The sequence below is a fragment of the Acomys russatus genome, chromosome 23 (genome assembly GCF_903995435.1).
Source record: "Acomys russatus chromosome 23, mAcoRus1.1, whole genome shotgun sequence".
In the NCBI taxonomy this organism is placed as follows: domain Eukaryota; kingdom Metazoa; phylum Chordata; class Mammalia; order Rodentia; family Muridae; genus Acomys; species Acomys russatus.
The window spans coordinates 38,761,302-38,833,390 of NC_067159.1; the positions used below are offsets into that span (position 1 = coordinate 38,761,302).

At 41.9% G+C, this 72,089-nt stretch overlaps 1 protein-coding gene across 1 annotated transcript; it reads left to right on the forward strand.

The window, feature by feature from the left end:
• The first annotated feature begins 17,333 nt into the window (after nucleotides 1–17,333).
• Ddit4l (DNA damage inducible transcript 4 like) lies at nucleotides 17,334–20,083 on the forward strand. The gene is made up of 3 exons (XM_051165863.1): nucleotides 17,334–17,502; nucleotides 17,743–17,883; nucleotides 19,414–20,083. The coding sequence occupies exons 2-3, from the start codon at nucleotides 17,793–17,795 to the stop codon at nucleotides 19,902–19,904; spliced, it is 582 nt and encodes a 193-aa protein (XP_051021820.1). The 5' UTR covers nucleotides 17,334–17,502; nucleotides 17,743–17,792; the 3' UTR covers nucleotides 19,905–20,083.
• The last annotated feature ends 52,006 nt before the right edge of the window (nucleotides 20,084–72,089 follow it).

Genomic DNA, 72,089 nt, shown 5'->3' on the forward strand with positions numbered 1-72,089 from the left:
CATTGGAACAGGAGACAACTTCCTAAACAGAATACCAATGGCTCAGGCTCTAAGATAAACAATAAATGGGACCTCATGAAACTAAAAAGCTTCTGTAAGGCAAAGGGCACTGTCAATAGAACAAAATGACAGCTAGAGACTGGGAAGAGATTTTCACGAACCCTACATCTGACAAAGGGCTAATAACCTAAATATATAAAGAACTCAAGAAATTAAACACCAGCAAACCAAATAACCCTATTTGAAAAATTAAGTACAGAGCTAAACAGAGAATTCTCAACAGAGGAATATCAAATGACCAAGAAACACTTTTTTAAAAATGTTCATTGTCCTTAGTCATCATGGAAGTGCAAATCAAAATGACTCTGAGATTCCATCTTACACCCATCAGAATGACTAAGATCAAAAACTCAAGTGACAGCACATGCTGGTGAGGATGTGGGAAAAGTGGAACTCTCCTCCATTGCTGGTGGGAGTGCAAACTTGTACAACCACCTTGGAAATCAATCGGGTGCTTTCTCAGAAAAATGGGAATAGGGCTTCCTTAAGACCCAGCTATTCCACTCCTGGACATATACCCAAAAGATATTCCACTATTCAACAAGAACATTTGCTCAACTATGTTCATAGCAGCTTTATTTGTAATACCCAGAATCTAGAAACAACTGAAGAATGGATGAAGAAACTGTGGCACATTTACACAATGGAATACTACTCAGCTATTAAAAACAAGGAACTCTTGAAATGTGTAGACAAATGACTATAACTAGAAAAGATCATCCTAAATGAGGTAACCCAGACCCACAAAGTCACACATGGTATATACTTACTTATAAGTGGCTATTAGCCCAACATAGATGTCCTTTGAGAGATGTCTCAGCTGGAGATTGTGACAAATGATGGCATTCCCAGCTAGACTCTGGGCAGAATGCTGATAGTGGCATTGAAGAGTGGGGCAACGGAAGGACCCAGAGGGTTCAGGAGCCTCACAAGGAGACCTTCAAGGCTGGCAGATCTGTACCCAGGGAAGCCTGCCCAAACTGTTGCACCAACCAAGGATAATGCATGCAGTGAACCTAGATCCCTGTTCAGATGTAGCAAATGGACAGCTCATTCTCCACAGTTGTGGCAGGAGTAGGTACTACCTCTGATATGAACTCTGTTGCCTGCAATTTGATCACTTCCCCTCTGGCAGGGAAGCCTGGTGTCACATAGAAGAATGGGATGCAGGCTATCCAGATGAGACATGGTGTGCTGTGGTCAGATGGCTGGGGAGAAGGGACCCCTGTCAGAGAACTAGGGGAGGGGAATAGGGCATAATAGGGATGGAGGGTGGGAACAGGATAACCATCGTGATGTGATATGAACAAATTATAATAAATAAATAAATGAATGAAAAAAATAAAAAGATTTTTAGAATTTCAAAAAGTAATATATAAGCAACTTCTAAGTTGACTCTATATTTTTTAAGTACAACTTCCAAGAAAGCAGCTTTAAAACTTACTAACTGATTTGAAGATATTTTACGTATGTTTTTTCATAAGTGTTATTTATGCTGGTGATAGATATAAATACCATCAATCTTAGTTCACAGACAGTTGAGCAAAGAAGCAATATTGCTGTTTTGTTATTCACTGTTTATTTTCTGATGCTTGGTTTTTGTGCAGCTGCAGAGGAGGAATACGTAAGTTAGATGCCACGCCTTCTTCCCTGTCAGCAGCCTCACCCCACCAGATGAAGCTAGCACACATCTCAGACCACAAGTCCCTGCAACACTGAGGGCTCACGGGAGTCGGGCAGTCAAGGAGACTGTGCTCCAGTCATTAGCCAGCCCAAGGCTGCAGCTGAACTGATCATCACCCTTATCCTCAACATCACATCCTATCTGGGCATTTCTGCTGTCCCAGGTGACACTCGGAATACCAAGGATCCTTTCCAAAAGTGAGCAACCTGCCCCATTCCCTAAGGGCTCCCTAGGCTTTGTCCGACCCTTTCCCGCAGTAGAATTGTGTGCGTTCAAGTGAGCTAACTCACATTGCTGGGTATACTGAGAACAAGCACCTCCGACTGAGCTCAGCATCAGCTTCATGGCACAAACTTAACACCTATTGTGCCACTTCATCTTTCACAGGACAAATAAAGAAATCCTGCAAAGGATTTAAGTCAGTGTCATGGTGCCCACTTAGGGCAGAGCTGGTGTCTAAACACCTGACTTAGTCTAAAGTCAAATATATACACACTCAAGTGAGCTCTACCTAGTCAGCTTTTAGCATACTGGCCCCTGAGCCAACTGCAGAGTATTTATGTAATCCTATAAGTTAATTTGCTTGGTATCAGTTATTGGTTAACTGAGAAATGATACATCGATCACGCTATACAGCCAAATGCCCTTCATCATGCTTAGAGCCCCATTTCACGTCAGCCTCAGTGATTTCTCTCTGCCACCACATTATATACCACCCATAAAACAGTCCCAGTCACAAGCATATTTCAAATCCCAAATGTTTTAGAAGATAGTTCATAATACAATTACAGCCGAAGAAATAAGTGCATGTGTAATGGCATTTACCTGCTCCAGTAAACTCAGAGGTAATAAGATGTGTGTATCTTCCTGCGTTAATTCATTTCTTCCTAGTTGGCTGTTTCCACTACGACTTGCCACAGTTCCTTTAAATACATTCTGCAATGAAAGGCCCTTCGTGTGTTGCCTTGTCGCTTTCTACTTTGTTGAGTTGGAACATAACTCAGGATGTTATAGCGCCTCAGGTTTATTGAACTAGGACTTAATTTTTACATAATGCAGTCTTTTCTGACAAGCAGACTGCCTCACAGAGCTGCGGGTAGTTTTATGAGCCAGGCACAATTGCTAGGAACCACACAAGAGGGATTAGATTCCTTAGAGGCTTTAAGTCTGTCTTGAAATTATAGAGGCTCAACAGACATATGCCTGGCCAGGAATTCATCCACCTTACCTCCAGGCTGCATTTGCACACAATACATGCTTTAGGATATTTTTATTAACTGGCCTGGAAATTGTCTTATGGGTTTTAAAATAGCTTTAATGGTTTTGTTATTCTTTTCAACTAAAATCCCTTACTTCCTAAACTTTGGCTATCACTTGGGCTCTTGTTTAAAAGGAGATTCTCTTCCAAGATGGCGGCGAGCAGTGTGGACCGTGTTTGGAGGCTCCAGTGAACAATTCAGGGAATTGCACAGATTTCTGAGCCAGGAACACCAAGGTCCCCACACCACGGCAGCGGGAGTGCTCCACGGTTCAGAGGGACCAGGGTGCGGAGGACCTGCGTGCCCCTGCACATGGGAGGAGCGCAGATTTTCTCGGATCTGAGCAGCAGCGGCAGAGGCAGCAGCAACAGTGGCAGCACCAGCATCAGCAGTGGCAGTGGCTGAGGTTTGCAGCTCAGAGCCTTCCGGGGGAGGCGATTAGTGTGGTGGCTGGTGGGAGTTGCTGCGGGAGAGGGGACTCTGGACGGGATTTGGGTCGCGTGGTGCCTTGTGACCCAAACTGGACTCGGCGGACAGTTCAGCCCCAGAGTCCCGGGTTCAGCTCAGTGCATAGTGCCGTGGAGATGCTGACTCAGCGAAGCAAGCAATTCTGCCCTAGGCACTAGCTCAACTCAGCCACAGCTCCCCTGCTGTGACACAGGCTGGGTGGAGCGCTCAATTCCACCCTAAGCACCAGCTCAGTGCAGCCGCAGTTCTCCTGCTGTGACGCAGGCTGGGCAAAGTGTTCAATTCCACCCTAGGCACCAGCTCAGCGCAGTCGTAGTTCTCATGCTGTGACGCAGGCTGGGCGGAGCACTCAGCTCCACCAGAGACACTAGCTCACATCAACGAGCAGTTCTGCCCAAGACACTAGCACAGCTTAGCGGGCAGTTCTGGGGCGCTAACACAGGCTGAGGTCAGCACGCAGATCCAGCCCAGAGGCCCTAGCTGGACTTGCCGGGCAGATTGGGCCCAGAGACTCTAGTTGAGCTGTGCACACAGGCTTGGCGGCTCCAAGACTCTGGCTGGACTATCCACGCAGTATAGGCCCGGAGTTCCCAGCTGAATTCAGCGTGTAGTGTGAGTCCAGAGTCCCTGGCTGAGCTCAGTGCACAATTCCGCCCCAGAGACTCAGGTGGAGCTCTGCGTGCAGTTTGGGGCCTGAGACCCTAACTGTGCTTGGCAGACTGATTGGGCCCAGAGACTCTAGCGGAGCTTTTGGCACAGTCCCGGCTCTAAGACTCTGGTTGGACACAGTGTGCAGTTTCAATCCAGAATTCCTGGCTGAGCTTGGCGGACAGTTCAGGCCCTGAGTCAATAACTGACCACAGCACACACTTTGGGCCAAAAGCCCCTAGCTGAGCTTGGGGCGCAGTCCCAGCCCCCAAAATTCTGGCTGGACCCTGTGCATTTTGTGCCCAGAATCCCTAGCTGAGCTCGGCAGACAGTTCAGGCCCTGAGAATCTAGCTGAGCTCGGTGCATGGTTCGGGCGCAGAGTCCCTGGCTTGACTTGGCAGGGAACCCAGAAGGCTATGGATACCTTGGCCTGACCCAACACTCATTCAGAGACCCAGAACAATTTCAGGACCCACAGCACAGGGGAGATGAGGATCACTGGCTGTGAGGGACCAAAACGACAGGGCTAACCTCCTAACATCCACACTAGTGAAGTATCAGAGCTGCCAGCCTACAGAAATCGTGAGAAAATAAGTGAATCTATCATCAGACTCCCTCCATCCAACTCTGGAAGCTACCAAACAAAAACAAAGACACCAAGATGTCTAAAGGACAGCGTAAAAGCATACGCAAAAATCCCCAAAACAACATGGCGTCTCCAGTTTCCAGCTATCCCAAAGAAAACAACCCAGAGAACTCAAATACAACGGAAATACAAGAAAATGACCTCAAATCCTTAGTAATGAGGATATTAATGGAGGAAACAAATAAAATTCGTAATCAAATGCAGGAGGACACAGCCAAACAGGTGAGAGACATAAAAGAAGCACATAGAGTGGAACTGGAAAATTTTCAGGAAAATGCAAACAACCAGATGAAAGAAATCAAAAAATCAGTTCAAGATCTGAAGGTGAAAATGGATTCAATGATAAACACACAGACAGAAGAAAAACGAGAATGTGAGACCTCAGAGAAGAAGGCGAGCAACACAGAGGTGAGCTTTTCTACCAGAATCCAAGAGATGGAAGAACGAATCTCAGGTCTAGAAGATACAATCACAGATCTGGAAGCAACCATTAAAGAAAATGCCAAATCTGGAAAACTCCTGACACAAAACATCCAAGAGATTAAGGACACCATAAAAAGAAGAAATCTGAGGATAATAGGCATTGAAGAAAGAGAAGATATCAGTCTCCAAGGCACAGAAACTATTCTCAATAAAATCATAGAAGAAAATTTCCCCAATCTAAAGAAAGAGATGCCTATAAACATACAAGAGGCCTACAGAACACCAAATAGAATTGACCAGAAAAGAAAAACTGCCCATCACATAATAATCAAAACACAAAATATACAGGACAAAGAAAAAATATTAAAAGCTGCAAGGGAAAAGCGCCAAATAACATTAAATGGCAAACCTATCAGAATTACACCCGACTTCTCAACAGAGACCATAAAAGCCAGAAGGGCCTGGACAGAGATCCTGCAAACCCTAAGAGACCACAGATGCCAGGCCAGACTACTTTACCCAGCAAAATTATCAATAACCATTGATGGAGAAAACAAAATATTCCATGACAAAAACAAATTCAAACAGTACCTATCCACAAATCCAGCTTTATAGAAGGTACTAGAAGGAAAAGTCCATCCCAAAGGGTCAAGCTACAACCAAAACTACTCAGGAAATAGATAACTATCCCATGGCAAAAACACAACTACACAAATGCTCGACTGGAAACAACATCAAAATTAAGACTTTTAACAGTCACTGGTCATTAATATGTCTCAACATCAATGGTCTCAATTCTCCAATAAAAAGACACAGACTAACTAAATGGGTTCAAAAACAAGATCCAACATTCTTCTGCATTCAAGAAACACGTCTCACCCATAATGATCGGCATTACCTCAGGGTAAAAGGTTGGAAAAAAATATTCCAAGCAAATGGTCACAAGAAACAAGCAGGCGTAGCCATTTTAGTATCGAACAAAATAGACTTTCAACCAAAATTAATCAAAAGGGATGAGGAAGGACACTTCATACTCATCAAAGGTAAAGTCAACCAAGATGACATCACAATTCTGAACATCTATGCTCCCAATACAAGGGCACCCACATTTGTAAAAGATGTGCTAAAAAAGCTTAAACCACACATCGATCCCCACACAATAATAGTGGGGGACTTCAACACCCCACTCTCACTGAAGGATAAATCATTGAAACAGAAACTAAACCAAGAAATAACATCATTAACCAATGCCATGGGTCAAATGGATCTAACAGATATCTATAGAACCTTTCACCCAAACAAGAAAGAATATACCTTCTTCTCTGCACCCCATGGAACCTTCTCCAAAATTGATCACATCCTAGGTCACAAAGCAAGCCTCAACAGATACAAGAGGATTGAAATAATACCTTGTATCCTATCAGATCACCATGCTCTTAGGCCGCAATTCAACAACAACAGAAATAACAAAAAGCCTACAGGTACGTGGAAACTAAACAACTCTCTGCTAAATGACACCTGGGTCAGGGAGAAATAAAGAAAGAAATCAAGGAGTTTCTGAAATTCAATGAAAATGATGGAACAACGTACCCAAATTTGTGGGATACATTGAAAGCAGTGCTAAGAGAAAAATTCATAGCACTAAGTGCCTTTAAAAAGAAATTGGAAACATCGCACATAAGCATCTTAACGACACAACTGGAAGCCCTAGGAAAAAAAGAAGCAGAAACACCCAAGAGGAGAAGACGTCTGGAAATAATCAAACTCAGGGCTGAAATTAACAAATTAGAAACTAAGAAAACAGTCCAAAGAATCAACAAAACCAAGAGCTGGTTCTTTGAGAAAATCAATAAGATAGACAGACCATTAGCCAAACTAACTAAAAGGCAGAGAGACAGTATTGAAATCAACAAAATCAGAAACTAAAAGGGAGACATAACAACAGACACTGAAGAAATACAAAGAATCATAAGATCCTACTTTGAAGGCATATATGCCACAAAATTTGAAAATCTAAGGGAAATGGACGATTTTCTTGATCAATTTCATTTGCCAAAGTTGAATGAAGAACAGATAAACAAGCTAAATAATCCCATTTCCCCTACAGAGGTAGAAGCAATCATTGATAGTCTCCCAACCAAAAAAAAGCCCAGGGCCAGATAGTTTCAGTGCAGAATTCTACCAGACCTTCAAGGGTGAGCTAATACTGATACTCTTCAAGCTACTCCAAAAGATAGAAATGGATGGAATATTGCCAAATTCATTCTATGAGGCCATAGTCACATTGATACCTAAACCTCACAAAGACTCAACAAAGAAAGAGAATTTCAGACCAATTTCTCTTATGAACATCAATGCAAAAATACTAAATAAAATACTTGCAAAACAAATACAAGAACACATCAAAGATATCATTCATCATGACCAAGTAGGCTTTATACCAGGCATGCAGGGATGGTTTAGTATACGGAAATCCATCAATGTAATCCACCATATAAATAAACTGAAAATAAAACACCACATGATCATCTCTTTAGATGCAGAGAAAGCATTTGATAAAATCCAACACCCATTCATGTTTAAAGTTTTAGAGAGATTGGGGATACAAGGCACTTTCCTCAACATAATAAAGGCTATATACAGCAAGCCAATAGCCAAAATCAAAGTAAATGGTGAGATACTCAAGAAAATTCCTCTAAAATCGGGAACAAGGCAAGGCTGCCCACTCTCTCCATATCTCTTCAATATAGTACTCAAGGGTCTAGCCAGAGCAATAAGACAACAAAAGGAGATCAAGGATATCCAAATGGGAAAGGAGGAAGTCAAATTATCCCTGTTTGCAGATGATATGATAGTGTACATAAGTGACCCTCAAAATTCCACCAGAGAACTCCTAAAGCTGATAAACACCTTCAGCAAATTGGCTGGATACAAAATTAACTCAAAAAAGTCTGTAGCCTTCCTATACACAAATGACAAGCTTGCAGAGGGAGAAATTAGGAAAGCCACACCCTTCACATTAGCCATAAGCAATATAAAATATCTAGGAGTCACTCTAACTAAGCAAGTGAAGGACTTGTTTGAAAAAAATTTCAAAACTCTGAAGAAAGAAATTGAAGATGACCTGAGATGATGGAATGATCTTCCTTGCTCATGGATCAGGAGAATTAACAGAGTAAAAATGGCCATCCTACCAAAAGCAATCTACAGATTCAATGCAATCCCTATCAAAATACCTACACAATTTTTTAAAGACATTGAAAGTTCAATTCTGAACTTCATATGGAAAAACAAAAAAACCCAGAATAGCTAAAACAATCTTGTACAATAAAAGGTACTCCAGAGGAATCTCCATACCTGATCTCAAACTGTACTATAAAGCAATAGTAATTAAAACAGCATGGTACTGGCACAGCAACAGGCTGGTTGATCAGTGGAATCGAATCGAAGACCCAGATATGAATCCACACACATATGGTCACTTGATTTTTGACAAAGAAGCCAAATCCATTCAATGGAAAAAGGATAGCATCTTCAACAAATGGTGCTGGTCTAACTGGAGGTCTATGTGCAAAAAAATGCAACTGGACCCATATTTGTCACCTTGCACAAAACTCAAATCCAAGTGGATCAAAGACCTCAAAATAAAACCAGAGACACTAAGTCACTTAGAGGAAAAAGTGGGGAAGAGCCTGGAACATATTGGCAGAGGAGACAACTTCCTGAACAGAACACCAACAGCCCAGGCCTTAATGTCAACAATTAATAAATGGGACCTCATGAGGCTGAGAAGCTTCTGTAAGGCAGAAGACACTGTCAAGAGAACAAAGCAACAGCCTACAGACTGGGAAAAGATCTTCACCAACCCTACATCTGACAAAGGTCTAATATCCAAAATATATAAAGAACTCAAGAAGCTAAACACCCCCAAACCAAATAACCCAATTGAGAAATGGGGCTTGGAACTAAACAGAGAATTCTCAACAGAGGAATATCAAATGGCTGAGAAACACTTAAAGAAATGCTCAACCTCCTTAGTCATCAGGGAAATGCAAATCAAAACAACTCTGAGATTCCATCTTATACCCATCAGAATGGCTAAGATCAAAAACTCAAGTGACACCACATGTTGGCGAGGATGTGGGGAGAGAGGAACACTCCTTCATTGCTGGTGGGAATGCAAACTAGTACAGCCACTTTGGAAATCTATCTGGTGCTATCTCAGAAAACTGGGAATAGGGCTTCCTCAAGACCCAGCTATTCCACTCCTTGGAATATACCCAGAAGATGCTCCAGCACACAACAAGAAAATTTGCTCAACCATGTTCATAGCAGCCTTATTCATAATAGCCAGAACATGGAAACAGCCTAAGTGTCCCTCAGTAGAAGAATGGATAAAGAAACTGTGGTACATATACACTATGGAATACTACTCAGCTATTAAAAAGAAGGAATTCCCGAAATTTGTGGACAAATGGATTGAGCTAGAAATGATCATAATGAGTGAGTTAACCCAGAAGCAGAAAGAATCAAATGGTATATACTCACTTATGTCTGCATACTAGCCCAAGGGGCATGTCCCACGAAAGCCTTTACTCACCAGGAAACTGGGACAGAGGGGAGGACATCCTATTGGGTCTCTAGATGAGAGAAGCATGGGAGAATGGCAAAGTAGAAGGATCCAGAGGGTCCTAGAAACCTACAAGTATAACATTATGATAGGCAGATCTGGGCCCAGGGGTCCCACTCAAACTAAGGCACCAGCCAAGGACAATACAGGCGGTAAACTTTAAACCCCTTCCCAGATCTAGCCAATGGTCAGAACAGTCTCCACAGTTGAGTGGAGAGTGGGATATGACTTTCTCATGTACTCTGGTGCCTCACATTTGACCATGTCCCCTGTAGGGGGAGACCTGGTGGCACTCAGAGGAAGGATAACAGCCTACCAAGAAGAGACTTGATACCCTATGAGCATATACAAGGGGAGGTAATCCCCCTCAGGAACAGTCATAGGGGAGGGGAATAAGGGGAAAAGGGGAGGGAGGGAAGAATGGGAGGACACAAGAGATGGGATAACCATTGAGATGTAAGAAGAATAAATTAATAATAAAAAATTTATAATAAATAAATAAATAAAAGGAGATTCTGCTTCAGTGGATGTAGGTTGAGGCCTGAGACTGTATTATTCAAATTCCTAAGTGATGCCCATGAAACACACAGTGAGTAGTAAGGCTGCAAAATTTCCTTCAAAAACTACATTAGAGTGTACATCTCAGTATTGCTGCCTTACCTATGTCACCTCTGAGTTCCTCATTCTTATGCAGTTCGAATATGTCCCCAGAGTTCATCAGCTGGGAAATGAATCCCCAGTGACAGCAGAAAGCAATGATCATTGAGCCTTAGAAAGGGGTTAGGTCCTGAGTGTTCCACTCTTACAAGTCAGGGCAGGAGTGGCCTGGTCATCACAAGACTGAGCTTCTAAATAAAGACTGAAAATCTCTCCCTCTCCACTTCCACTGTCTCCTTCCTTCTCTCCCGTGCCTTCTCCTTTCCCTGTCCTCCTTTTCATCCTCCCTCATGGGTCTTCTGCCTTCTGCACAGAACAATACAACAGCAGATGTTCCCAGACTCGGGCCCCGCCGACTTTGGATTTCTCAGAATTCAGCACTGTAGGAAGCAAGTCTCTGTTTCAATAGACTACCCAATCTTAGGTTTTCTGTCATAGAGACAAGACAGAGTGACTCAATACAATGATGATCTTGTACTAATCATCATCTACTGTTCTAACCATAAATCTCCTGGGATACGAACAATTTTTTTTTCTAGCATTCTGTTGTATTTTTCAGTGCCTTCTGCAGTTAATACTCAATTCTTATTGAATGTTGATCATCAAATGAATTCCTATGTAAAAAATAATAAAACTTTTATATATACTCCCGAGTTCATAGAAACATTCTCCCAGCAATGTTATCATAAGAATGTCACCAAAACACTGGAGGTTTTTTTTTTTCAAAGTTATTTTGTCACTATAATCATGGCTTAAATTTTTTAATATATCTTATTAATTTATTCATATTACATCTCAATTGTTATCCCATCCCTTGTATCCTCCTATTCCTCCCTCCCATTTTCCCCTTACACCCTTCCCCTATGACTGTGACTGAGGGGGACCTCCTCCCCCTGTATGTGCTCATAGGGTATCAAGTCTCTTCTTGGTAGCCTGCTATCCTTCCTCTGAGTGCTACCAGGCCTTGCCATCCAGGGGATGTGGTCAAATATGGGGCATCAGAGACTGTGTGAAAGTCAGACCCTACTCTCCACTCAACTGTGGAGAATGTCCTGCCCATTCGCTAGATCTGGGTAGAGGTTCAAAGTTTATTGCACGTATTGTCCTAGAAATGATCATAATGAATGAGTTAACCCAGAAGCAGAAAGAGTCAAACGGTATATACTCACTTATATCTGGACACTAGCCCAAGGGACATGTCCCATGAAAGTCTTCACTTACCAGCAAAGTGGAACAGAGGGGAGGACATCCTATTGGGACTCTAGGTGAGAGAAGCATGAGAGAATGGGGAAATAGAAGGATCCAGAAGGTCCTAGAAATCTACAAGAATAATATTATCATGGATGGATCTGGGCCCAGGGGTCCTGATCATGGCTTAAATTTATACAGAGATTTGTTCTCATTACCTGAATCCTCACAACCCTGTTAAGGAAGGCTTATTTTCATTCCTATCTTAAAAAGTAAATTGCTCAAACAGACATGTCCAGTTCCTTGTTCATATTTACCAAGCTATCAAACATTTTTGCTGAGATACAAGCCTAGGCAAATGGGCTTCATAGCCCATGTACCTAACTCCTGCATGCTGAGATGAACATCATGGAGCCATCCACGGCTTACCTCAGTGTGCTTTATATCTTCAGAATGGCACTTGGAACACCCAAAGGAATCCCGTATCTACTCCACATTTTGGGTTCATGTTCAATCCTGTTCTGCAGCAGCCCCGCCAATTTTTTGCCATGAAATAGTGTGCAGCTATCATGGGACACAATGTGGATGGCAAACACCTAAGACTAACTCAGGGATCAAGACACTGAGCTGGTCCATAGAGGGGTACTGCTGACGGGTAGACACCTACATGAGCATGGAGATTGTACAGCTATCAAGAATTCCAGGGCAAAAGATATATCGTGCTGGTGCCCTCACGTTGCAGACTTTGAAAAGTTTTAAGATGTAGCTGTAGAAAAACATCAGTGACCTCCTCCATGTTCCTGGTTGACACTGTCTGATACGAGTCACCTGACCTGTGAGCCTTTCCGTGTCATAATAAGGGACTACAGATCTTGTATGCGCTTAACACCTCACTTTTTTTTTTTTAGGGACAATATGTGTCATTGTTTATGACTAGAATAAAATCATACAACTATTTTGAGCAATAAGTCACTATGGTAACAGTTTTTCTGATTATATTTAGAGTTGCAATGCCTTCTGCTCCTGAAAGATATGGCTTTTAACAGCAGGCATTGTGCATTGTGCTATACTGGGACTTGTTTTGTTTTATACCAGGTAAGACTTCATGCTAACTTGCCTAATGCAAATCCTGTCACAATATATAGTACAATATCATACTGCGTGCACAGTCATCTAGTGGGAATCTCACTGGTTGGAGTGTTTTCAACAACATGAAAAAAAAAATGAGTGCTATCAACAAAATGAAAAACATAAAAAAATTAGGGGATTCTACAGTCAATAATTGCAATTGTCTGGAAATTTCACTTATTTCTACAAAATGTTTCTTGAGTTAATCAAAGTTACTGTATATCACAGTGGGGATTTTTATTGTATTACTGTGTGTGTGTGTGTGTGTGTGTGTGTGTGTGTGTGTGTGTGTGTGTGTTCTGTGATACACAAATGGACATCAAAGGACAGTTTTGTGAGTAGGTTGTCTTTTACCTTGTAGATCCTAGGGATTGAAGTCAGGTCTTCTTACTTGGCAGCAAGTGTCTTTACCCTCCGAGTCATCTTGCCATCTCCGTCCTTTATAGTCATATTATTTTCTTACATAGCATCATCAGGTCTCCTCACTTAGTTACCTACACAGTGGTGAATGTATTCTATTTTTTTAATTTCTTATTCAATGGCGAATATTTCCCAAATATCTTGCAAACAGTGAAGACAGAAGGAGAGATAACTCTGTTTTTGTTATGATCCCAAGTGTGGGATGGGGAACGGTCTTGTAAGAACATGGAAGGCTGGCAGTACTGCCTAACAGCAGCCCAAGCACTTCGATGCCCACCTTGAACACAGGTATGACAGAGCCACTCTACAGAAGCAGTCAGAGAAAAAGAGAACCTCGCTTCCCAGAATGTGACTAGCTCTCCAGTAGAGAAGGAGAGAGAGGAGACTGTCTTCCAAGTGAGCGACCCGTCTGCATTCAGTAAGCTGATCGCCTCAAGGCAAGGCAGCCCTCTGCTCACCTCTCAGGCAGTGCCAAAGCCATGCCTGGGAAAGGATTGCAGGCAAATTCTGGATCTGTTACAAAAACCACAAACATTAAAAGTTTACTGTTGTGCCGAATGGAATCAAAGACCGGCATCAGAAACAGTGACCACCAGCAAGGTCTTGGGAGACTTGGGATAGTTTGGCTGCTCGTTGCTCCACTTTGAGATGCTCATAGAGATAACCACTCGAGGGAAGGCTTCAGGGCGCCTGGGCTCCTGCTGAGGTTCCAGGTTCTGGTTACTCCAGGTTCTAGCAGAAGAAATCCTGTTGATTATGCCTGGAAAATTGTTCCTCAGAACTGATATCCCTACGGTTTTGTTATTCTTTAATCCTCTTTTCCTATTGTTTCGGTTAGCCGGGTTATAAGGGACATACGCTAAGTTAATAAGTTCGTAAGAAAATATATTTGTTAAGGATATTGAGCCTACAGAAGACCAGAGATTTTCTTCTATCCTAACAATAAGGTGAAGTGTAGAACTAGTATTTCCGACCAGCAACGGTGATGAGTCCCCTCACTATGCCTTCGACACATTGCACACATTTATGTATTTGAACACTTGGTCTCCAGCTAATAGTGGTGATTTGGAAGAGTTTGAAACCTTTGAGAGGAGACATTTCACTGCAGGAAGTGGGTCACTGGGGGTAGGCTTTTGGGTTTGGTAACCAGTGTCTGCTAACCACTTCCTGCTTTCCAACACCATGACCGGGTGCCTAGAGTTCCTGCCACTATGACTTCCCTATAATCATGCATGACTGTCTTCCCTAAAACTGTGAGCAAAGCCCACCCTTCCTCCCCTAGGCTGTCTCTAGCCAAGGATTTGGCCTCAGCAATTGAAACACTAAGCACTTCACTTACAAATTTAGCATAATGAACAGAAATCAGAGACAAGTATTTTTAAAACTCCCACATTGTTTATAAGGAAGATGTAATATTTAGCATCAGTTAAAGGAGTTTGTGCTTCAGTCCTGACAAACAGCCCCATGAGCTTGCTCAGAAATCCACTGTACAGGTTAGGGACCTTGGGTAGTTTCCTTAGGTGTTAGAGCTTATAAAATGAACCAAGTAACACACTGAATGTCTTGACAAAAGTTCAGGCATGGTGGCTTGTGCTGAATAAAATGAGAAAACTGGATGGTGAGCTGTAATAAGTCATGAGGCACCAAGTGCCAGCCTTTGCTCACTCATACATTAAGTATCTTTGCGTAAGTATAGTTGATGTGAGCGGTGACTTTGTGAACACTGCATTTACACCAGGGGGCCCATAACTTCAGTGTTTGCATACACATCACCCATGGCTGCCATTTGATACTGCTATTTTTCTTTTTCAATGTTAAATGAGTAAATCTCAGGGGTAAAATAGTAAGCTTCCTTAAAATGAAAGGCTTTTCTCACGATTTTGATAATTCGCTAGTATATACTAAGGTGTGGCAGGCAAGCAGATTGTTCAACCAATTAGTTCTATTCATATACAGCTCTTATTCTGAGCACCATCACAAATACTTTTTACAGAATTAGAGATGCAGTAAAACATACTGCATGTTGAGAAATATCTGAAATATGTCAGTATGAAACAGTATGAGTTTGCTGTTACTCATGAACTATATATTCACATTTTCAAAAACTTGAGTGAATTATTTACAACAAGAAAACACTGTGGTCTTGGTTTTCCTTGATTCTGCTTAAACCCTTAAAATATTTCATTTCCTTAAGACATCTACTTAGACACAAAGATGAAAGTTGGTGAGAGAAGGCTTTTAAATCATTGTGAGTGAACTGAAGAAAAAGAATCTGTCAATTACTGCAGGTATAGGCTTTACACCAGTGATTCCCTCTGCCCTATAACACCTGGTAGTGTCACTTATTGAGTCAGAAAGAATGCTGTCATTTGAAATCTTTTGCACATGGGTAACTATTTTTCCGCAGTGAGATCCTGAAGTGTGATGCACAACTGTAGCTAGGTGAGCCAAGAGTAAACACCACATCATTAAATTTTCCATAACTTTGTCCCTGTGGCAGTTCTTATGAATTATGCCTAAGTCGCCTAAGGAGTGGAAATGCACATTTTCTCAACCCTTCACCAGTGTCTTTCTCAACATGTACTGTCATAATACTAATATCTCTCCCCAAGCAGGCAAGAAGCAGCTGTTATTAACAAGGACAACAGGTTCTGTTGCTAGTGAAGGACTCTTTCTCACTAGCTTACATGGGCTTGCTTGTTTTCCACTTTTGTTATTAAAATAGATGTGGAAATCTGCTTTCCGCTGGCCTATCAGCACCCTGTTCCTTAGCCGGCCTGACCTTGAGGCCGGTGCAGCTGCTTCGGTGGAGTTAAAAATGGACCTTCAAGCTGGCTTTAGTTTCTGTTGCCTTGCCTGCGAGTGTCCTCCCACTGACCTGTTTACAACACCCTCTTTACCACTTCTGTTGTTTTTCTTACGGAGAGTTTTTAGCCTGGACAGCTGATCCTGCTTTTCAAGGCCTTAACCTGCAGGTCCTTGCACATGTAGTGTCAAAGTGCCGGGAGTGGTGCTGGAGCCTCTCCTGGAACAATACACACCCCCAACCCCCAGATTTCTTCACTTTATGATCCCTGGCAACCTCAGCAGCCTGGCTGGGAGTGCCCACCCGTAGCAAATCTTGTGTGCTGGCGCAGGGCAGCAGGAAGAGGGTGGCTTACTAAGAAAGAAGGGGAAAGGGTTGGCGCCTAGCTTTTATGGGTGTGTGAGCCCCTCTGCTCCCTCTCGCTCAGGACTCCCCCCAAAACAGTCACGGAGATTATTCCAGCACGATAATTCTTTATTCTCCTGCCTCGAAGCCTTTTGAAGACCGCTAAAGCCTAAACCCCTTCCAAAACAGGCCCATCAGGTACTTCAGCTTCTGGAAACAGCAATTGCTCCTAACTATCCTGTGGGTGGAGAAGGCAACAGAGATCCCTTCAGTGGTTTTGTTTAGTTTCTTGGCACTGGCCTCCTTCAATTCAAGCTCTGCGCTTCCCAAAGCCAGGTCTTAGAACAGAGCCAGACTCTCCCTGGCCACGGAGGAACGGTTTAGTCACAGATGTGGCATCTCCCAAAAATGCGACATTGATTCCTGAGTGCTGCTGAAGCTAGGGAGCCCTTGCCACATGCGACCACCTGCGGGAGACTGGGTGCGCGCACTGGAACTGAAGGGTTAGACGTCAGAACCTGGCCCTCAAGGATGCTCTCACAGGACACCGACTCAACTAAGCCAAATAGTTTTTGAGAATGACACAGCAAAGCCTCGGGTCATGACTAACAGGACCTGGACCTTCCTGTAGCCTGAAAAGCTCCTTAGCGGAGACTCACACTTCTTAGGTGGGGTGCTTAGCCCTTAGCACAGGAGCTGTGGGCAGGGGCTCACATCAAATAATCTAGGTTAGTGGCTGAAGGGAGATGGCCCTTAGGTAAATTACAGTCAGGGTGACTAGTGGCCTACCCAAGAAACAGCAGGTGTCCGTGCAACACGAGGTTGACCCTCAACTCCCAGAGGCTTGCCTGGGCCCCAGCCTTCGCTGGAACTGAAATGCGACCTGACCCGGCAGGGGCGGGCCAGGGCACGGGCCGGCGGGTGGCGCAGGTGGGCGTGCCGGCCAGCCCGGGAGGCTGGACCTATAAAGCACTCTCTGTTCCGGAGGAGGAGCGGCCGGTGCAGACTGTGCTGGTGGGCGCGGTGGCCCGCAGCCTTCGGCTCGCTGCGGGACTGTGCTGGGGCCACTATCCTAGGATCTGGTTCCTGCGGGACGTCTGACTTGGTTTACCCCAGGGCAATTGGTGAAAACCCGGCAGGTGAGAGGCCGGAGCTTGCGGGAGTGGGCAGTGTCGCTTCCCATTTGTGCTTCCAGCTAGCTTGCTGGCTGTAGTTGGCGGCTGTGCTCCAAGGAGCTTTGTCAACTTGAGTTACTAAGGCTGGTCCCTCCCTTAGGGAGGGCAGTGCCCGGGCTAGTTCGCTCTGCCGATGCCGGGACTCTGAGGAGCCTATGCACTTTTTGCGTGCTTTTGCAAACGTATCTCACTTTTTCCTCCCAGCGCCTAGGGAAAGATCGTTCTGCTCCGCGAGGGAAACAGAGCCGTTGACTATGGTTGCAACGGGCAGTCTGAGCAGTAAGAACTCCACCAGCATTTCAGAGTTGCTGGACGGTGGCTATGACCCTGGGAGTCTGCTAAGTGGTGAGTGCCCCCCATCTCCCCCACCCCCGGCTGTCCACCTCTTTCCTATCCGAAGGTCGGGGTAGTGTAAGCATCTCCCTGCCTGGGGTGCGCGAGACTTCATTTCCTCCTAGAGACACAGAGGACTATGAAATCCATCTGAGATGTCTGTCTAAACTTCTTTAGCATTATCTGCCCACCAGAAACAAACGGAAGGAGAGTACTGCATTGTTCCAGTCTGCCAGCAGGCTCTTGGGGATTAAGCTCCCTACCCCTCACGGTTTGGGACATTAAGTGTACAGCGGGGTGTGTTTTAAGACATGCATTTACTTGTGTAACCAGCACCACCACATTTTTCTCCCGAAGTCTTCCCTGCCAGTTTGCCATCTAGTCCCTTTCTTTCCTGACCCCAGAGAACTGTCCTTCAGCATTTTGTTACTCTCTTAGTTTTGCTTTTGGGGTGTTAAATAATAATGCAGTATATGTTCTTCTGAGTTCTGTTTGCTTTCCCACAGCTTAATATTTTGGAGCTATATGCCCCCTGTATCAATGGATTCTTTTTCATTACTAAGTAAGATTCTATTGTGAAATGTACCCTCGATGCCATTCTTAATGTCAAAAGAAAAGTTTAACAGCTCTGGTCCTACACAAATTGTCATTTACAAGTTTAAACATCAGAGTCTCTCAGTTAACAGATTCCTCTACTGTCAGAGTGGTGTGGGCACAGATTAAATTGCTTAAGCTCTTTCAATTTCCCTCATCTATAAGATAAAATTCAAACTCTAAAATTGTCTGTCTTCAATGTGGACAAAACATAGGTTAAAATACGGATGTGATTTGGAATATATGAATAGAAAAGCAGTGACCTAAGGGAACACATGAGGTAGAAGGGAAGAAGGCTTGTGGTCACTGTGTGGCGTGGCACCCTGCCAAGCAGTAGGATTAATTTGGAAGGTAGGTGACCAAAATGCAGAGCTACCTTTTTTGTCCCTCTGAGCAAACCTAACTTTGTTTTCCTGGGTCTGTTTTGTTTTGCTCAGCTAAGGAAAAAAAAAAAAACAAAACCCTACCCAGCCCAGTTATAAATAACCTCATGGACCTCAAAGAGCCTCTCCTCTGTAAGAATCAATCGTCAATCAAGCAGGTCACAGCTAAAATTGCACCTTCAGGCCATGCTAGTAAAGACTTTGAAGAAAAACAACATGTCAATAGTTCATTGGTACTATGGTGGACTTTCCTAAGACCACTTGCATTCATTCTTTATGCCAACAGTACTTTGTTATGAAAAATAATGATTTTTATTCCACATGTTCTGCGTGTTCTCTTGAAAATACTAAAATAAACTTGAAAACCCCTATAGAGAGAGCAAGCGAGAAAGGAAATCACTAGTAATCTTCGATGGGGACAGATAGACTTTTGCCACAGAACCCTCAAGACTATGGGTAGACAGGGCAATGTAAAGAAAAGTTGTTCTGACCTATTCGCATTATTGATCAGAGTCTTCAGTTAAGACATTGTCTCTCTCTTCTCTAAAACTTTGATTTCTTTCAGATTTTGACTACTGGGATTATGTTGTCCCTGAGCCTAACCTCAGTGAGGTGGTATTTGAAGAGACGACATGCCAGAATTTGGCTAAAATGTTGGAGAACTGTCTGTCCAAATCAAAGCAAACCAAACTCGGTTGCTCCAAGGTCTTGGTCCCTGAGAAACTGACCCAGAGAATCGCTCAGGATGTCCTGCGGCTCTCCTCCACGGAGCCCTGCGGCCTTCGAGGTTGTGTCCTGCACGTGAACTTGGAAATCGAAAATGTCTGTAAAAAGCTGGATCGGATTGTGTGTGATGCTAGCGTGGTGCCTACTTTTGAGCTGACGCTTGTGTTTAAGCAGGAGACCTGCTCGTGGACCAGCCTCAGGGACTTCTTTTTCAGCAGAGGGCGCTTCTCGTCAGGCCTTAGGCGAACAGTGATCCTCAGCTCAGGATTTCGACTTGTTAAGAAAAAACTGTACTCTCTGATTGGAACAACAGTCATTGAAGAGCGCTAAGGAGGAAAGACAATTAAAGTTCTCTAATGAGTGGGTAATAAACCGCTGAGGCTATTCATCAGTCATTTGTAGTTTGCCTGCCTCCTCTCACTAAGAACTCCCAGATTTAGGCCACCTTCCTTCTTGTTTTTCACCCAAAGTGACCCACTTTAAGGGTTGATTTTTATCATCATCATCATTATTATTATTATTGCTTTCCAAGAGGAATGGAATAAGAAAAAGAAACAACCCATTTCAATTTTATATTTGCTCTAATATTTTGTGGGTAGTCTTAGAAAGAGAAAAAGACCCACTTTGCTTAATTTGACTGTCATATGCCTAGGGCTTGCTGTTGTCGGTGCGTATCTCTCTCTGACACCCCCCTTCCCTCCTTCCCTCCCTCCCCCTCCTTCTCTCCCTCCCTCCCCACTCCTGCTTTCAGAATGATCTTTGCAATGACAGGAGGGACCTTAGCAGATGATGTCCAGCTCATCAAAATACATAGAGGTCCACACCACCAGCTTTCTACTTGAATTTAAAGAGTTCTTACACCAGCGGGTACAGTTAAGTTAGTGCGCTTCAGTTAAAACACCACCTTATCGAGAGCGAATGAACAAGAACATGGCTTCCCTGACTGGTGTTCTCCCCACACCTGCGCCCAAGAGACAAAAAACATACACCATATTGTAATGATGACAGGATTGCTTTTGGTGCCTTTGTCATATCATGTCAACTTGGTTTCCCTAGTTATCAACTGTTGAATGTTGTCACTTTTTTTCATATTGTCATTAATTAGAAAAATAGAGGTGACACTCTACCTTTTTGCATGTAGTTGATGTGACTGAGCAAATAGTGATGAAGAAGAGAAATCTCAGATCCTGCCCTTTTGTGTCCACTTGGTAACACTGCTGCTTTATGCCAGTGAGATCCTTAGTCTCTAGGGTTGGTTCCTCTCTGGCCTCTTCTGGGAGCTAGACCACCTTTCCTTCACTTCTTACCAATGTTCTTATATTTGCAGAGCCTGATTGGATTTTGAGATGTTGTTGCTACTACAGACCAGATAGAAAACTCATACAACTTAGGACAACCACTGCACCCATCCAGGCTCTATTCACCATACCACATGCCAACTCTTAGGAAACAATAAATGCCCTGTTTGGTTGGGTTTTTTTTTTTGTTTTGTTTTGTTTTTGTTTTGTTTTGTTTTGTTTTTTTTGCCTTGTTTCAAGTAATTAAGTGATTTTCTGTTTTGATGGCCATGAGAAATTTTACCCTCAATGTCACTCTGCTCTGTTTAGCAACGTGTTTGCATCATTGGGTCATGGAAAGGAATGTATTCAGGTCTCCTGCCCAGGCCGTTAGTATGAGTTCACATATCTCAGGCACCAGCATGGCTGGGAGAGATGTCTTCATCCAGACCTTACACAATGAGCCTGGTACAGTTACTGGTCCTGCAGGTGATCTAACACATCTCTGCTGCAGTGAGCAGGTGTTCTAACAAGTTGTACTCTTTGAATGCCAGTCTCCACAGAACAGGGCCACTGGGCAAAGCCCTGTTGGTCTGAGGCTTGCAGAAGGTTCAGTGTCTCTGGACTTCAGTAGCCATTTTGAGTCACACCTGGGAGGATGGTGAGGCATCTCAGGCATGGACTTGGATCTTTTTCCCACTAGCCGCTCTCACGGGCTCTCTCCCCTACTTGACTCACGAAACAGTACTGGCTTAAGGAGGCTCTCGCAATGAGATTGCTGTTAAAGGAAATTGAAATCTGTCTATTTTTTACAATAAAAGATTATACATTTTTAATTCTCTTGACCACTTTGTTTTTTCTGCATTTGTGTCATAACCACCCTAAAATAGATTTGACAGTGTGTGGAGGAAATAATGAATTGTTCCCTTTTGACAAAGCTATTTTGCACCCTCAATTATATTATTCCAAATTCAATATCTTGAGTACTTACACATCAATAAAGAGTGATTTGATTCAAAATGTTAAACTTTCTTATAATATTTTCAGTAGGAAGATATTAATGAGTTGAGCACCATTGGGAACTGCCTTGTTCAAAACAAATATCAAAACTCATTGTGTGAAGATTATTTGTATAGTTTAAAATACAACAAATTATCTGATCAGTGTCCTATTCATTTTACTAATATTTTAAATGGTAAATATTCCTAATTCCCCCATTATTCTTCAATTAGAATTTAATTTTTTTCACATATTTTTTTCTGTCTCTTCAAATTAACATTCATTATCTCAAACTTCTTATAGTATAACATCAAAGATAAAGCTAACAATATTACATACACTATAAACTGCATGGGCAGAGTCAGGAAAGTTTGCTTTGAAAATAGATTTGAAAACTATCTCCTTGGCTTATGCTTAGGATTGAAACCATGGCTTCAAGCATGCCAAACACATACTCTACCTCACATGTACTTGGTGCTGGACTCCAAAAGCAAATGCTTAGTGTAGTTTCCAATCAAGCAGAGAAAAAAGTGAGGAAACAACTGGTGGTATTAGTGATACATTTGTACCGTAGATCTGCTCGGATTATAAAATCTATCAGTAGGCCAGTGAGATGACCACAGGCACAGTGGATAAAGTTGCTTGCCACCAAGCCTGACTACCTGAATCTGATGTTAGTAATTTTCAATTTAAGAGAGTAAACCACCTCACATTTGACCATGTCCCCTGGAGGGAGAGACCTGGTGGCACTCAGAGGAAGGATAGCAGGTTACCAAGAAGAGACTTGATACCCTATGAGCATATACAGGGGGAGGTAATCCCCCTCAGGAACAGTCATAGGGGAGGGGAATAAGGGGAAAAGGGGAGGAAGGGAAGAATGGGAGGATACAAGGGGTGGGATAAACATTGAGATGTAACAAGAATAAATTAATAAAAAAAAAGAGAGAGTAAACCAGTGTGTGTGTGTGTGTGTGTGTGTGTGTGTGTGTGTGTGTTTCTCAATTAGGTAGACTTTAAAATATGATGACAGCAAAATTGAAGTCCAGGTCAGGTTGGCCACAGATAAGAAGGAAAAGGTGCATGTGATGTGCAAGAGGGAGGAGCATCATGGTGTCACAGAAATGCCTGAACCACTCACTGCTCAGATCCAGTCATTTACACACTCAAAGGGGTGTGTCAGAAGTTCTTTAAAAGTAATAAGAAAAACTCAAATGACCAAAATAAGTGGACAGGAGCCTAAATGGGCATTTTTATATAAAAAGGAACTCATATGTCTGTAAGAACATGAAAAGAATCTTAATTTAACTAATAATCAGAGTGGTACAAATTAATAGCATTAATAAGAAACCAGTGGAGATTTCTGCACAGTAGTTGATAATTGGCAAGTCCATAAGTAGATGGAGTCAGAGCAAAAAAAATCGCTTCACCCTGTAGGAACTACAGCTCAGGAATGTGTCGCTGTTGTGTCAAGTAGATAAGTATATTTTATGAACCAGCTACCCCATAGTTCATGATCAGTACTCTTTGAACTTTTTTGCTAATTATCTATGTGGAGGAATCGTGAAATTTTAATGGTCTATTGTGTTTTATAATTTCCATCCCAATTTTTCATCCTTAGTTTTAAAAATTGGAAATGATGTAAGCTCTAGTTCACTGTAAATACTGACATTTTAAAATAAAACCATTACATCATTCTGTTAAGTGTTTCCAAAGGGATGTCAAAGCCATAGTAATGTGACACCAGAATCTATTTAGAAAACACTGAAATAGGCTCTTTCATGGAAGGACAGTGTTTTTCCAATGTTATTTTTTCCTCTATTGCTGTATCTTGCCAACCTTTACTTTTTTATACTGAATTTTACTTTAATACAATATTTTTAAACTTTAAGCTTTTCTTAGTGTTTTTCACTGCAAAAAAGCCCTAAAATTATAATTTGTAGTTAAAATGTTATCAGTAGCATTTAAGATGTCAAGTTTTGGTTGAGTTCACTTACAAATAATAAGCAATGCACAGTGATCAGAGACATTAAATTGCCTTATAATTTTATAGAGATTATTAATGCTGAGGTGTTGGGCTACTTCTTGTTGAGGCAACTATTTCATTTGTATAAACAAATACTGGCTTCTGATATAGATTCAAGGCTAGGCTGCCCTATTTATGTTTTGTTTCTATAGCTGTAAGATTTGATACTCCTATCAACAAGATGACCATGGGGGAGATTGCCCCAATGCTAGTCAGCCTTCGGAGTACTTTCAGATAGATGGTACTTCCAGTGATCAGCAAACACATGATTCAAATAGATTTCAGTGCTCTTAAATCAAAGGACAGAACCTTTTCCCTTACAGAATGTCTTACCTATGTCTAGAGATTTGTAAGAGTTGACATAACAACATACCAACATGAGTGGCATGAGATGCACACGCTTGTTTCCTCCTAGAGTTAAAGGCCACAAATACAAAATGAGGCCACTGGCAAAGTGCTGTCTTCCCAGGGCTCCTTCTGTGGTGTGCACATGGCCCTCCTGTTCCCATGTCCTCCCACTGTCTTCCTCTATTTGTATATCTGTCTCCTAATCTCTCCTTCATACAAAAACACCAGTCTTAATGGATTACAGCCCCCATTATTTTAATGTATTTGCTTCCTTAACAGTCCTGCCTCCTGGTTGCAGGCAGTCCTCTAGTTACTACCCAGACTAATGCCTTCTTGCTGTGTACACAAAAACTGTTGTTCCAATTCTCTTCACGGGATATATTCACTCACTGCCTGCCAAATCCTTTGATGCCACACCAGTTGACACCAGTCCATTACAGTTATGTGTTATCTAGGGTATTTCCTGCCACTGCAACTAAAATATAAGTATCTATGCAAAGATATAAAGAACATTGTAAATAAAATCAAGTTATTTAAAAATGAGACCAGGGGTTCAGCAATCAAGAGCACTGGCTGTTGTTGCAGAAGACCTGGGTTCAATTCCCAGCACCCACATGACAGCTCACAACTTCTTGTGACTCCAATTAGGCTTCTAGTCAGGTTGCAAAACAAAGCACATCAAATGCCAGCGAGGATGAGGCAAATAGGAGTCTTTACTAACTGCTAGTAAGAATGTGAAGGTGTGCACACCGTGACGATCAATATGAAAGTTTCTCAAAAAGAGTGAAAATAGAACTATCATACGATTCAGATATGCCAACCCTAGGTATATACCTAAAGCACTCTAAATCAACATACCATAGTAATACTTGACCTTCTGTGTTCATAGCTGTACCATGCACAACATCCTGGAAACAGAACCAGCCTAGATGTTTATTAACAGATGAATGTGCAATGGAATTTTCTGGAATGAAAATGAAAAGCATAGCATGGGAGAATGGGGAAATAGAAGGATACAGGGGGTCCTAGAAACCTACAAGAAGAATATTATGATGGGTGGATCTGGGCCCAGAGTCCTGCTGAAATATGGCACCAGCCAAAGACAATACATGCAGTAAACTTCAAATCCCTACCCAGATCTACCCAATGGACAGGAAATTCTCCACAGCTGAGTGGAGACAGGGGACTGACTTTCACATAAACTCTGGTGTCCCATTTTTGACCACGTCCCCTTGATGGGGAGGCCTGGTGACACTCAGAGGAAGGATAGCAGGCTACCAAGAAGAGACTCGATACCCTACGAACATATACAGGGGGAGGAGGTCCCCCTCAGTCACAGTCACAGGGGAAGGGAGTAAGGGGAAAATAGGAGAGAGGGAGGAATGGGAGGATACAAGGGATGAGCTAACAATTTAGATATAATATGAATAAATTAATAAAATATTTTTAAAAAGAAAATGAAAATAATGAAATCATGACACTTTTAGAGAAACAGATACAAATGAAAATCGTTGTGATAAACAAAATAAGCCAAATTTGGGCCAGTGAGATGGCTCCATGGGTAAAGGTGCTTGCAACTAAGACTGACAACCTTAGCTCCATCAAGTTCAATCAACAGAAGCCACGTGGTAGGAAAGAACTGACTTCCCTTAGTTGACCCCTTACCTCCACAGGGTTACCGTGATACTGCATGTACACCCTCGCAAGCTTGCACATACAAGGACACAATAAATAAGTAAATAAATAAGTCTCTTATTGAAAAAAATCAAACTCAGATGAATACTGCATATTTCTCACAGATGCAGAACATAGACTTGAAATTGTGTAAACTTGTTGAGAAGGGTTGTGTGATGAAATGAGAAGAGGAATAATCATAAGAGGACAGGAAGAACTTTTGGTGAAGAGGTAGAATGGAAATCATGTGACATGACTATCTGGGGTACAGAAGAAAATCACCCAGATGAGGCAGCAGGTACATGGAAGAAGGGGGAGGAAAGTGATTAGAACTATAGTGACATAAGCATGCCATAATGCACCAGCAGTATTACTTCAAGCTCATAATCTAAGCACATAGGAGGTAGAGCCAGGAACACTGCTTCAAGTTCTCAAGCAGGCTGGGTTACATAGTGAAAGCCAGGAAGGCTGAAAAGAAGAAGAAGAAGAAGAAGAAGAAGAAGAAGAAGAAGAAGAAGAAGAAGAAGAAGAAGAAGAAGAAGAAGAAGAAGAAGAAGAAAGGCAAGAGAGAGGAGAGAAGAGAAGGGGGAAAAGCATAGCCATCATAAAACACATTACTTGACATACTGTCATAAAAATTAAACTGTCAGAATAAAGAGCTTGCCAGTGACACGTGCTTTGCTGGAGTCTTGTTATTTGTAGTGAGTGAAGAGAACTGACAGAAAGTTCTGACCCGACTCACTGAAATGGCCCAAAGAATGGTTCCCTAAATGCCAGCTAGAGCCACCCAAACTTTGCATGCTCCAGGCTTCTCCACTGAGAATCTCAGACATGATGAAAAACACCCAGACCATGAGACAGACTCACATTTTTATAATCAGTTCTCCAAATAAGAAGAGTCCTAGTTAAAGCAATAGCCCAAAAATTACATATCACCGAGCAGTGTACCATGCCAGAGGGCTTTTCCCAGATCCTTCGGGGACACAGTGTACCTCACCACTGAGTCACAGACCCACTGGTGTGCATCAGGAGAGCCAAAGGTCAAGACTGATCTTAGTCCAAAGCCTGGAAAATTTTGTTTTAGTCACTCATGATAATCAACCCAAACTGTTAACGCCCTCCCACCCTCCCACCCCTAAACACTGAAACCACTGCAAGAGTGGAATGCTCTTCATTAAAGGTGACTTCTTGTTGCTCAGGGATAATTTGGTACTCACTGTTCAACTCCTCTTCCATATATATTGTCTTTCTTTTTAGTAATCAGAGGAAGTGATGGTAATGTGATGCTGATGTGAACTAAGGGCTTGCTGGCCTCAGAGGTACGACTAGGAGAGCAGTGAACAAGCTGTTATGGGGAAACAGTATTTCTAGAAATTTATAATCAGTGTGAGTGAGCTCATCTTCATCACTCTGAGTTTACAGTCTTACAACAATTCACATGTATAACAAAGCTTTCATGATAGTCTCACAGAGCATCTTTCTCATGCTTCAAGCAAGAAAAGTAAACAAGATCTCTCTACAAAAAACAAAAAGGACTAAACCAAAGAAGTAAAGAAAAAAAAAACATAAGAGACAACTTTAAATGTAAGAATACTTTCCACTGAACTGAATTCAAAACTTAGATGGACAAAATTCCTTGTCCCCATCTGCCTTAGTTACTATTCTATTGATGTTAAGAGACTCTGTGACCAAGGCAACTCTTACTTTTAAAAAAGCAGTTGATTGGGCTGGAGAGATGGCTCAGAGGTTAAGAGCCCTGACTGCTCTCCCAAAGGTCATGAGTTCAATTCCCAGCAACCACATGGTGGCTCACAACCATCTATAATAAAATCTGTATACATAATAAAAATAAACAAATAAATCTTTTTTTAAAAAAAAAGCATTTAATTGAGGCTGGCTTACAGTCTCAGAGGTTTAGTCTGTTATCATCATGGCAGGAAGCATGGCAGCGTGGAGGGAGCCATGGTGCTGGAGAAGGAGCTGACAGTTCCACAGGCAGTAGAGAGAAGCTCTGGATTTGGAATGGGCTTTTGTGAAACCTCAAAGCTTACTCCTAGTGACACACTTCCTCCAACAGGGCCACACCCACATCCCCATCCTTTCAAATAGTACCACTCCCTGGTGACCAAGTATTCAAGTCCATAAGTGTATGGGGCCATTCTCGAGAAAAGCTTAAGTGAAGGCATGGACTTGCCAGCTGGGTGAGAGCAAGCAGGCAAAGAGCAAAAGCCTCCTTCTGCCATGTCTCCATATAGGCTTCTGGCAAAGGGCATGGCCCAGGTTAGAAGTGGTTTTTCCAACTGAAAAGATCTGGATTAAGGTATGTCTTCCTACCTCATACATCCAGATTGTAAGTAGATCTTCCTACTTCAAATTAAGTGAAAAATCCCTCACAGGTGTAACCCTCCACTTTGGTAGTTTAGTTAATTTCAGATCTAGTCAAGTTGGTAGTCATCATAACATCCTCTTGTTTAGTCCAACTTCCTCTGAGCTCAGTACTTCAAATCCACAAAGCCGTTTAGGAACTTACATGTGAGGCCCATATCATTGAAACAGCAAGCTGTTGTCCCCATATTGTACTTAAACATGAATTATACTATGGGCAATCTGAGCAGGTCCTGCCCACAGGTGGGCGGGGCATACCAGGAGTGAAAGGAATGAAGGCCGGAGACCTGCCTTGGAAAGCTCTATGACAGCTGAAGCCAGGGACGGTGACACATCCTTCAACAGAGCAAGGAAGTTCAAATCCTGAGAGCGGCACAGCTGCATTTGGGGATCAAAAGAGGGCCTGTCATTGAAGGCGGGACTGCATTAATATAAAAAATGAGTGTCAGGGTAATAAAAAAAAATAACCTATTCTCAAGCACAGGAAGGCGGAATCCTCACACTTTCCATAATGTAGGAACAGGCAGCGTCTTGTGAAAGGACACCCAGACAGGACATGACTGGGAAATGGGACTCACCCAGGCTTCTGCTTAGTTTAGCTTAGCTTAGCTTAGCTTAGTTTAGCTTAGCTTAGCTTAGCTTAGCTAAGAAATCCCCCTCTGCCAAGGGGCACTCTGAAAAGAATATTGTTACAGCAGAGTTCCAGAAGAAATATAGCATCTTCATGACCTCAATTCCATGAAATTAGAAAAACAGAGAAGACAGGTTAAAAAGAGAAGGGACCAAGCCTTCATCACTGATGTAGAAAATAGATGGAGTGCCCGTCTGTCACCAGAGGCAAAAGATGGTGAAACTACTAATACAATTTGTTTCCCAATCACCAATTCGAACCAGTACTTCCTGAATCAGCTCAACTGTTATCACATCTAAAGACACTGCTTCTGTGAGCTAGAAGGATAGTATAGCATCTCGCTTTCTCAAATGCAAATGGCAAAAGCTAGAAACGGAACTCAGTGCTGCCAGAATGCTCAGCACCCCGGGTTCAATCCCAGGCACACCCTCATGAAAACAACCAATAGAACTAATAAGTAATAGTAACAATAAATAACAGAGATCCTGGAAAAATAGGATTAGAATCAGATAACCAAAGCATTAAAAACAGTAACAATACTAATTAAAGAAACAAACAAAAACTACAACAATAAATGAATAAATAAATGTTACTGTATACATAGAATGTTCTACTTTTGCATAGAAATAAAAACCATGAAAGGAAGAGGGCTCATTGGGGAAATATACTTATTAAACAAGCCTGAGGACCTGAGTCCTATACCTGGACCCCATATTAAGTTAGGAGGAGAGAACAGACCCCACAGAGTTGTCCTCGGACTCTGACAGGTATGTTGTTACATATGTGCATGCAAATAATAATAGTAATAATAATAATAATAATAATAATAATAATAATAATAATAATAATAATTTAGCTATAAATAAATAAAAGGTAAAAGCTAACAACTTTTCAAAAGGTATTGCATTAGTTACTTTTCTGTCAGAGCAATAAAACATCATGACCAAAAGCAAGTTATGAAGAATGAGTTCATTTTAGCTTGTGGTTACAGAGAGGGGTCTATGGCAAGGAAGGCATGGCAACCGCTGGCCAAAGCAGGAAGCTGGCTGGTCACATTTTGTTATACCGGAAGTACACAGAACAAACTGGAAGTGGGGCAAGGCTATGAACTCTCAAAGGCCACCCCAGTTATTTCCTCTGCCAAAGCTTCAAGGACAAAAGGATCCATCACCCTTCCCCAAAAGAGTGCCACCATCTGGGGACTAAATGTTTCAATACCTGAGCTTAGGGGTGATTAGTCCTCATTTAGACTAGGATAGAGACACAAACAGAAGGGAAAAAAACTGAGAAACAGACAAGGAGGATGGAGCAACACATACGTGAAAGACCCCTAAGAGGAGGGCAGCAGGGCACACAGTGTCGGATGCCTCACTGCCCTCCCCGTGTTCGTGGAAAGTAGATTCACTCTTTCTTAGTTATTGGCCCTGCAGAAAACCAAAGCAAATTCTGCTCAAGTCTCTCTCAGCCAAGAGGCCTGGACCAGCTGTGTTTCAGATTCCAGCTATGTTTTTGTTCTCACATGAAATGTCTTGGGCAAAGATCTAAGTCTAAACTCTGAAGTCATTTGCATCATACATATGCCTTCCACAAATAGGCTAGGGCTAATGTTATACAATATATCCATTACTTCTTGTGTGTGAAGCAAACTGTTACGCTCCGTCACATCTCTTATGGAATACTATCAGATGTCAGAGTGTCCGACATTGAATTTCTAGACTTGAGATGCCCAATCTGCCTTGAGATGCTCCTCTTATCTGAAAATAGCTGTGAGACAATGTGCACCATGGAAACAGAGCTTTAGAAATAATGGACACAGAGTAGATGTCCTCAAGGCCACAGGAATATGAGCAGATACTTGAGTAAGAGTAAAAAGACAGGAAACGCCCACGCTTCCCAGCCCAGTGTCTTCCTTATAAGTGCACACCACTTCTCTGACCCTGTTGTCACTGCCCCACGAGAAATCACTTACCTCCTCCTAATAACCCCCATCCAGCCCTGCTCCCTAACGTTCTGTCTTTTGGGTCACCATGTAAGAAACCCACTTCAGAATAAGAGGCATCATCTGAACACTAACTCCTACTTGTCACTCAGCTCAACATTTTTGGCACATGGTGCAGCAGTCCTCATGACCCAGGAAGCAAGATGTAATTTCTCTACGGAGCAAACTCAGAGATTTGCAAAACTCTCACTTCCATTAAGACGTGGGAGCCAAATGAAAGCCCATTCATTTATGAGCTCAGCAGGGCCATGGAAACATAAACCATTACATGCCAGAAAATCAGACCTTACCAGCTCAAGCCAAGGCTTAAAATATAGATAGGATCAAGTAAGAATACTATGTTCTCAGATCAAGGTGGACCGTGCCTGCACCTGGAGTTCAATATGGACGAATGCCGGAGGAAAGCAGATGTGGCAAGCAGCTGGCTGTCCATGACCTCTGCTTAAACAGTGCAGGACTTTGCCTGCATCCTCTTAGACCAGCGTGGAGCTGCATTGGTGCACATGGGGTAAGTCTAGTAGATTGAGAGCTTGCTATAGTTAACATCCCAAGGGTCCTACAAAGGTCAATGTGTGAAACACGTGATTCTCCAGACTGATGCCATCAGATGCTCGTGAGATGTTGAAAAGATGGAGCCAAGTGAGAGGTTTTTAGGTCCCAGAATGAATGCCTCAAGGATAGTGTGGAGCCCAAATTCTTCCGCACGCCCTCTTTGAACACACAGCTTTGAGATAATCAGCTTTGTTCTACCTTGAATTTCTTTTTTGTCTTTTTCTCAGAGACAGGGCTTTTCTGTGTAGCTTTGACTGTACTCTGTAGACCAGGCTGGCCTCAAACTCACAGAGATCAGTCTGCCTCTGCCTCCCCGGGTGCTGAGATTTCAGGTGTGTGCCACTGCACCCAGATCCACCTTGAATTCCTACAGGAGATGCTGTTTTGCCCAGATGCCAAAAGCCATTGGGCCAGCTGCCCCTTCATGCACCCTCCAAAACTGTGGGCCAAAATTAGGCAAATTTTCTGACCTTGTCAGCTATTTGTTACAGTCACAGAAAGCTAACACAAGGCCAGACATATGGCAGACAGTGGGTCAAGGTCCCAACCAAAGTGGGTGCTCTCCACAGTCACTTCTAATCAGTAAAGAGCTCTAAACTGGGTGTTCACCTAGGGAGTCAGGTCAAGTAATGCCATGAACCAGATCCCTGGTTTCTAGCCTGGTTTACCACTAAATAACTGTGTGTTCTTACTTACATCTGTTGTCTTCTGTCTCATTGTTTCAAAGAGCAAGGAAGGGAGGGTGGGAGAGGTGGTGGTCTGGGGAGATTGTCTGAGGTAGTCTGCGGTGGTTTGAGCAGATAGCTCAGCAGTTAAGAACATGCTACGCTCATAGAAGGAAGACAGAGTTTGGTTCCCAGCACCCACATTGGCAGCTCACAACTATTTGTAACTCCAGTTCCAGGGGCTCTAATATTCTCTTCTGCTCCCACTGGACATGTAGACACACACAGAAACACACACACACACACACACACACACACAAACACATGACAGTACATTTATAAAACATTAGGCTCTCTCATATTTAATTGCACTATGCTTCAAAAACTAGTAGTGATATTCTGAAATTTTCTGGGATATTTCATGTTTATATGTGGAGATCAATAACCTTTTTTATAAATAGCCAGAAGGTAAATATGATAAACCTTGTCACCCACATCTTCTTTGTACTTATCCATTTTTACTTTATATGTAACTTGGCCTTAACACATTAATTACATATATTTAAAACTTGTATATCTTCTTTGTGGTTTCAATTTCTTTTTAAAGTATTGTGAATGTCAAAAAAAAAAAAAAAATTAGGCTCTCATCAGGGCTCTAGTGTTAGATGATCTCCAAATGACTTACAGGCACAAAGTTCCTGTGAGTGAGCACCAGACAAATCTAGCAGTCTGCTCTTCATTTTTAAGCATAGACTTTCCTTTCTGGTAGACACCAGTCACACTCACTTAAAGGAAATTAGCCAAAGAGGATATGCTTTAATGCTCACAAGGTCACCAAGGGGCTAAATCCTCTCAAGCGTCCTGAATGCCAGGTGTGGATACAACAGACTATTTTCGGATCCCACTCACCAAATACCATAGGAGCTTTGCTCTCACAGGTTCAAGGACTTGGCAGGAAGGACTCCACAGGTGGCACATCTTTAAAACTCTCCAAAAGGCAGGCCAGAGAGTGACAGGTTCTCCTAGGATAGGCTGACCATATTGGTTTAAGGCCAGATTCTAGCCTCTGTGACTAAAGCCACTGTTAGGTCTAAGGGCCACTGTGTGCCCCCACACTTCTTTCCTAGCAGCTGAATGAATGGTTATTTGGTTTTTGATTGGGTTCATAAAGTCCAAATTTAGATTAAAGGAATTATGACAACTGGCCGCAAATATTTGAAATGTGCATTCATGTTGTGGAGATTGTAGTCACAATGTAACTCCTGAAAGTCATATTGTAAATGCCTCATTCAGTAATAATAATGACACTTTTGAAAGCGTCTAGGCCAAGGGCTAACAGACTGCTACCCATGGGCCACATTTCATACTTGTGCATTTGTCGTTGTCGTTGTTGTTGTTGTTGTTGTCATGGCTTTACTGATAGTCAGGTAGAAAGATCAACCCCTTCCAATCTGTGGTTGTACACAGTGGCCCAGCAACTTGCACAAACAAATTCAAGTGTATCATCTTTCTAGGAAAACCTAATGGTGTAAAAATGGTGTAAAACAAAGCCTGCATCCCTTGCAGCAATCCCTGCCAGCACTGAATGCAAGCCCCCTCCTGGGATCTTCCCTTTGTGTGTGTTAAGAAGAGTCTTCTCGGAATCCTGCCCCCAGAGCCATTCAACAATCTCCGTTTTCTTAACTCTTACTAGCTCTGAGGCTGTGAAAACTAGTGTATTCTTTTCATTAAGAATTTGTCACCATCCCTGCCTTAAACATATGTCCCATTTGGCAACTCTGGCCAGCAGCTGTAATAATTCTCTCTCTCTCTCTCTCTCTCTCTCTCTCTCTCTCTCTCTCTCTCTCTCTCTCTCTCTCTCTCTCTCTCTCAGACTTCAAAGGAAGTTTAAGAGTAAGAACCGGAAATGCAAGTTCTTCCACAAAAAGTCCTGAGGTGCTGAGTGAGTGCTGAGGGGAAGATCATGACCAGGGCTATTTTTAAGTAACTTTGGTGCATGCTCCAATTAAACATGTCAGATTTAGTGTTGTTCTTCCTCGGTTTTTGTTTTGTTTTGTTTTGTTTGTTTTTTGTTTGTTTGTTTGTTTTTTGGAGACCTTACTGGTTTGTGCTCTTGAGAATATAAAAAAAAAAATCATGAAAGGAGCAGTCATATCTGTGTGTTAAGGCATGTTGTTATCATCAGAAATGAAGGGAAAGGACAGTCCTGGCAGTGTCATTGAGAGTTAAGTGGTGATTTTAAAAAAAAGAAAAAATGACCTAGGCAAAGTTTGGCTTAGGTAAAGAAAAGAAGGCTACATTTTCAAATGCTAACACTGTTGACAAGAACCTGGGTGCAGTCTGTGGGAGGTTATGTTTCTAAATATAATGTAAATCAATCCCCTGGTCACCAGATAGCATGGTGTCCCACTGTCCTCACAACTCAAGATGCAGGAACTGTCCTCAGGGACAGCCTCAGTGGAAATGTAATACTAGCTTGTGTAGCTCTGTCAGCTAAATAGAAGTAAATATTCACTTCCGTAATCAGCCCAAATAATATACAAGAAATCCTAACTTCATATAAAGCAAGATAGCTGATGTCTTTAAAAAAAAGAAAATTACAAATTTAACGTATTTTACATCCAGAAATACTTAACAGTTGAAAGGAAACCTGTTTCCTCGCTTACATTATTTTGAATTTCTGTTTGAATTTCTGTTTGCATTATTTCAATTTTTAACTCCACTAAAATACTTTAGAGAAATTATTAGGTTTTTGGGACTTCATAGAATTTCCAAATTAAAAACACACACACACACACACACACACAATACTTAAAGGGTCTTGAGACATCTTTTCTTGAAACTGACCATCAGGTACCCAATGCCAACTGATACATCTGCAACACAGGCCCTACACCTAAGGTTCGAGGCGCATAGCAAAAAGGGGGGCCAGAAAGATTGTAAGAGCCAGAGGAGCAGAATGTCTGCTGGGAAACAGTATCTTCTATCTACGGAATGGAAGCTTCAGAAACGGCACGTAAGCAAGACCTGCACAGTGACCACACAGGCTGACACACTGGCACTGGAAGGGACCCTCCCAAGGCCTCACCTGTAGGTGAAGAGATACAGGCAATGAATAACTGCTTAGAAAGCAAGAATCTGTGTTCTCCAGGGCCATGCGCCCTGATAAGTTACCCAACCCATAAAACAATACAAATATAGGAATGTACTGAACAGGCTTTATTTATATGAACATTTACATGTATGTGCCTATATGTTTATATATTATATATATGATAATTAAAGAAGAGATGATGCTTTTGAGATGGAATAAGAGGCTACAGGAGAAGCTGAAGTGATAAGAAGCGGTAGAAATTATGTAAATAAAGTACTCATATGTGAAACTCTCAAAACAATTTAACTTAAAAAGAGAAGACAAGGCAACTAGAAATTTCATGATCAGGCTTATTATTGTGTATAATTAGTACATGCTAATAAAACATTAACAAGTAAATAAATAGCTAAGTTCTGCATACACACAAAAACATTTGGCTTTGTTTGGGCTAAAAGGCACTACCAGCCTTAGTACTTGGTAAGTTTAAAATATTCTAAGTAAAATGAAAAAAGCAAAAGATGTCCAAACCTTCACATTTACTTTCTTCCCAGTGTCTGTAAAAGTTGTCAGACAAGGTTATAAATCACTGCCTGTCTTCTGTGCATGGCCGAATCTGGGGAATCAACGGGTGGAGGCCTGGCTTTGAACAATTAAGTTAAAATGTGCAAGCCACAGAAATGAGTGAAAGTGTGGCAAATGGAAGCCTGCAGTGCCATACAGTGTCAGAGAAAACATCTTCAAAGTCATAAGGACCTCAGATTAAATCCAGATTCTGGAATTAACAACATCATCTGCTTCTGAGTTGGGAGAGAATGCATTAGGCAGAGGGAGATCCACCCTGGCACGTGTGCACGAAAATGTCACCTGTTGATTGTATCTCCCCTGCCCTCTGTCAAAGAGAGTCCCTGCAACTCCAACCAAGAGCAGATGAGAGAGAAAGGATGTTTCGTTTGAAGAAAAGACTGTCTCTGATTACTTGAAGGACGTCCATATAAAAGATAAGATCAGTCACATCGCTTTCTGAGACAGCAGATTTTATAACTGTGCACCAGGGTCCAAAGGATGCAGCTCTCTGCCACAACCAGAGGAACCTGCAGCACTTTCCAAGGCAGCAAGCCCTTTCTGCAGAGGAAGGATCGCCCAGGTGGCATTGAACTCCCTCTGACCTTTAAGGGCCCCTCCATCCAAGGCTAAGTTGATTTTATAATTTTAAGTGTTGGCTTTCAAAAGCCGAGGCAGTTTTCATTGTCTCTCTTGTTCTCTTGGCCCACGCTTGCTTTGAAATCTTCTTCCTTTATTCCTGCCATTCCCCCTTTACTGTGTTAGAGCGCTACCTAGGTGCCTTCTTTGTGGCCGTTCTGCTATTTTCCTGTTCATCTCAGTAAGAACTTATTCTCTCTAAAATACATCTCCACGACAGTCTAAAACTGCATCTCATCACTGCACTGCAGAGCATCAGTACCTGGAAACCCAGGAAGAGAATCACAACCTGATTCACTTACAGCATAACTCATAACTGTAGTCCTGCTACGATTGTGAACTGTAATGTGACTATCTGTGTTTTCTGGTGGTCTTAGGCGACCCCTGCAAAGGTCTTTAGAGAAATGATGACGAGCTGCTGATGGCTTCAGGGTGCAATGGCTGTAGTCTGCTTATGATCTTGAAACAAGAAAGATGGAATTATGTGCTTTCTTAAAATTATTAGAATGCTAATGCCTGAAGTGCATAGCTGACGTAGGGTTTTAAGGGATACACGGCACCATGCTGGGCTCCTGACCTTCACTGCTTGGTTTAATTGCATAGTAATTACCATCGACCCCATTCTTTAATGAGGAAACTGGGGTACAGATGAATGAAGTGAGTTGTCATGGGTCCATGGGCTCTAAAAGTCGGCTTTGAACTTACATTCTACAGAGAATGACAAGGGAGAGACTCCCCAGCGTTGGCATATGGGAGTGTGCTATCAAGCCCATCTGTGTTCTGATTCTAAGCTTGTGGTTTAGGGCTATAAGCAAAACGACATTTCAAATGGAAACTATATTTTGAATGTAAAAGAAAATTATAGTGAGTGGAACATTACATGGAAAGCTAGAGATGAAAACCCTGCTTCCGGATTAAAAGATATGGCATCCAACCATCGTATGTGTGAGAATGTTTACAAGTAAGGCACAGAAGAATGGCCCCAAAAGAGATAAACAGTAGAGTATCTCTTAGAATCACCAAGAATCCCTTTAAAATAACTTAAATTTGCTACACTAAAAAAAATTGAATTGCGGGCTGGAGAGATGGCTCAGAGGTTAAGTGCACTGGCTGCTCTTCCAAAGGTCCTGAGTTCAATTCCCAGCAACCACATGGTGGCTCACAACCATCTACAATGAGATCTGGTGCCCTCTTCTGGCCTGCAGGCATACATACTGGCAAAATACTGTATATTAAATAAATAAATCTTAAGAAGGAAAGAAAGAAAAAAAGAAAGAAAGAAAGAAGGAAAGAAAGAAAAAAAGAAAGAAAGAATGAATCAATTGACTTGAAACAAAATTCTACCTACAATGTAATGTATACTCCCTGCAACAAATAAAAATCAGTTCTGTGGAACAGATGCACCAAGAATACTTTTAAAATTAATTATAAAATCCATTTGTGTGAAAATGTATTACTATATATTTATCATTTCTAAATGTTATTCTTGTTCTCATGTTCTATGCCTTGCAAATAATATCCAATTTAAAATATTGGCTGAATGCAATAAGTAGCAGAAAGTTTGGGTTTAATTTTTTATTATGATTTTCTAATATAAGTTTAAGAACTGTATATTTTTTGCCTTGGGGAGTTCTTTTTGTACAGTGGGAAATAAATCACTGTTTTCTTTTATATGAATCTTGTAATCTGTCAAACCATTAAAGTTTCATATCCCAAAAATTGTTTTACTTAGAAACTTCAATGGCATGCAAAAGAATGTAGACAACGGGAGATTTTGATCAATATTCTCAATGAATCAGTGATTGACCCTTGAGAATTCCTAAGGCGGCGAGATGTGAGACCAGATCTGTTTTCACGGCAATACTAAAATGTTAACGGCTTTCTCTGCAGTTTTGACATTTGTACTGACAGGGGGAAAGTGACAGAGGGGAAATGTACAGGTGCTGACACCTAAATCAAAGCAATGGAGTTCAATGTCCTTAACTAGTACAGGTAATGAAAGTAATTATGGGCATGAGAATAATATAGGTAAGTTTTGAAAGATCTTCTAAAGGGATAAAATTCTAACTTTATTAAAATGTCAAACCTAACACATATGATTTAGCTTTGTAAGTAAAGAACTGGGGAGTACATTTGAGGCATTCTGCTTTGCACAGTGTGAGTCTGATTTCTTTTCTTTTTATAATTTATTCTGAATACATCCCCATTGTTATCCCCCACACACACACACTTGTATCTTCACTTTCTCTCCCTCCCTTTTTCATCCTATTCCCCTCCCCTAGACCTCTGACAGAAGGGGGCCTCCTCCACCACCATATGATCACAGCCTATCAGGTCTCATCAGGATAGCCTCCTCCTCCTCCTCCTCTTCCTCCTCCTCCTCCTCCTCCTCTTCCTCCTCCTCCTCCTCCTTCTTCTTCTGTGTGTCCTTAAGGCCATGCCCTCCAAGGGACAAAGATCAAATCACCAGCACCAGAGTTCACATCAGAAGCAGCCCCTGCTCTCCAAACAACTGTGGAGACTGCAGTATCCATTGGCTACATCTGAATGGGGGTCTAGGTTCTCTGCAGGCATTATCCTTGCTTGGTGCATCCTTGATGGTCTCTTTGTAGAGTTCTTGCCCCCTCGAGGTCCTTACATGCCCCTACTTTCATACAACTCTCAGCACTCTGCCCAGAGTCTGGCTCATCTGGGTCCAGGAAAGCTGCCCTCCCATGAAGGTTCAGCTTAAAGATGAGCTGAGCATCTCCAAGTGACTCCTCAGACATGAACATCTCTTGAAGAGACAACAGAGAAGATCCATTGCTAATGACTGACTTTGGGCCCTCAACAAAGGAGCGGGGTTTTGAAAACATCTATGCAGAAAGGTGATGTCTTTATTTCATATGAGGAAATGTGAATAACTCAGTGGACCAGGCGTTCTCAAGTAACAGAGCATGATGTTGTTATCAAGAAGACCTGGGTAATGTCCTCTGGTACAGAATGCAGGCAAGGCCAGGGGTAATGTACCACCAATGCAATAGGCATTCAAAAGGCTGAGAACATCAGATTCCATGTTGTAACCAATCTTTACAAAACTGTAGCTATAGCATAACACCATAAAATATTGCCTGCAGTTATCTTTACGGCTACTAAAGCATCCTCTCAAACTATGGCTTATACAAACTTCCACCCAAATAGCATCACGACATACCACATTCAGGGGTAGACTCAATACTCAATACTCAATACTCTAGCTACCATGACCTAAGTTACATAAAATGTTCTTAAACTGTAAAACCATAAGCTTGTCTCACTGAACCATATTTTGATTTTAGAAAAGACAAGACTTTTAGCAAAAATATTACATTTCAGTACAAATGACTTATTAATTCATGACTTAGCAATAATTCATACTTTTGAATTTTTCTCAGTTTCAGTTTCTGAGATGGTAAGATTTTAGAATATGTTTTATTCATTCTTTGATAACTTCATACATGCTTACAATATACCCTGATCATATCCACACCCAACTACTGCCCCCTCCCCCTGGACCGTGTGCAACACAGCTCCTTCCCACTCTCACACCCTACTGATTTTTTGGCTTTTGTTTTTTCTGTAGCCCACTGAGTCCAAATAGTATTTCTGTTGGAATGTTATCAGTGTTGTTGGCTTGGTCTTGTGTGGGTGACCATAACTGCAGTGAGTTCAGGAGTGCCGGGGTGTGCCCAGAAAGCAGCACTTCACAGCACTCTTCCCCGTTATCTGGCTCAAACATTATTCCCACCCCTTCCTCCTTAATTTTCACTGACCTTGGGGCTAGAGATTGATTCAAATGTCCCATTTAAGGTTGATAAACAATCCCTTGTTCTTGGCATTTTGACCAGTTATGAGTCTCCGCGTTAGCCAAGGACAAAAGCCACTCTGGCCAAGGTTTAGAACAGCACAAATCTATACATATAAACCTAGATATATTAGAAGGCAGTTGGACAACATGTCCATTTAGCAAAACAAACCTTAGTAGGTTTCCCCCAGGACCTCTGACCTCCCTAGCCATAGGCTTCTGTCAGGGTTTACAGTACTAGGCATCAATTACTTCCTGTGGAGTAGGCCTTAAACCCAATCAAAGAGCAATTAGTCACCCACATAACCTTCATGATACAATTATATCAGCTGGTACATGGTACTGTAACATCCAGGCTCTACTGCTGAGTAATTCCACTGATAACCCTTCTCCTCCAAGGCCTGGATAGAACCCTCTGGAACTACAAAAGCTAAGCTTTCAGGTCATTTTCAGGCTGGCTTTTCTATCTCTTGGAGCCAGAGTGTATTGTGTCATCAGCAGAGCCTTATGATCCAACCATGATGGCAACTAAGAGAAATAGCAACATCCTGTGTTTCGAGATTTCTGGGTCCTCCCTATCCAATACTTCCTAGGCAGCTACACCATACCTGACCCCAAAATTTTCATTTAATAACGTATGTCTTCTCGAGGAAACCTTATCCACTTATACAGTGTACATGTGTTCAAACTCCCTTTTTTTGTTATTTTTTTTATTAGCTTATGAAGTACCAGGTTCCCAGAATGGTTACCCATTCGTGGTACTCTTAGTTTTGGTTAACTCACCTCCCACACCCTCTCTCCTCTGCCTCTCTATGCTGAGATAGTAAATATTAAAACATAAATTCATGAAAAGTCTATGGGAAAACTTGGTAATTTTTTGAAGTGACACCAGAAAAGTAAAGTGATTAAGCAGGTAAAGTCACCTGCCACCACTCCTCATAATTTGAATTTGGTCCCTAGGATACACATGGTGAAGACAGAGAACTGATCCTGCAATTTGCCTTCTAATACCCACATGCACGCAATGGTCCGCGCACAGTGTATATAACACACATAACACACATATGAATAAATACATAAATATATATAATTTTAAAAGAAATTAATGGGCTGTAAAATGAAGAGAGAATTTAAATTCATAAGCCTTTGAGCCACTCAAATCACTTGCTTCTTACAAATTCTTTTTGAAATATTTATGGATCAAAAATGTATAATAAAACTTAGACTATGATATTCTTGGGAGTTGGTCCACTCACCCTGCCCAGGTCACCTCACTGCCTGAGGACATTAGCAGCCCACACAGTAAGTATTGAGGGACAAAAGCAAATTTCTCCAGCTCCCTTCCAGCCTCATTTCAGTAGATGCACTTCCATTCCACTGTGTGGATAAATGTCACAGCCAAAATATAGCAGGCAGAAATCTGGAATGAAACTACAGTAAATACTTAGGGTGTTTTCTGGCATTCCTTCTGAACAGATGACTAGAAAATCCCTGCCTTTTACTTCAAGTCATAATATGTTTCTGGGGGTATTTTTCAGACCTCTGTAGTCATGTACACATCTTCTTATATAAATACATATGCACCCCAGAAGTGGAATTTCAAAATGGGCCAAGCCACAGTAGTGCATGGAGTAGACCCCTGGAGCGGCTGGACGGTGTTGGAGAGTGTTGTTGGAAGAATCCGCACTGAGAGGTAACTTGAGATGCCTGGAAAGTGGTGGAAGTCTCTCCTGTCTGCAAGCTGCTGTCACTCCTACCCAGATCATCAAGGAAAAGGAGGATATCTAAGTCTGTTTCCTTTGGGGAGAATGGGCCCACCCGAGAGGAGCTGCCTAGATGTGTCCCAGTGTGACCTAAGAAGCAGTAAATTTGCCTTCACTGTGTTTCTAAGTCATTAAGACTGTGTGTCTCAAATGAAACATGTACCCCCAGCTTTCTGTCTTACCAGGTCCTAAAACTACCCAACTGAACTCCTTGATGGATGGTGTTTGGGACTATGGCAAATACTGCTTAGTCTTATGACCCAACTCTGGTATCATGGGAGCCCTAAATTCCAAATTGCTGCCCTGCATCTATTATTAAAGAGTATTTTTCTAAAAACAGACTCTATTGTTAAAAAAACTTCTGACCAAAAATTAAAATCAAATAAGAAAGTGCTTTGGGTCATCTGGTCAAAATATAATTAAATACTAAATTTATATTAAATATGTGCCTAGAAGACAGTGTAAGAATATACAAAAAAAAAATTTAAGAATGAATTTTAAAGTAATCCCTGAGGGAGTTGGAGAGTTCTTCTAAAGGACCCAGGTTCAGTTCCTAAAACCTACGTTACAGTCATCTGTACTACACCTGAACCTACCCAGAACCATCTGTAACCCTAGCTCCAAGGATCTGATTCTTTCTTCTGGTCTCCTCGGGCACAATAAACAGTGCAGAGACATGCAGGCAAATAACCCATATGCATAAAAATAAATATATTTTTAAGTAAACCCTGAAGACATACCACAGCAATAGCAGACTTGTCTAGCATGAACAGAACCTCGAATCTGATCCTTGGCATCATCAGGAGGAAGAAAAGAAAGACAAAAGTTGTTAGCCTACTTGATAGCACAAACCTTCATCCCAGCTCCTCAGGAAACTAAGATAATTCCAAGACTGGCCTGATCAATATAGTGTGACCCACTGATGATGATGATGATGATGATGATGATGATGATGATGATGATGATGATGGTGATGATGTGATGATGATGGTGTTGGTGGTGATGATGATGATGGTGATAGTGGTGATGATGATGATGGTGACGGTGGTGATGATGATTATGTGATGATGGTGACAAAAATGTAAGAACATATACTCTCAAGTGAATAAAGGCATCTTATATTTGTTTATGCTTTTTATCTTTTTGCATTTGTTTGTATGTATGCACGCATGTGTATATACATGGCATGGCTTACATGAACAAGAGGAGAACTTGCAAGGGCCCATTCCCTCCTTCCACCACGGGGGGCACAAATACCAAATTCAGGTTCTCAGGCAGGTAACAGATATCTCTACCTGCTAAGCCATCACACTAGTCTCTATTTGTTTGTAATTTTTAAAAACCACAGTTAGAATAAAACAAGAATTGGTAGATAGACAAAACATTGGACTTTCTTGGGAGAATGGCAAATATCAGCATGGGGATTTTTTCACCATTTTGTTGTCTTGATTTTGTTATTGCATTGCATCTATTTTCAACTTTAAATTAGATAAATATAATAAGTCAAGGTGGGTCACTTTGGAACAAAAAAGTTAAGTGTGATTGACCTGTTTTCCCATTGGAAAGGAAGAAAAAGAATTTAGAAGAACTATTTTTGGGTTGGGGGAGACTGGGACAAGTCTAGGGGGAGGCCCAGGTCCCAAGAAGCAGGAAGTTCTCCACCTTGAATCTCTTAAGAACAAAGGGGGAGGCCAAATGTGATGATGGCGCCTTTAATCCCAGCACTAGGGAGGCAGAGACAGGTGGATCACTGTGAGTTCAAGGCCAGCCTGGTCTACAAAGTGAGTTCTGCATAGCCAAGATAACACAGAGAAACCCTGTCTCAAAAAACAGAAAGAAGAAGAAGAAGGAGGAGGAAGAGGAGGAGGAAGAGGAGGAGGAGGAGGAGAGGAGGAGGAGGAGGAGAAGAAGAAGAAGAAGAAGAAGAAGAAGAAGAAGAAGAAGAAGAAGAAGAAGAAGAAGAAGAAAAGGGAACACTATGCAAATTGACAGTTTTCTTTCCAAGAAAGTGAGAAGTCTTCACAAAGGAAAAGGGTCAGGATTCATTGCTTATTGTAAGTTTGGTTGCCTCTTCTCTTTTTCTTTTTTGTTTTACATTGTTTTGTGTGAGAGGGAGTCACTATATTTCAAAGGGTGACCTGAACTTCATGAGCTTTCTGCTTCAGGATTGTGAGTGCTAGGATTATAGCAACGTGCCAACCCAGCTGGCATTCAGGTCACCTTTAATAAAGCTGAACTGGGGCTGCCCCTGGAACTGACTTCAATCCTACCCCCCATCCACCACCTCAACCCTGAGCCAATGAAAAGGTTTGCTTCCATTTGTTGCTGCAAAGTAAAACAAAACAAGGACTAACAAAATGGTTCCATGGGTAAAAGTGCTTGCCTTCAAGCTTAAATTCAATTCCTGTGAACAACATTGTAGAAGAAGACTCTAGGGCTGAAAGAGCATGGCACATCAGTTGAGAGAGCTGTCGATGTGTTTAGAGTATCTAGATCACAACCTCTAACATTAGGAATGATCAATATGCAAGCTGGAGTGGAAAACGAGGCTGGAGCTGAAGAAAGAGAAGAATAACATGGAGACCACAAAGTGAGAAGGAGAGCATTCCTGGCAGGGTTACCTTCCAGTGTCCAAGGGCCCCCAGCACCCTGGGATTTCACCTGCAAGCCAAGCTTATATTAATATGGCTTTTTATTCCTTGCAACCACAAGACTCTCGATGTGCTAGCTCTCACTGTAAATAAGACTGAATTGAAGGACTTGCACAAGACCTACTGAAAACCCAGGGTCTCCTGAGCAGGCACTGAGGAAAGAAGAATGAAAGAGCCAAAGGGAAGGGGTGTCATCTGACCTATCATAACCAAGAGGATTCATTGCTGAATCAGGCACAACAAGACTTGGGTCAAATATGGGTCTAATTGTATTTTTCTACATGTAGACATCCAGTTAGACCAGCACCATTTGTTGAAGATGCTATCCTTTTTCCATTGAATAGACTTGGCTTCTTTGTCAAAAATCAAGTGACCATATGTGTGTGGATTCATTTCTGGGTCTTCAATTCGATTCCATTCATCAACCAGCCTGTTGCTGTGCCAGTACCATGCTGTTTTAATTATTGTCGCTCTATAGTACAGCTTGAGATCAGGTATGGAAATTTCTCCGGAGGATCTTTTATTGTATAGGATTGTTTTAGCTATTTGGGGTTTTTTGTTTTTCCATATAAAGTTGAGGATTGATCTTTCAATCTCTTTAAAATATTTTATAGGTATTTTAATAGGGATTGCATTGAATCTATAAATTGCTTTTGGTAAGATGGCCATTTTCACTATGTTAATTCTCCTGATACACAAACAAGGGAGATCCTTCCATCTTCTGATGTCAACGTCAATCTTTCTTCAGAAGTTCAAAGTTTTTTTCAAACAAGTCCTTCACTTGCTTAGTTAGAGTTATTCCTAGATATCTTATATTGCTTGTGGCTATCATGAAGGATGTACTTTTCTTAATTTCTTCCTCTGCATAATTGTCATTTTATAAAGGAAGACTACTGACCCTTTTTGAGTTAATTTTGTATCCAGCCAATTTGCTGAATGTATTTCTCAGCTGTAGGAGTTCTCTAGTGGAATGTTGGGGGTCACTTATGTACACTATCATATCATCTGTGAAGAGGGATAATTTGACTTCCTCCTTTCCCATTTGGATTCCCTTAATCTCCTCTTGTTGTCTTATTGCTCAGCTAGAATGTCACTAGCCCAAAAGGCATGTCCCATGAAAGTCTTTACTTACCAGGAGATTAGAATAGATATGAGGACATCCTACTGAGACTCTAGGTAACAGAAATATAGGAGATGGGGAAATAGAAGGATCCAGAGGGTCCTAGAAACCTACAAGAAGACCATCGTGATGGGTGGATCAGGGCCCAGGGGAGTCTGCTCAAACTATTGCACTAACCAGGACAAGTGGTAAACATCGAACCCCTACTCTGATCTACCTAATGGACATGACATTCTCCATAGTTATGTGGAGAGTGATGACTGACTCTGACATGAACTCTGGTACCCCATATTTGACCACCTCCCCTTAGTGGGGAGGCCTGATGGCACTCAAAGAAAGAATAAGCAAGCTACCAAGATGAGACTTGATAGCCTATGGCCATACAGTGGGGGAGGAGGTTCCCCTCGGTCTTAGATCTAAGGGAGGGGAATAGTGTGAAAGCAGGAGGGAAGGAGGAATGGGAGGATACAAGTGATGGGATAACAATTGAGATATAATCTGAATAAATTAATTAAATTTAAAAAGTGGGAAAAAAAGACTTGAGAGTAACCAGAAACATGGAATAAGATTGTATTCTGCAAGGAAGAAGGCAGCTTAAAAAGATGGTTTTGTTGGTTTCCTTGTGTTTTTGAAGCAGTGTTTCTCTGTGTAGCCTTGGGTTCTGGAGTCAGTTTATAGACCAGACTGGCTTTGAACTCACAGAGATCCACCTGCTTCTCCCTTCTTGAGTGATGGGATTACAGGAATGCATCACCCAGCTAAGAAATTATTTTATTTGGTTCTTTATTTGGTTCATTGTTTGGTTGGTGCTTTCATTTACATAGTTGGGTTTGAGTTGGGTTGGGTTGGGTTGGGTTGGGTTGGGTTGGGTTTGAGTTGGGTTGGGTTGGGTTGGGTTGGGTTGGGTTGGGTTGGATTGGGTTGGGTTTTTAGACTGATCCCAGCTGTGTTGCCCAGGCTATCCTCCTTGTCTTAGTCTTGCTGCATAGTTGCCCAATTGCTAGGATAATAATACGTTAGTGTTGATATGAATTGATAATCGAGTTCCCTACTGGTTTGACCTGAAGGACAAGGGTGACTAGGGTAGGAAACATAGCCCAACTACCATCCACAGCTCAGTAAACTTCTAGATGTTCCTTGTTGCAAGCACAAGTAACTTTATCATGAAAAAAAGCTTTATTCACCAAAGATTAATGTGTCAAAGAACTGCCGCTTTTAAGACTAAACTCTGAGATGAAGTGGCCTCACTCTCTCCCTTCCTGTCCTCTCAGGGCTGTTTCTCTTCTGCTTATTGCCTTGGCATGTCTCCTTCCTAGAAGACAGTCACAGCTCAGTGGACAATCTTGGCTAGCTGCTTTTCAAAATGGCTGCAGACCCACAAGCACAATAGGGTCTGTCCCAGAGACTCCAGGGGCCCTTTGTCAGGTTTCTGGAATAGCATTTTCCTATCACTTTTCACCTTCTAAACCAGATCTACCTGCTCTCTTTGACACCTGTCATGTTTATTTAGAACCTGCTTTGTTGTTGTTGCTGCTGGGTTTTTTTGATTTTTGTTTTGTTTTGTTTTGTTTTGCCAGAATCATTTAACACAATAGAAGAATACCAGATCTGGCTTCCACAGGCTTTTCAGGGAAGGCAAATAACAAATAACAATGGCTGAAAAATAAAAGTGAAGGTGGCCACACATGCAAAGCATACAAGCCAGTTTCTAGTCTGTGTCTACCATGTTTTCATGTTTTCTGGCAGCAAGAAGCTATAAAAAAATAATTTGTTAATTTTGGCTTAATTTCTACCCCCTTTATAGGACATCACTATTCGATTGAAAATAACCCCTGTTGAGTGAAAGCTAGCATTTGCAGTTGAGTAATCCACAGAGTAAACCTGGATTGCATGTGTATGTTGAGCATAATTACTATGTGTGGTTGTATTTTTTTTTCTCAAGGACAGCAAACTGCATGCATTTCCACACCTTGCTGTGTGCAAGGAGCTCGTTAGGAGTGCATATGTTTGTTTCTACTTGACTCTATCACTGCTCAACAAAAAAGAGGTTATTAGTAATTTGAAATTATTTTAGCTGTGTCTAATTTATGTAAAAAACAAAAACAAACAAACAAACAAAAATAAAAAGCAACTGTTGGGAATTTAGCTCAGTGCTAGAAGACTTCACTGGTAAGCAAAATGTCCTGGGTTCAGTCTCTAGCTGAAAAAGAGAAGAAGGAGGAGGAAGAGGAGGAAGAGGAGAGGGAGGGAGGGAGGGAGGGAAGGAAGGAGGGAAGGAGAGAACCTGTTTAGGAAACAGGTTGAAAGAAACAATACTCTTTTTCCTTCTATTTATTTGTTGGAAACAAAAATGAACCAAACAGAATTTAGGTTTTGGGTTTTTGTTTGTTTGTTTGTTTGTTTTTAATGAGCAGAGTGCAAATGGCGGTACCTCGTTCATCCAAACAGAAATGCATCTGCTTAGAAAGTGATTAAAAATCTAAAAAGCCCCAGGGCTTGTGCAGCTTCAACCCAGCCTGGCTACAGAGGTCTCGGCTCTGGGACTGTGCCAACCCTTCCAGAGTGTTGGCAGCCACCCGACTCTATCTCCCTCCAGACCAAAGGGAAGCTGTAAACAAGCCCATCAATCACCCACAACCAGGAAGTGCTGAGAGCCATAAGTTTTAGCCACTGGTACAGAAACCGCCTGAGAACTCACCATCCATCACCCCTCCCGCTAAAGCTAGTGCAGTCCCATGCTTCGAAGACTTGTTAAAAGGATGGAATTCAGAATACTAATCAGGAAGAAGACAAAGGCCCTCGACTACCGATGGGAAAGGCGGCACTAATAGTTTTTAGTTTGCTTGTTTTAAAAAGGGGCCAAATCTGCTTTGGTTTTTTTGTTCTTTAAACATCTTAACACAATTCCCTAGGATATTTATAATCCTGGGGGAATACAATCAACGTTCTGTCACATGATACGCAAAAATGAATTGTTAAGTAGCTCCTTTAGTCTTTTCTTTTAAAATATTTACCAAGGAGACAGCATAATGGCTCAGCAGGTGTGTGAGGGTGTTCTTACCACTCTTTCTGCCCCTGAGCCAAACAACCTGAGTTAGATCCTCAGATTCCAAATGGATGAAAAAAAAAAAGAACTCACACACACACACACACACACACACACACACACCCCTTAGAAAAGAATGAAAATAAAGTATTTATTAAGCACTTTCTTGATTCTCACATAATTTGCATTCTAAGGAAATGTAAGAGACATAAAAGACAGAATCTTCTACCAAAATCTTGTCATCTAAATGTGTGGGTGGGGGATCTGTGTATACACTGCCCACCCTCCATATGTACAGACTTTGCACTCCCAGATTCAAACAACTAAACAATTCCAAGTTGAAACTACTTGAGAAAGTGATGCCTCTGTGCTAAACCCATGTAGACATTTTGGATCATTATCCCCTGAGAAATACAGGATAGCATGTATACTGCATTGGGTGTTATAAGTAATTGAGAGATGGTTTAAAATATCTTAGAAGATATGTCCAGGTAGCACACAGATACTGTCCCATTTGGTGTAAGAGATCTGATAGAGGCCCACTGCTTCTGAGGGATGACTACACATTGGGCTCCTTTTTTAAGGAAAGGAAGGTCTTGTGTCCTGTTGCACATATAGAAGGCAGAAAACAGCTTATGGAAATCAGTTCTCTCCCTCCACTGTGTGGGCACTGGGGATCAAACTCAGGATGTCAGGCTTGACAGCAAGCACCTTACCTGCTGAGTCATCCTGACACCTTTCAGTGTTTTCATGTGGGAGTTAATACATGTAACTGAATAAAAATAACACCAGGGAGCTCCTGGTAACACGGAAGTTCTACTTGGGGTCAGTAACTGTTTCCAGAAGTTACTAGCTGCACATCCCTGCTTATTACTCATTTAACCTTACTGAAAACCCCATGAGATTGCTTTCTTCTACTTTTAATTAACTTTTAAAGTAAACTTGATGGAGTGTAATCCTTGGGTAGTACTTGGATATAACCAATATGTTCTGTGTTTTGGGTCAAATCGAAAAGCAGATGGAGCTGGGGACACATGGCTCCTGCATGCCTCTACTTTGAGCACTTCAGAGTCTATGGCACAACTTTCATGAGTTTGAGTCCAGCCTGAACCACACAGTGAGAGCCTGTCTCAAGAAACAAAACAGACAAAAGAAAAACTACATGGAGTCTGGTCATATCTGAAAGCACTGATAAAATGAAGGCAGTCAATTCCTAAAGTAAAAACAAAATTTAAAAAAACCAACAACAACAACAAAAACTACAATAATTCCCTACTCAGGCCATGCTGAGTGAAACTGTAGGTGGTGACATCTCTGTGACCAAGTCAGAATAGGCCTCTGAGAAGATATGCGAGGGACTCTAGCTGAGACTCCTAGTATCAGGGGCCGTGGAGACTGTGACAACCTCTAAGTAGACAATACTCCTAGTGGAGGGAGGAGGACACCAACCTCTCCACAGACACTTTGATCCAAGACTTGCCCTCCCTACAAGAAGCACAGGGATAACAATAGAACACATAGAGTAGAGATTGAGAGAATGTCCAACCAATGCCTGGTCCAACCCAAGACCCACTCCCTGGAAGAGAGCCAATCATTGACACTATTAAGGATATTCTGCCAGCTGAAGAGATGGTTCAGGGGTTAAGAGCACTGTCTACTCTTCCAGAGGTCATGAGTTCAATTCCCAGCAACCACATGGTGATGTACACCCATCTATAATGTGATCTGAATCCCTCTTCTAGCATGCAGGTATACATGCAAATAGAGCTCTCATATTATACATAAAATTAATAAGTAGATTTTTTTTTAAAAAAAAAAAAGGATACTCTGCTATGCTTGCAGACAGAAGCCCAGCAGAATTGTCCTCTGAGAGGCTTCACCTAGCAGCAGTTCGAAACAGATGCTGAGACTCACAGCCAAACATTGAGCGAAGCATAGGGAGTCCAGTGGGAAAGTGGAGGGAAGGAGAAAGGGACCTGGAAGTGACAAGAGCTCTACAAGAAGACAAACAGAGCCAACTAAGCAGGGTCCAGAGGGGCCAGTGGAGTCTGAATCACCAATAAGGGTGGGGGAGCGGTGTCTCTGACATGTTGCCTGCTTTTCAGTTACCTCCCCCTGACAGGACTGCCTTGCAAGGCCACAGAAGAAGAGGAGGAATTCGCTCCTGATGTGACTTGATGAGCTGGGGCAGGGGGTGGGGGGTTGCAGGTGGGGGGATCCTTTTTCTGAGGAATGGGGGAAGGGGAAGGAAGGGAGGGTGGGATTGGAACGAAAGGAGGGAGGGCCTACCACTGGGTTCTAAAGTGAATAAATAAATTATTTAAAGGAAAAGAATGACAATTATTCCTGAGTGCAAGGGGCACTTACACAGTTTTTCTCAGACTGAACTCATTGCATCTCCTAATCAGATGGTTCTGAGAACAAATTACACCACCTTGGTACCCAACTATAAATTGCTACCCATTAGACGGCCCCGCCTCATGCAGACCCTCAAAGTAACACAGAGGCATAGTGGAAATTTTAGAGGCCAAGGCTCCAGGTGGCAGGGTCAAGACACTCATTTTCACTTTTTCAGACCCAAGCAGACTGAGGTTGGTGGAAGGACCACAAAAGCCACAAAACTAACTTATGAGGCTCCTAGCAGACGTACCCAAGTGCTAGCAATGAAGAGAGTTCCTTTTGTTCCTCTTTCAGCGGCAGCGATTACCATACTGGCTGCCTGTGTATCCTGTTGCCTAGGAAACCTGCTTTTAGATGCACACATGCTCAGCCTTGTCACCCAACATTCTAATCAAACGAATCTTGAGAAGGCCCAGGAATCTGTATTCTTAATGAAGACCTTCAAAACATTTTTCTTTTGCAGCAGACTGGGTCTCCCCTCACAGAACCGTTAATTTTAAAAAAGCCATGGCTTAGAATTCAGGAAGAGGATATTTGGAATAATTTAAAATGGCATGTATAATAACCATACAGCTGGAAGGTGGGAGGCTGTCACAGTCTGATGGTGTTGGTTGCACTCTGGGCTCTTGGCTTTATTTTCTTCGTAGCTGGCATTATCTTATAAGTACATTTGCTGGTTTTTGAAATCTGGTTAGTTTCCTTGAATAGAAGGAATGCTCTAAAATGGTGGGTTCCCCCCCCCCCATTTTGTTCTTATCTTGCTCCATGTTTTAGAACAGCTCTTACTTCATAGACACTACTTAGAAAATAAGAAACACGTGACGATGTGAGTAAATATTTAGGGTACAACTAAAAGGGCGGCCAAACTAATAAACTAATCCTACCTAACAGAGCGGGGCAGTTCAGCACTGCGCTTCATCTAAGCCCAAAGAACAAGAAGAAAGAGGCCTCTTCACCCACCCGACACAACACGCAGCAAAAATGGGAGGATACGAATAAGAAAGGGACAAGTCAAATTATCCCGATGTATAGCTGATACTATCCTGTGTTAAAAAATAAAATTACAAATAAACCTTAAAAGCTCATCAGAAGACTCTAAGATCTGGCAACTGCTGTCAGCAAGTAACAGAATATAATGTCAAAGATGAAAAACTCAGCTTTTTCCTCTGGTGGGGTTAGGGTGGGAGGGCTCCCTTTCACAATTACTTTTTAGAAACACCTAATAAAAAAAAGCCCTGACATGACATTATGAGACAAAAAAAAAAAAAAACACACCCAAAGATACCCCTGAGTTTGCTGTCTGTTGGCCACCTACTCTGCCCAAGAGCCTGCCCTTAAGAGTAGTATGTTTCCATGGTGAGACTCCCTTAGAGAAAGGTAAATATTCATGAGCAAGTGGTACTCAACTGGAGATTGCTTCTGGATTAGAGATGGGGTCACGTGTCCACTTCTCCTTTCAGCTCTAGGAGCCCATGCAGGCCCTGTGCATGTTGCCTCGGTCTCTCTGAGTTCCTGCCACACTGAGAAGGTCTTGTTCCCGCAGTGTCCTCCATCCCTTCTGGCCCCTGCAGTCTTCCCACCTCCTCCTCCTGATTCCTTGAACCCTAAGGACACCTTCATCAAATCCCTCCCACTTAGAGCTGAGTGCTCTCAGGTCTTTCATTCACTACATATCATCTGGCTGTGGGTGTTTGTATTCGTAGCATTTGGTTTTCCTCTAGGTGCCTGGACTATCTAGTCTCAGGTTCTTGGTCACCCATGCAGCATTGGGTACGAGTTCCGTGTCGTGGAGTGGGCTTTAAATCAAGTCAGATATAGGTTGGTTATGCCCACAAGTTTTATGCCACCATTGCATTAGCATATCTTGTTGGCAGTATATTATTGTGGATAGAAGAGTTTGTAGCTGATATATTTTTTATTTTTACTTTTATTTCAATTTTATCTTTATTTTTAACCATACGTGTTTTGTGTATTTGTTATGGCTTCCAGTTTTGTGCTTTTATGGGATTTCTGAATGTGCAAACAAGTCTGTCTCTGTGTTCATATCTGTTTCATGTGCCTTTTCTTGGGCTCTTTTCCTTATGTTTGTTTGTTTTGTCCTATTCTGATTTGTTTGTTGTTTGTTTCATCTTATTTTATTTTATTATTATCCCTTAGATACCTGTTCATCTTCTAAAAGAGACAGAAAGGGGGTTGGTTGGGGTGGGAGGACTATAGGAAGGGAAACCATGGTCAGAATATACTATACTGTATGAAAAGAAATCTAATCTAGTTTCAATAAAAGAAAAAAGAGGGATAATTTTAAAAAGAAAAACCTAGTAATTACTCTAAGCAAGAAAATAAAAGGCCTTGCCTCTATAATAAAAGCTTTAAGGCACCAAAAAAAAAAAAGACATTTAAGAAGAGATAAAATGAAAAACGCTAGACATGTTGAACATTTCTTCACATATTTACTGACCACTGAGTTTTCTTCTACTGAGATCCGTCTGTTTCATCTGCCCGTTTACAGAGGGGATGGGGACTTTTTTTCTTTTTTAGTGTTTAATTTTTTTAGTTCTTTATAGATTCCAAATGCAAACCCCTTGTCAGATCTCTCTCCTTTCCATAGGCTGTTTCTTCCCTGAGTTAATAATTTCATGCAGTCTTCTTTGTCAGCTCCTGCTACTACTCCCTGTGGTTTTGGATTCTTGTCTCAAAGGAAAGATTTTTCATGGCCAACTTACTAGTGTAAAAATACCTATTTTGTCAAAAGCAGCCTACTGATTCCATGAAATTCCCAGTTAAACCTCAATATTTTTCACAATAGTCAAAAAATTAAAAAACTGATACAGAAGCAAAAAAAGACCCCAAATATCCAAAGCAATCTTAAGTCAATTAGCAATGTTGAGACCTTCACAGGACCTGACATCAAACTATACTAAGGTCCATAATGACAAAACAGCAAGGCAGTGACACAAAGACAGATGCCCTGGCCAAAGTAATAACAGAGGACCCAGAAATAACCCTCTAATGGTACAACAGAAAATACACTGTAAAAAATGACAGCCTTTCCAACAAATAGTGCTATGGACAGTAGACATCTACATACAGAATGAATCTAGGTCCATCTCTCCAACCTGCACAAAGTTCAATTAAACATGAACCACAGCCCTGAAACTGTGAAATTGTCAAGGAAAGCAGTCAGAGCTTTCACAGTGTAGCCCACACAAAGACTTTCTGAAAAGGGTCCTAATGGTCATTCTAAGAGTAGACAAATAAGACTGTATCATATTGCAAATCTTTATATAGTAAAATCAACTATCATTAAAGTGTGACAAGACAACCCACCAAAAGGAGAAAAGCTTTGCCAATTGTACCTTTGGCAGAGTATTAGTATCTATAATCTGGAAAGAACTTAAGAAAGTCAGGCAATGGTGGCACATACCTTTAATCCCAGTACTCAGGAGGCAAAGGTAGGCAGATATCCATGAATTTGAGGCAAGCCTGGCCTACAGAGCTAGTTCCAGGACAGACAGGGCTACACAGAGAAACACTGTCTCAAAAAGGAAAAAAAACTCAAGAAATTAAATACCAAAAAAATAAAAAATAAATAAATAACCCAACCACAAAAGAGCCAATTCTTAAAGAAGAAAAATAAGGGGTTGTGTATTTCTGTTGTAGGGTGTGTGGAGTGTGTGGAGTACATCCAGGTTGTGTATTTCTGTTGTAGGGTGTGTGGAGTGTGTGGAGTACATCCAGGTTGTGTATTTCTGTTGTAGGGTGTGTGGAGTGTGTGGAGTACATCCAGGTTGTGTATTTCTGTTGTAGGGTGTGTGGAGTGTGTGGAGTACATCCAGGTTGTGTATTTCTGTTGTAGGGTGTGTGGAGTGTGTGGAGTACATCCAGCATGTACGTGGCTCTGCCTTCGTCCCCAGCACCACAAAAAGAAAGACAATGAGAAGAACAACAGCAGATTACTAACAAGTATAAGAAGTGCTCAGCATCCTGACGTATTAGGGCAGCTAGAACAGCTTTGACAGTCCATCTCACTTGAGTCAGAACGGCTACCATGCAGAAAACCAGTGGCAACAAATGCAGGTGAAGATGTGGGGAAAGAGGAATCTTCATACACTGCTGACAGGAATATAAACTAATACAGCCACTGTGGAAATCAATATAGATTGTTTTAAGTTACAAAAAGATCTACTGTCTGACCCAGAGGTACCACTCTGAGTATACACCCAAAGGAATCTAAATCAGAAAACCACAGAGAAACCTACTCATCCGTGTGTAATTCTGCACTATTCACAATAGCCAATATAGGAAGCCAACACATATGCCCATCAGTTAATGAATACATAAAGGAAATGTATTGTATATAACCTACAAAACTTTGTTTAGTTGGGAGCAAGAAATTGGGTGAAACTGAATGTCATCATGTTAAGTGAAAAAAGCCAGACTCAAAAAAATCAAAGGCCATGTCTTTTCTCCATACGCAAAGCAAATGTGTGTGTGTGTGCGTGTGTGCGTGTGTGTGTGTGTGTCTGTATCTCTGTGTGTGTCTGTGTATGTCTCTGTGTCTGTCTGTGTGTGCGTCTGTGTGCATGTCTGTGTATTTGTGTGTGTGTCTGTGTGCATGTCTGTGTCTGTATCTCTGTGTGTATCTGTGTGTCTGTATGTGTGTGTGTGTGTCTGTGTGTGTGTGCCTATGTGTGTGCATGTCTGTGTATGTCTGTGTGTCTCTGTGTGTGCATATGCACGTGTGTGTGTGATGGGGATGGAATGCTAACTGTGTGAGCTCTATATTTTCACATATAAATCTCACACAGCTGAGTATGCATAATCTTTCCCATCAAAGCTTTAGGCTACATGAAGCTTTTGCTCCTTTGAACCCATTCAATCTGGATCTAGCAATGACGTCTTAATCTATACTGCATAAAACCCATAGTAATCACGATAACACCTAGCACTTTTGAATATTCATTCAAGATGAATTTGAATATTTGGAACTATATCCTAACTAAGTACATTTTTATCACTATTGTACCCAGTTAGGAAACTGCAACAGGAAGAGTGAACTGACTTGTTTAGTCAATAAAGGAAGCAGGATTAGAAAGCGAGCCATGACCAGAATCATCCTGCCTTTTACATGCAAACTATCAACAGTTTAAAACTAATAACAGTGTACATCTGGGGATATTAATATCTTACACTGGGGCGAGCTTCGTTGGAGAATTTTGTATAGAAGGTTTTCAAGAAGCATCACTAGAATAAGTGAGAACATAAGAAGAGTACAAGATCCAAATCCTTGGGCATTAAAAAACTAGAAAATAAAAATTTTCTAATGATGGACGAAAGGTGCAATTTGTTGAGTGAGCCAAAGGGAAAAAGCACTGGAGAGATAAATGATGTGAGTGGTATCATCATTTGGCTTGGAATAAGAATATTTAGTTAATTCATTCTCGAGGAACTCTTTACTTTCAGAATGGCCTCTACTATTCTATTAGAAAGTTAATCAAAATATATTCCAAGAATTGTTCTTAGAGCAGAAACAAATAGAACCAAATAGACATAAATCTATGTCTAGTGATAATGTAAGCCTGCCAGCATAGCTGCCCACCTACCTAGCCCTGGCAGTTCAGAGCACTCAATAGCACAAACACAACACTTCTGTTTTTCAGAGATAAAGAATTTTAAAAGATGTAGCCCCAGCCAGGCATCCCAGCACTCAAGGCAGAGGCAGGTGGACCTCTATGAGATTGAGGCCAGCCTGGTCTACAAAGTGACTCCAGGACAACCAAGGCTACACAGAGAAACCCTGTCTTGACACAAACACCCCAAAAGATGAAGCTCCATGTGTGCATATACATAATATAAACTAATATATCTGTGTGTGTGTGTGTGTGTGTGTGTGTGTGTGTGTGTGTGTGTGTGTGTGAATCAGTACATGGGACAAACACTAAGAAATTATGTAAAAAGTTGTTTCAAAAACATTGTAATTGGGCCATAAAAAAAATGGCTCAGTGGTTAAGCGCACCTATTGCTATTCCAGAGGTCCCAAATTAAAGGCCCAGAATCCACATTAGGCAGCTCACAATTGCCTGATACTCCAGCTCCAAGGGATCAGATACATTTTTCTGAGACTTACAGGCACCCACATGTATATGGCATACACACACACACACACATTCACATTAAAGAAATAATTTTTTTAAATGTAGCCAAGAACATAAGACTAGACAGGCCATGGGCCTGGAGGAATATCAAATACTTATTCTGCTAAAGGAATATAGCAATAAAATGATCCCTAACCCATTCTGCTATACTCACATGGATCAGCCGCCACACTTGCTCAGCCACCATCAAAAAATGGTGGGGGGAGGGGGCGTTAAGGATGTAGTTTCTCCCAGAAAGGATGCAATTTAAGCAAATCTTTTAATGATGCTAGAAACCAAGCTGAGGATCTAAGAAGCACATCCCAAGTACAAAGGATGCCATCCCGAGGACCTTGGAGCGGGAAGAAACATGGCACATTTGGAGACCCATTAGAGTGTTGACATGGCTTGAGTGAGATCAAGACAAGGCGGGGATGAAGTAGGGGGTAGTCAGGATCTTGTGTGCACTTGCAGGTCAGTTTATTTTATTAAGAAAACTTGATTCTTAGGGGGAATTTTTATTTTTGTTTTTAAGATATTAGTCTATTGTTGTTTTGGAGAGCACGCTGAGCGGAACAGGAAGGACATGGAGTCTCAGAAGACTCCTGTCCTTCTGGGAGTTTTTATGGCTTTATTTATATGTATGTGTATGTGTCACTGTATATTTTGTGCCATGTGGGCTCGGGTGCTTTTTGATGTCAAAAGACCTATCGGATCCCCAAGAACTGGATGGAGTTCCAGCCCCACTGTGATCCACCCAACATGAATCCTGGGAACTAAACTCTGGTCCTCGGAAAGATGGAGAAGTGTTCTTATACACTGGAGCCCCTCAGGGAGTTTTGATAGTGCACTTTTATAGTGGTGGGAATGACCCTGTAGATGAGGAAAGACTGGAGACAAAGGGGAGAAGAGAAACATGGTAATCACTAGAGAGAAACTGTAAGAAGAAAAGTGGGAAGGTTATTTCACACAAAGGGGAAGGCACAGTCCTACAAAGAAGCAAGAACCCACCCTTAAAGAGCATGAGGACTCAGCAGGGGATGGGTGGATCTGGTCGTGGGATGGCTGGCACTGTCCTCTGACCATTTCTCCACTCAGTGAAGGAAAGGTGTTGTTATTAGTAGAGCAAGCAGGGAGGATGAGTGAACTCTCCACAAACAGGAAGTAGAAGGGGAAAAGTTGACATCATTTCCTAAGCAAATAGGAAAGTGTGACTAGAGTGGGGACAGCTAGTGGTCCTGAAGGGGTCCTACATAAGTGAAACCTACCAGCCTGGTGTGGTTTTGCTTGAGTAACATTTCCACACTCTCCTGCGTAGAGTAGGTAGATGAGTATCGAGTGATAGACTTTTACATGCAGCAAAGGACTTTGGGGGTTCATGCAAAGAGATAGCTTTACAGGGGCCACTGGTGGAATGTAGGGTTTAAGTTGAATAAGTAGAAAAGAATAGAGCAGACAGACAAGACAATGAAAATGTGATGGAACCAATGGATTGGATGTTGCATTGAAGGACTATTACAATGAAAACTAACTGGAAAGATTGGAGCTGGCACTGCACATCATGTGCAATCCTAGAAAATGGGCCTGATGTGGTTGCTGGTATTGGCAATTCAAGTTATTTTTGATGACAAGATCTCAGTATAGGAGAGGGTGTCTGATGAAATGGGGAAGGGGGGAGAGAAAGAAACCTTAAGAGGCAAAGATGCTTCATAGCCTCTCCTGGAGAAAGTACAGGGGTCAGCTGCCATGAATGTCACTTGTCATCCCCAGTAAATGAGAAGGAATAACTGAATAGTTAAGTTTCCCACAACCATGATTGCAGTGAGAGTCTTGTATTCCTTTTCAGAGACCGAGGAACTAGGCAGGGAAGCATTAACTAATGGTATAAAAATAAAATAAAATTTAGGGCTGGCGTATGGCTTGGTGGGTAAAGTGCTTGTTTTGCAAGCATGAGGATCTGGTTTGGATCCCCAGCACCACACAAATGCTTGGCGTAGTGGCGCATGTTGTGATCCAGCACTGGGGAGGCCGAAACAGGATGCTCCTCGGCAATTTCTGCAGACAGTTGTGCTGAGTTGGTGAGAGGCACTGCCTTAAATGTAAGGTGGACAATAAGAATGGTCAAAATAATAAAACAAATGACAGCTCATATGGTGAGGACAAGGAGTAACTCATCCATTACTAGTTGGACAGCAAACTAGTACAACTACTATGGAAATCAGTGTACCAATTCCTCAGAAAGATGCGAATGGGTGTACCTCAAGATCCAGCTATACCACTCTAGGCATACACCCAAAGAATGCTTTATCCTGCAGTTGCTCAATCATGTTCATTACTGCTCTATTCATAATAGCCAGAGGTTGGAAACAACCTAGATGTCTGTCAATAAATAAATGAATAAAGAAAATGGGGTATGTTTATACAATGCAATATTACTCAGCAGTTAAAGTGAAATCATGAAATTCACAGGTAAATGTATGGAGCTAGAAAAAAAAAATCATCCTGAGTGAGGCAACCCAGACATAGAAAGACAAATATGAAATGTATTCACATATATGTGGGTGTTAGCTGTAAGTAATTGATAAGCTGTCTACAATTTGTATAACCACAGAGGTTAAGTATAGAGTAAAGGACTGGAGGGGAAATAGAACACATAGTTATAGATGAATGGGGGGATGGACTGGAACTGGGGAATCAAGCAGGAAGGGGGAGGGAAGATAAAAGAGGGAGAGGAAAATATGAGGGTGGACAGATAAAACTAAGGGCCATTTAAGGGGCTGTAGAGACACCTAATACAGCAAAAGCTTTCTAAAATATATACATGTATAAAAGTGATCTACTCGGAATCACCAAATAATGAGGGGGACAGAACCCCAAATGGACATCTGGTAGCCAAATGAAGTCTCCAGTCCCAGGAATGGGTTACACTAGTCTAGCTGATGGTCAAAAGGGTCCCATGAGAATCTTCAAACCACCCAGGCTGTTTTCAAGGCTAGTCTTGCTCTCAACACACTGATGGTAAGGCACACCTACACAACTCACTGGCCATGGAGGAGTCAAACTGGAGCCTACATAGAGCATGATCCCCGTCCCTAACCCAGAAGCTATCTCCAGTTGATAACCACTTGAAAATGAAGAATTACTTTTCTCCAGTGGAGCCTCACTAGGAACACATGCAGCTCTTAAGGCCAGGCTCCATGCCCAGGGAAGATGGCCAAGACAAATGAACTCAATGGCATTTTTAAATGTTCTTTGTCTCATGATGCATTGTCAGGGCTTTGGGGGGTTGTGGGTCCCTTGTGTGTATATTATGGTTTCTGGTTTTATATTTTTTATAGTATATTTGTGTATTTGTATGTGTATGTCTCTGTGTCTGTATGTGTTTTATGTACTTTTTCTTGGCTCTTTTTCTTCTGTTTGTCTGATATATCCTATTCTGGTTAGTTTGTTTTTATTTTATCTGTTGTTGTAGTTGTTGTTGTTGTTATATTTTTAGATGGCTGTATCCTAATGGGAGAGAGAAAGAAAGAGAATGAATTTAGGTGAGTAAGAAGTGGGGAGGATATCTGGGCAGTGGTGGTGCATGCTTTTAATCCCAGTACTTGGGAGGCAGAGGCAAGTGGAAGTCTATGAGTTCAAGGACAGCCTGGTCTACAGAGTGAGTTCCAGGACATCCAAAGCTACAAACAGAGAACCCTGTCTCAAAATACCAAAAAATAAGTGGGGAAGGATCTGGTAAAAGTTGGGAGAAGAAAAAACATAATCAAAAATATTATATTTTTTAAATATACTTTCAATAAAAAGAAAAAATATAAAGTTGAGAGCCATCAGTCACCTCTGGCCTCCATGAGCTGGTACATACAAATGTATACACACACACACACACACACACACACACACACACATGTACATATGTACAAACATATACACACAAACACACACAAAGACAGACATACAAATGAAATTCAAGATGAATAAACTTACTTTTTGGTTTTGAGGTGTTTTTAGTTTGGTTTGGTTTGGTTTGGTTTGGTTTGGTTTGGTTTGGTTTGGAAATAGGTCTCATATAGATCAAGCTGGCCTTAAACTTGCTATGTAGCTGAGGCTGGCCTTGAAGTCTTTAATCCACCTGTCTCTATCCCTCAAGCACTGGGATTACAAGTGTGCATCACTATTCCTTTTTTTTTTTTAAACCTGCTTTAACAGAGAATCTGCAGCTTCAAATCATGGCAATCAGAAAAAACATTGTTCTTTTGTATCTGGTATGTATTTTAAAACTCAGTTATATTATTAATCGCAAAGACATGAGAATGAATGAAAAAAGCGTTATTGCATCATTAGGAAAATAAAACATTTGAGAAAATCTAGTTGGTATCTGTTAGTGTTGAAGGTAGCAGATATTTTACAACAATTTAAGTGTTATAGAAAAAAAACTTATTATTATGTGTCTATATTGTGCCAGTCAGTGTGTTCCACTATTGTGACAAGGGAGATACTGAGATCCTTAACTTTAAAATCAAGATTCACTCATGTTCAGGGTTTAATTGTGTTCAGCTCTTAGTCTCTGCACACTCATCCTTGACACTATAGGTCTGTCTAGACCAGGACATGCTGGCAGGAGCACGTAGGGGAAGAAGCCTGTCTTAGAAGGGTCTCCACTGCTGTGAAGAGATGCCATGACCAAGGCAACTCGCATAAGGGAAAACACTTAACTGGGGCTGGCTTACAGTTTCAGAGGTTTAGTCCATTATCATCAAGACAGGAAACATGGCAGCGTGTAGGCATACATGATGCTGGAAGAGGAACTGAGAATTCTACATCTTGATCCACAGGCAGCAGAAATGAATGCCACACTAGGCCTAGTTTGAGCATCTGAGACCTCAAAGCTCTCCCCTACAGTGACACACTACCTCCAACAAGGCCACACCTACTCCAACAAGGCGACACCTCCTAATAGTGCCAGTCTTTATGGCTCAAGCCTTCAAACACATGAGTCTATGGGGCCATGCCTATTCAAACCACCACAAAGCCTGGTCACCTCATGACACCTAGGAAGCTAAAATAGTGTCAAGAAGCAGCAGAGTTCCCAGTATCCCCTTCAGAGGGATGTCCCCAGTGTTCTAACTTAGTTCCACTAGTCCCACCTCTTCCTGATCCTCCACCTCCCAATGGTACCACCTACTAATTACTAAGCCTCCAATACACAGAACACTGAAGAGTCAAACACTGGTACAGATCAGAACTTCATGTTTTCTTCTTTACAAAGAAAATCTCTTATGCAAGAAGCTATGAGAGCAGTGCTTACAGAAAAGGACTAGCAACATAGACAAGGAAGTTAAGAAAAAAAAATCCCGAGTAAAGAAACAGGAAGCAGAGCACGAAACGAGCAAAAGTGCCACTGGATACTCTGTGGCCTCCATCGCCCACTCCTAGCATGAAACCGCAAGCCAGCCTTGCAGTTTTCCCTTATGAGAGTTGCCTTGGTCATGGTATTTATTCACAGCAATAGAAACCCTACTAAGACACAAGCTTCTTCCCTTACGTGTTCCTGTCAGGATGTCGTACTCTGGACAGACCTATAGCATCAAGGATGAGTATCATCAGACGCCTGCTTGAAAGAAAGCCTTCTTGGCATGGGATGGGTTTGGTAAAATTACCAACGATAGAGGAAAATTGTGTTTTCACAGATGTGCCAGTTCAGATGTGAGTCCTGTATTTTGATTGAGAGTACTTCATCTTGAGACTAGGGACCAGTCAGTAGAGAACTCAGCTTGCAAGTATGATTATCAGAGTTTGATCCTCAGAACCCACCTAGAAATGCCAGTGTGGCAAATGCTTCTGTAATCCCAATGCTGGGGAGGTGGGAACAGAAGGGGCCCTGGGGCTCACTGTCCAGCCATTTTAGCCTACCTGGGAAACTCCAGACCAATGAGAGCCCCTTCCTCAAGCATGTGGACGGTGTTCCTAAGTATGAAAGCTTAGTTTGTCCTTCTGGCTCCACATACATGTGTACACATGTGCAAACTCACACACACACACATGAAAAAAATAATAAAACCATCCTTCTGTAGCAACACAAAGAGTTATGACCTTGGGACTTGACCAACTCCACATGGAAACTGTGACAGTGCCTAGCATATTTGAGAGGGACTTTTATTTTCTTTGCTATGTGGGAGATAGTTTATTTCTTAGAAGAGCTTTACTGTTTTTTTTTTTTTTTTTTTTTTTTTTTTAGAAAAGCAGCTTACCAGTTTTATTTATAAATGGACTCTACATGTGCCAATTGCTGCCTCTGAGAGAATAAACAAATAACCCGCTCCCGAAGAACCTGCCCAAGGACGTGTTTACACACTAATGTACATGGATAAGCTTGTATAGCAAAGAACCATTTCTGTTCTATTGATTGCATAATTATATCAGTTCATATGCCTAAGTGTCTCCATAAATATCTTCTAAAGTACTGATAGCAGCCTTGTCTGTAAGGCTGTGAGTCTCCCATGCACTTTGGAAGACAACACTTCTACCTCGTGTCACACTTGGAATCATCACTTATGGCTCCAATTGATGAAGGCTGATGCAATGCCAAAAGCAATGCCGAGAGTGCACACCCTAGCTCTGTATAGTAGGACTGTCTCCATTTAACACATAGGAAAACTGAAATGCTCTAAATGGCCAGGGAGCCAACGTCATAGAGCATGGGGCCACCTATCTTTAGTCCCAGGTCTGCTGATTTCATGGCCCATGCTATTCAAGACTGAGACAGTCCCTTCTACAGTGGAAACAGAGGTCAGGCTACTGAAACAGACTCTGGATTTTATTGCCTTTGGCAATAAAAATATAAATCCGTTTCCATTAAATAGACTAATAGAGGTTTTGTCTTCATAAGCACAAGTATAATTCCCCAAAATCAAGTAATATTCAATAAGAAACATGGATACAGATGAGATGATCTGGTCTGCTGTCTCTTATTAAAATATCCATGAAGATTGAAAGAGAGACAAAATTTGATGGTTGAAAATGGGAAGAAAGAAGATGGACCAAAATTTCCAGGCAATCTCCCCTAAATACACTGAGGATAAAATAAAAACCAAGTTGTTGGATTCAATCACTTATCATCTGTCTATCTATTTTTTCCATCTGTCCTCTCTCTTTGCTTTCTCTCCTCTCTCTCTCTCTCTCTCTCTCTCTCTCTCTCCTCTCGCTCTCTCTCTCTCTCTCTCTCTCCTCTCTCTCCTCTCTCTCTCTCGCGTGTGTTTTTGTGTGTGTGAGTGAGTGAGAGAGAGAGAGAGAGAGAGAGAGAGAGAGAGAGAGAGAGAGACTCTGAAACTCCTTTCTTCTTTGCACACTTAACAACAGAATATAGTAGTTGAACGCCTCAAAAACAGGCAAAATAGAAACCTGACTACATTGCCCCCATCAGCTTTTTCTTTTTCATTTTTCAGTCCATTATCAGGAGGTAGAAATGAGACTAAGATAGTATTCTAGGGTCTTTTGTGTTCTAAAAAATATTCAGATAAACCCAAGAGAGCTGTGAGCGTGAGATAGGTTTGGTCTTCCATCTACGGCACTTCAGGGAACCCCAACTCAACCCCTAGGAGAGGCAGACACACAGAACTCATTTCAGCATCCTCAACAAAGGTAAGGAGGTCATTCCAACACTGAAAACACTGAAATCAAAGGCTCCATCCCAGCCTTCAGGGTTAGCTCTGCCAGAGAAAAAAAGCTGCTTGGTCCAAATGAAAGACAGAGGAGATCAAGGAAACAGCTTCATAGAAAACTGCCACCATGAACAGTTCTCCTCCCACTCAGTCAGCACATCATAGGAAGGGACAATGGAGCCTACCTGCCTAGACCCCAGAGGAAGAAGACGTTGTGAAGAAAGAAGCCTATGGATACAAAATTAACTCAAAAAAGTCTGTAGCCTTCCTATGCACAAATGACAAGCTTGCAGAGGAAGAAATTAGGAAAACCACACCCTTCACATTAGCCACAAGCAATATAAAATATTTAGGAGTTACTCTAACTAAGCAAGTAAAGGACTTGTTTGAAAAAAAATTTCAAAACTCTGAAGAAAGAGATTGAAGATGACCTGAGAAGATGGAATGATCTTCCTTGCTCATGGATCGGGAGAATTAACATAGTAAAAATGGCCATCCTACCAAAAAGCAATCTACAGATTCAATGCAATCCCTATCAAAATACCTACACAATTTTTTAAAGACATTGAAAGTTCAATTCGAACTTCATATGGAAAAACAAAAAACCCAGAATAGCTAAAACAATCTTGTACAATAAAAGGTGCTCTGGAGGAATCTCCATACCTGATCTCAAACTGTACTATAAAGCAATAGTAATTAAAACAGCTTGGTACTGGCACAGCAACAGGCTGGTTGATCAGTGGAATCGAATCAAAGACCCAGATATGAATCCACACACATATGGTCACTTGATTTTCGACAAAGAAGCCAAATCCATTCAATGGAAAAAGGATAGCATCTTCAACAAATGGTGCTGGTCTAACTGGAGGTCTATGTGTAAAAAAATGCAACTGGACCCATATTTGTCACCTTGCACAAAACTCAAATCCAAGTGGATCAAAGACCTCAACATAAAACCAGAGACACTAAGTCACTTTGAAGAAAAAGTGGGGAAGAGCCTGGAACATATTGGCAGAGGAGACAACTTCCTGAACAGAACACCCACAGCCCAGGCCTTAATGTCAACAATTAATAAATGGGACCTCATGAGGCTGAGAAGCTTCTGTAAGGCAGGAGACACTGTCAAGAGAACAAAGTGACAGCCTACAGACTGGGAAAAGATCTTCACCAACCCTACATCTGACAAAGGTCTAATATCCAAAATATATAAAGAACTCAGGAAGCTAAACACCACCGAACCAAATAACCCAATTGAGAAATGGGGCTTGGAACTAAACAGAGAATTCTCAACAGAGGAATATCAAATGGCTGAGAAACACTTAAAGAAATGCTCAATTTTCTAAGTCATCAGGGAAATGCAAATCAAAACAACTCTGAGATTCCATCTTAAACCCACCAGAATGGCTAATATCAAAAACTCACACCACATGCTGGCGAGGATGTGGGGAGAGAGGAACACTCCTTCATTGCTGGTGGGAATGCAAACTAGTACAGCCACTCTGGAAATCTATCTGGTGCTATCTGAGAAAACTGGGAATAGGGCTTCCTCAAGACCCAGCTATTCCATTCCTTGGAATATACCCAGAAGATGCTCCAGCACACAACAAGAAAATTTGTTCAACCATGTTCATAGCAGCCTTATTCATAATAGCCAGAACATGGAAACAGCCTAAGTGTCCCTCAGTAGAAGAATGGATAAAGAAACTATGGTACATATACACTATAGAATACTACTCAGCTATTAAAAACAAGGAATTCCAGAAATTTGTGGACAAATGGATTGAGCTAGAAATGATCATAATGAGTGAGTTAACCCAGAAGCAGAAAGACTCAAATGGTATATACTCACTTATATCTGCATACTAGTCCAAGGGGCATGTCCCACAAAAGCCTTCACTTACCAGGAAACTGGGACAGAGGGGAGGACATCCTATTGGGACTCTAGATGAGAGAAGCATGGGAGAATAGCAAAGTAGAAGGATCCAGAGGGCCCTAGAAACCTACAAGTAGAACATTATGATAGGCAGATTTGGGCCCAGGGGTCCCACTCAAACTAAGGCACCAGCCAAGGACAATACAGGCAGTAAACTTTAAACCCCTACCTAGATCTAGCCAATGGGTAGAACATTCTCCACAGTTGAGTGGAGAGTGGGATATGACTTTCTCACGTACTCTGGTGCCTCACATTTGACCATGTCCCCTGGAGGGGGAGACCTGGTGGCACTCAGAAGAAGGATAGCAGGTTACCAAGAAGAGACTTGATACCCTATGAGCATATACAGGGGGAGGAAATCCCCCTCAGGAACAGTCATAGGGGAGGGAAAAATGGGAGGGAGGGAAGAATGGGAGGATACAAGGGATGGGATAACCCTTGAGATGTAACAAGAATAAATTAATAAAAAAAAATTTTAAAAGAAAGAAAGAAGCCTAGGAAAGGATAAATCCCCCTTAAGACTAACGGGGAAGTCATGGCTCTGAAAACTTGTTTTCAAAATTATATAAGCATTTTCCAAGACCCAATCTCCTGAAAATCCCCAGGAACCTCCACTCTACAGGCACAGGCATCCCGGAAATATAGAAAGGCTGTGGTGAAGCCAGAGACACAAAGAACATTAGCCCAAAAGATCTTAATGAAAATCTGCCTTAGGACTAGTAAAGAAGCGAAGAGACACTTCAGAGAGTTAGGGAAAGTGTGAGGATGAGAGGGATGGCTGTACCTTTGATACCAGCACTCAGCAGGTGGAGGCAGAAGCAAGGGGTCTGTAGAATCGCAAACTTGAAAAACTTATGTAGGACATACAATGGAAACACAGAGACATCACACACAAAAAGAGCAAGCTGAACAGAAGAGGCACTATTCCCACTCTGAGAATTAACGGCGCCTGAAACAGAAATAAGAACCAAGTTAGACTGCTGAACTCTGAACCAAAGTTAATACACTTTAGTTATTAATACAAAGTTAATAACTTACTTAATACACTCTCAAAATGGTTTGCACATGAAGAAAAACATGGTGACCACTGAGGTTGGAAGAGCTTATCCTGCTTAGTGCATGAGAACAATACGAAGTCATCTAAAGATACAGTCTTTTTGTCCACAGACCCACTGAGGCATATTTATTCAAGTAGGGACATTTTATGAAAGCATCGTTATCAAGTAAAACAAGTAAAGCATGGCCATGGCATCAGCTATGGCTCTGCACTAATTGAAGACTCAGATAGCCGGAAACCCTCCGTCCACCCTGCTCCTTGTGTGTCTTAGGTGCAAGACCAGGTCCTTACAAAGCGCAGAATCATTATCTTCACATGGAAAAGCAGCTTATGTGCTAACTGCCCTAGAAAAGACACTGAGCTAGAGGCCAAGGTCAAAGACACGAGGGCAGACTGGCATCCGCCAACCCTGCCACCAATAGCTCCTCAGCGGGGACGAGTGAGCACAATGGCCCCCAAGCAAGTATGTGAGTGGCCAGCTGTGAGCCAACTCCAGAAGGCCCAGGCTCACACCCACAGGAAAGATGCTGGCTGAGGGTTCTCACCCCAAAAGTTGCCAGCCTGTGCCAGTGATCCCACATATAAGAAGACGACAGAGACCAGCAACAGAGAAGTTCCTGTATAGCCAGGCAGAGCCACTTGAACTTGTTGTCCGGCATCTGGGAGATAGAGGCGGGACCATCCAGAGTTCAAGGTCAGCATGAGCTATTTAGTGAGGCCGACTATAAATAAATACAGATGGCCAGTTAGCAACACTTGAGACCTCAGGGAGTAGTCTTCTGGATTCTCCCCCAGAGAATCTTCTGGAGCACAGGCTTCAAAAACCTTACAGAAGAGACAGAAAAACAAAACAAACTAGTTGTAAAACTAGGACAAAAAAAAAAAAAGGTTTTCTTTTAAAAAAAAATAGTAATAATAAAGGAAACCCGTGTTTAATGCAATGACCATAAGATCAAAAGATATATCGTATAACTACCAAAAGAGGATGGTAGAAATGAGAAAAAATATTCAGAAAATGGTGTGTTGTTTGTTACTATCTTGGTCTAAACATTGTTGTTCCCCTGAGACTGTTAAGTGAGTAAAGTGACTAAGTGTGACATGCTCCAGTTCTCTTATTCTGTGTTCTTCAGAAGTGGGAATTTTAGTGTAAGAGGAGCCAGAGACAAAACAAGAGATTTTAAGAAACAATTACATTAGTCTATAAATTAATTTTAAGAAACCCATGAGGGGTATGTGTGTGTGTGTGTGTGTGTGTTATATGCTGTGTGTGTATGTGTATTACATGTGTGTGTTACATGTGGGGGGGGTATATATGTGTTATGTGTGTGTGGTATGTTCGGTGTGTGTCTTTCTGTGTGTGTGTTATGTGTGGGGTATGTGTATATTTGCTGTGTGGGTGGGTGTGTATGTTGTGGTGTATATGTGTATATGTGTGTGTGGCATGTGTGTGTATATATATGGTATGTGTGTGTGGTATGTTTGGTGTGTGTCTGTGTGTGTGTGTGTGTGTGTGTGTTATGTGGGGGATGTATATGTGTTATGTGTGTGTTGTATGTTCAGGGGGTGTGCTGTGTATATGTTTATGTTGCATCCTTAGCTCAGTGCCCTGGAGAAATCTAGGATTAATGACTTCCCAGGAGGCAGCATCGAGTACATCTTGTGTTTGTGTTCCTAAAATATCACTTCTAAAAGAAACCTGAACATTTTTTTCCATAACAGAAGATTCCAAGCACAGGCCAGGCCAGGTTCAGCAGTCCTAGAACAACTTGTCACACTGTGGCTGTTCAGAGAAGCCTGGCAGATGGGCAAACAGTGAGGAGTTGTTGCCTGATACTCAGTCCCTCTGTACTTGTTCTTAAGGCAGGAGATGCCCAAGTCAAGCTTGACAGTATATACCAGGCTCAGACAGAAAGATTTCAAGCTCAAGACATCCAAGGTAGCAAATACTGTCTCAAAAACATCTAGTCCCTGTTTAGATCCTGCCTGCATCCCCTGAAGCTTTTCTTGCATGTGTGTTGCTCTTTGTGTTGCTTCATAATTCCCTGCCTGTGAATAATTGGATGTCTGCATTATTTCTGGTACACATGAGGTTAGTTGTAAACCCAGAGTTTTCTGAAAGCCAGCACGCAAAGCTTAAGCAGTGTTTTAATTATTCAAGTTCACCAGCTCATGGCTTCTTTTCATTTTGCAAAGTGCCTACCCCATCCTTCACCTTAGCCCACCTGGGTAACCTGTTTGCCTTACATTTAAGAATAAACAACGAAGTGGGGCTTGCTGGCCCATGCCTGAAATCCCAGCACTTGGGAAGGCAGAGGCAGAAGGATCTCTGTGAGTTGAAAGCCAGCTTGGTCTACAAAGTGAGTCCAGGACAGCCACGGCTACACAGAGAAACACTGTCTCCAGAAACCAAAAGTAAATAAACAAACAACTAGAGATTCAGCTATAACTGGGTGAGCATGTGGAAAACAGGAAAGGCTAAGACTGAACTCATGTCAAAAATTAATTAGATCCTTGGGCCGTGCTGTCACCAGGGGGCCATACCTGAGGCCATGGTGAGGTCCAGGCCCCTCCTGACACCAAGGGCCATGTCTGGGCCGGTAGCCCTACTGATCTGAGGTCTATGTTTATGTCCACAGCCCATGTTACCACTGAAGGCCATGCAGATGTCCACAGTCTGTGCTGCAGCCTGAAACCATGTGGACACCCATAAGCTACGATTCTGCTCGGGCCCTATTAATGTTGGTGGCCTCTGCTGGCACCTGAGGCCATGGTGGTGTTTGGGTCCATGTTGTCCCAAGGTCCATGCAGATATCTGTAATCTGGGATGCTGCCTGAATCCATGTGGATGTCTTCTGTCCAGGGCCTTCTGTGGGGCAGGGGTGGGGGGAGGACTGTCTTCTTGGTCTGTGCTGTCACCAGAAACACTGTGGAAGCCCATGATTCACACTCCTACTGACTATAAAGAGCAAGAAAGCTACTTTTTCAGTAAGACCAATGGTTGCAGATGCATGGTTGAGAAAGAGAATATGCATAGATGTCTTTATGACAACCCCTACCTCCACCCCAGCTGCCACCCCAGCTCCCCCAAAAAGTAGGAGCCTAAACAGGAAGCCATCAAAGAGAACTATTAGAAAGTGTAATAAGGAAGCTGAAGTGTAGCTCTTCAATTGATGGCTTCTGTGTAAGTTTGGGAGGGGAGCAATTCAGTACTATTTAAGGGACAGACCACTGAAAATTTGACCATGCTCCAGGGAATGTATAGATAACACCAATTGGCCTTTATGGAGAGAGGTCATAAGGATGGAGGATAGACATGGAAGGAGTGGGAAATGAGTGTGATTAGGGTACATGAGGTGAAATTCCCAAAGAATCAATAAAAATATTATGTTGTTGTTGATGATGATGATGACGATAATCAGACAATGTACAAAATCTTGGCTATTCTAGAATTGATCAGTAATGAGATCTGTGAGCATAACCCAATGTAGAAAGTAAGACAGCATCATCAAAGGCTGATAGGACTCCAGAACCTACCCACCATGGCAGAGTGTAAAAGAAAGACGTGACCATAAAAGCCAGTAAGACCCTATAGTGGTTTGAAAGAAAATGGCCCCCATAGGCTCAGGAAGTAGCACTACTAGGATGTGTGGCCTTGCTGGAGTAGGTGTGGCTTTACTGGAGGAAATGTGTCACACTGTCTTCCTACAGATCCAGATGTAGAAATCTCAGCTCCTTCTCTGGCACCATGTCTGCCTGCACGCTGCCACACTTCCCACCATGATGATAATGGACTAAACCTCTGAAACTGTAAGCCAGCTCTAATTAAATGTTTTCATTTATAAGTGTTGTCGTGGTCGTGGTGTCTCCTCATGGCGATAGAAACCCTAAGACAGAACTCAACAAGACTTTTGAATTAACTAGTCAGGGTCAAATCTTATTACCACAAGTATGATTACCCTGTGAAATCACCTCTCTCTCTCTCTCTCTCTCTCTCTCTCTCTCTCTCTCTCTCTCTCTCTCTCTCTCTCTCTCTCTCTCTTTCTCTGGGTTTGGGGTTTTAGGTTTTGGGTTTTTTGAGACAGG

Coding starts and splice junctions, on each gene's coding strand:
- Ddit4l (XM_051165863.1), top strand. CDS start 17,793: ATGGTTGCAACGGGCAGTCTGAGCAGTAAGAACTCCACCAGCATTTCA. Junction 17,884..19,413: donor CCCTGGGAGTCTGCTAAGTG/GTGAGTGCCCCC, acceptor GATTTCTTTCAG/ATTTTGACTACTGGGATTAT.